General features: G+C 36.6%; 2 protein-coding genes and 2 long non-coding RNA genes across 4 annotated transcripts; 2 read left to right on the top strand and 2 right to left on the bottom strand.

The window, feature by feature from the left end:
• The first annotated feature begins 13,481 nt into the window (after positions 1 to 13,481).
• Positions 13,482 to 20,494, top strand: LOC147071916 (uncharacterized). Its single transcript, XR_015070682.1, has 2 exons — positions 13,482 to 16,386; positions 20,017 to 20,494. It is a non-coding gene; the product is annotated as an uncharacterized LOC147071916 (long non-coding RNA).
• LOC147071915 (box C/D snoRNA protein 1) lies at positions 20,181 to 42,252 on the bottom strand. Its single transcript, XM_085947492.1, has 6 exons — positions 42,016 to 42,252; positions 41,655 to 41,931; positions 36,793 to 36,924; positions 35,895 to 36,078; positions 22,248 to 22,400; positions 20,181 to 20,518 (listed from the first exon to the last, which is right to left on the bottom strand). The coding sequence occupies exons 1-6, from the start codon at positions 42,063 to 42,065 to the stop codon at positions 20,181 to 20,183; spliced, it is 1,134 nt and encodes a 377-aa protein (XP_085803618.1). The 5' UTR covers positions 42,066 to 42,252.
• A 3,636-nt stretch (positions 42,253 to 45,888) lies between these two features.
• On the top strand, positions 45,889 to 47,204 carry LOC147071914 (uncharacterized). Its single transcript, XM_085947491.1, has 2 exons — positions 45,889 to 45,968; positions 46,841 to 47,204. The coding sequence occupies exons 1-2, from the start codon at positions 45,894 to 45,896 to the stop codon at positions 47,186 to 47,188; spliced, it is 423 nt and encodes a 140-aa protein (XP_085803617.1). The 5' UTR covers positions 45,889 to 45,893; the 3' UTR covers positions 47,189 to 47,204.
• A 9,857-nt stretch (positions 47,205 to 57,061) lies between these two features.
• LOC147071913 (uncharacterized) lies at positions 57,062 to 59,436 on the bottom strand. Its single transcript, XR_015070572.1, has 3 exons — positions 59,361 to 59,436; positions 58,807 to 59,012; positions 57,062 to 58,382 (listed from the first exon to the last, which is right to left on the bottom strand). It is a non-coding gene; the product is annotated as an uncharacterized LOC147071913 (long non-coding RNA).
• Between the last annotated feature and the right edge of the window lie 1,900 nt (positions 59,437 to 61,336).

The following is a 61,336-nucleotide window of genomic DNA, read 5'->3' as shown; positions in this document are numbered from 1 at the left end:
TGATTTTGGCGACTGTGATTACGTTAACGCCAGTGCTGTTTTCGCACAGTGCTGCGGGCATAGAAGGGCATACAGCTAAATATATTCACTTTCTGTCTATTATCACATCCTTCTCAAAGCTCATTTTTGTCTTGTCTGTCTATTTAATTTAATTCTATACTATAGATTTCTGCCCTCCTCTCACATAAAAGTTGACGCAAGGGATTTCTGCCCACTGCGCATTAAAAAAAATTTTTGTTCTAAAAATTTTAAATTTTCCTTTCTTTTTTTTCATTCAAATCAGTAGTACAATTCTCAATCAAAACATGTCCATCGCCTGGGTTCAACGAAATTCCCGAGGAAGCAACTACAGATATCCAAGACTTGGTGGAGACCCCCGCAGCCCCAACCCCCAGACAGCTGCTAGAACAGGACCCGGCTACCACCTTGCAAAATATAGCATACATGATTACCAGAAACAAAAAACAAGACCCTCAAACTCTGATCCGCTGTTTTCAGCCTCCTAATATCGTGTATGGACTCGAGAATGAGAGCACAATGCCGCCACCCCCAACTTCAAAATCAAGAGACCGAAGAGATCACAGACCGCCCAGAAGAAGCAGGAGACCACACAAGAGGACGCCGACTACGAGGACCTCAACGACGACGTCACATATGCCTCGGCAGTGAGGAAAAGACAAAGAGAATCGACCTCACCCAACACCTCGCAGATCTCTCTGCAACAACAAAAGAAGGCAGCTCCGGTAGTTAACACACCATCGAAACTACCGACGACGACTACGCCAGTGAAAACCGCCAAGGATGCCTCCAAAGCAAAAATCCCACCAGTCATTCTCCACTCAAAGCGAGATTACGCAACAATTGTGAGAGATATGAAACTGGCAGGCATCACGCCTGGACTCACGACAGTCCAGAAAGACAACATTCGAGTAGATTTTGAAGATATTAACACATGCAGGAAAACCGTGTCCTTTGATCAAAGGAACATTGCGTTCCACTCATACACGATCGAAGAACATAAAACATACAAGGCAGTACTCAGAGGTATCCAACAGACATGGATGAAAACGACATAAAAGAAGAACTTACGGCGCTTCAGTACCCAGTAATTTCCGCCCCAAGAATGCGCCGCGGACAGAATCGTGAGCCCCTCCCACTTCTCCTACTTGATCTTGAGAAAAGTGACGCGGGGAAGAGCATATTCGACCTAGAAACTCTGCTTTACTGTCAAGTGAAGGTAGTCACTCAGGAGGAAAACGGCCGCCGGACAATGCCACCGATGAAAAGGCTTCGCACACTCTGGAATCAACTGCCACGCCCCTCCAAAGTGCGTGAAATGCGGCGAAAATCACTTACTCAAGAGTGCGATCATACACGGGACATGGGACCCACCACATGCGCGAATTGCGCAGGTCCTCACTCAGCGAACTATCATGGCTGCCCGAAATTCCCGCGCCAACAATCCGGAAATGTGAACCACAGACGAACATGGCTGTCTCCCCCATGGCAGAGACAAAGCCAGACAACACAGCAGAACGAAACACGCGCAGCCTCAGCCCACACGCAGCCTCAACAAGATGATCACCGAAGCGGCAAAACTACGCACACAAATACCAGGTTACTCGCTCATCCTCACCGTTATCCCAAAACCTACAATACGCCCTCCTCCAATTCCAACTCAGACATTAAAAATCTGGAAATAGCAATCACACAATTGCAACAAACTATGGAGCAGGCGACTGCCATGGTAGCCCAAGCCAAGAAACTTGTCCAGCAAAATGGCTACTAAGACCAATCCGACCTCTCGACAGACGTCGTTCTGGAACGCTCGCAGTACATTAATTATAGAAAAGGGGGAAATCATCCAATAATACAGACCAGCAACCAAAAATACCAACGATCGTCCACCATATCAAAAAAGAATTCAGGGGACATCCGACAGAATCTCCGATGCCAAAAATATAAAGGCAGGAATAATCTTAACCTTACCAGATATAGCCTCCTACAGATTAGCAGTAAAACTACTGGACGAGAATAAGATTGAATTTCACTCCTACAACCTCCATGAGGAGAAACCGCTCAAGATTGTGATTAGAGGTATTGACACATACCTGTTATCAACAGGCTTTAGATAGATTTTAAAGTATAAATGATGATGGATGAAAGAGATAATTTTAAGACTAAATATAATGTATAAAATATAAGTATTTAAATCTAATAAATTTTGCCGCGCATTGCGCAACGTTAAAATCTCCGCGCGCCTGCGCCGAGGTGGTCCTCGTGATTCATCAAATCAAAAAGGATCATGCGATCAGATTTGGCCAATCACGAGAGTCCTTTTTACTGATCGGCGTGGGTACGAGGAATTGGAAAAGAAGAAAAAAGTAAGTAAGTGTCCCTTTTCCAACATGTACGGACCTGCGAAACTTATTGTAAAAACAAAATATATAAACCTGTAAAGAAAATTTAAAATATAAGATAATACCAAGTTACGCACGAGACAGACGTGGTTTCATTTAATTTCTCCTCAATTTAAAATATCTTTTTTTGTGAATCCGGGGTTCGATGGACACCTGAGCTAGCCACTGGAACCCCGGACATCTCAAATGGCGCCCTGGCAACGTGAAGCTCGAAGAATCGCATTGATTCTTCCGAATCCACGAGATAAAAATATAAATAATATATAATAACAATAATTAAAAAAAAAAAACTAGTGAATACGAAGTATGTGGCGAAATCGCGACGCAAGTGCCAAGTCTTGTCAATGCTGACACGATCCAAGGCTCGGATTATCGCTACCACCAAAGAAGAGCAGAAGATAGTGACAATGCCGAACCCTATCGAAGAGTTCGTGGCTATGCCGCCAGAAACTAGTTTCGTGCCAGAAAATGTCAGACCTCTAGTGTTCGAAGATAGCCCACGTATGGAGGTTACTACGCCCAGCGTCGCGTCGGAAATCATGAGCTCAACACGTCGCCCGTTCAAGGAATGAGCATATACACCCGAAATGCTAGTGGTTTACGCTGGAACCCCGAGAGAGAGTCGAGAGATTTCTTAACGGCTGTGAGGAGTATTACGTAACGGGGAAGATCCCCGTCGAAAATTGGAGCAGGGTAGCTTTGAACCAACTACACGGAGAGGCCAACGCTTGGGCTCGAACTGTTAATGCGGATGATGACTGGGAGAGTTTCCGACAACGGATCACAAGGCACTTTGAGTCACCAGCTCGCAGAAGGGGCCAAGAAAATGACCTGAAGAATGTGGAACAAAAGGCAGATGAAGACGCTTTCGCCTTCTTGCTAAATAAGCGGGCACTGGCTGCCGTGTTAATGCCGAACGCCAGCAGTACTGATTTGGCGGAAATCTTCTTTGAATTGTTAAGCCCACTCGACAAGCTGAGGGTTGGCCAGAGCGGCTGGGAGACCCTCGAAGGACTGCTAGAGGCGACGAAGCGCCTCCGGCCAATACAAATAAGTCAGCAAGTCATATTGCCAACGGCCGCTCTAGTCCAGAGACCAGCCCGAAAGGACTGCGGCTGTATATGCCGATGCAACCAACCACCGCGGCAGGAACAGACTAATGTACGCACTAAACCACGCCCTGCAGAAGAGCGAAGAGAGTACCCTGAATAATCAAGTACGCGCTCAAATCGCGTTATCAAATGACCAAAGCCGAGACACGTCCAGAACCGCATCTGCGAACGCCAGAACCGGCTGACGACAAACAAGCAAGGTCCCCTAATGGAGCATTTCTAGCTCGAGGAGGACAACAGCGGAGAGGTAATTTCCATGGCGCAAATCGCACACCACTCTACGACGCGAATGGCGTGCGTAAATGCCAATACTGCGAGTTTGGAGGGGCACCGCAGAACCGAGAAGCCGCCTTGGGCTCTCGAGGAGGCCTCGTGATCCTGCGGATGCCACCTACAATGGTGTCCAAGAAAATAGTGATAAGTGTTGTGTTCGGGACCCTCTTAAAGTGCCCGTTAAATCTAGTGATAAGTTTATAGATAGTGACTTTCTTATAAAGCCTATTGTTGCTAGTGTTAAGTTAGATAACAATTGTAAAAATGTGTCGTCAAGCAACACCGATTTTCATTCAGAACAATTTTCCGAAGTAAACTTACTTTCCGAAGTAAACTAAAGAATACCCCAAAGCAAGGCCAGGGGCTAGTGCGGGACTTAAACCTAGATGGACAGGACCTCATAAAATTATCTGGAAAGTTGGGAGAGTGACGTATTACGTAGCTCGGCGTGGCCGACCTTATAAATTTCATGTGGATCAAATCCGTAAACATTACCCTCCCGCTGAGACGGAATCGGAAGACGATATAGGAGATGACGAAGAAGATAATTTGGAAGCACTAAGGGGGTCTCCTCTCGAAGTGAGCGAATCTAAAGGCAGCATAACCGGGCAACTAATGATACCAGAGCTTGATGGTGTGGAGAGTGCGCACTCTCCTTTCTCGTCGCAGGTTCACGAGGAGGCTAGGGACGTGACGCCTGAAAGATGTCGTGGAACAACGGGAGGTACTCTCGAAGTGTCGCCATCCGCGAAGAGAAGAAAGAAGAGGAAGTGGATGAGAATACTTGCGGCTAAGAACCATCCTACTACCGGTGGGAAAGCCATGCCGTCAACGAGCCTGGCCGTTGTACCGCTAAATGACGCTTTGCCCACAGCGGTAGGAACGGATGCAAGCACAGTATCTACCCATGAGGTGATGCTACAGAGACCAGCAGACGAGTGGGAAACTTTCCATAGAAAGATATCTGCGGCTAGGGACGAGCCTGGCCCAGTAGTCACACCACTATCTCGCCCTCGTCGCGAAGGCAGACGACGCCCGGCTAGGTACGCTCCTATTGCACCAGAAGAAGAAAAACGTAACGAAACAATAATTCCGAACGAGGACCAAACGTCTATGAATATAGCCCCTCGGAATACAAAAAAGACTGGAAAGCGAGAGAGTCAAAGACTGCAGCTCCGCGACCCCTCCGCTGACTAGTATAAAAGAACGAATAAAATAAAAATATAACGAAAACAAAATAACGCATAACAAATACATGTCACAAATTAATCTGATGGGAATCTCGCTTAGTAATAAATATAGAAAATTATACGAAAATAATAAAGATAGTTGTATAGAGTTTTATGTTAGAATAGTTAGATTGTAGTTATATTTAGTGTAGGGCAGTGTCACCGCTGCCAAGGTTTCAGCCACTCCGCCTCCTGCTACCACGCAACCCCGATGTGCATCCGATGTGCTGGCAACCACCTCTCACAACGGATTGCAAAAAACCAAACACAACAGATCCCGCGAGAAAATGCGCCAACTGTGGAGGCCCACATCCGGCAAACTACAGAGACTGCCCAAGGCACCCAAAGCACGCCAGATATGCGTTCACAGACGCAGACAGATACCAGGCAGAAAAGTCCAGATACAACGAAGCACCGCAACGCGATAACAAATATACATTCAGACCAGCTTGGATGAATACGACGAAAAAACCACAGCCAGATCAAATAAACGAAACACTGATGGCGCAGAAGAACGCCATCGAATACGCCAATAAACTAATAGCAAGACTAACAAGCAGGAAATAATCCAGTCCGAAACACAAAGAACAGCACTAAAACAAACGAACGAGCGCAATTTATTTACCCATAACACGCCAATTACCAGACATCCAGCAAGGGAGATTCCATCACGCGACAATAACAGAGATGAAAGGGATAGGGGGCAATGCCCCGGTGCCCTATAAGACACAAATACCACAAACAAACAAATGGCAATGCCTCTTTCTCGTCAGTCCGTCGCACCGAAAGGTCCTCGCCGTGTCCGCTATCTTGTTGATAGTTATGTGAGGTAGTTCGTTGCATTCCGCCGCGAGTTGCCCGATACTGCCGTGTCCCGCCATCTTGTTGATAATAATTATATATAATAGTTCGTCGATTCCGTCGCGAGTTACACGATACCGCCCCATCTTGTTGATAGTTATGTCAATTGGTCCATAGCATTCCGCCGTGAGTTGTGCGATACCACCGTGTCCGCCATTTTGTTGATATTTCAGTTGAACAGTTCTCCGCCTCGTGGCCACGGAGTCTAGGCCCGTGCTTGCCGCCTCGTGTCCACGGAGTCTACGCCCCGTGCTGGCGCCTCGTGTCCACGGAGTTTGCGCCCCAGCCGGCGCCACGTGCTTACCGCCTCGTGTCCAAAGAGTCTGCGCCCCGTGCTGCGGCCTCGTGTCCTCTGGAGTCTGCGCCCCAGCCGACCCCATGTGCTTGCCGCCTCTAGCGGGAGTAATATAAAACTAGAATTGCTACTTACCGCTTTCGTATGCAGAATCGGTAGTCCTATCGCTACTGTCAACAGCATAATAAATACCATTGTACGGAATGTGATGCAATTGGGCCATCTGACACGAAACGTCACCAGCGATACCATATGCTTCCGTCGCAGAACATTCATAATATCAAATAAAATGTACATGGAAGAGCGACGGCGTGCTCGTAAAAGGCAGAGGGAGGTGGAGTAGTCGTATGTGTAAATCATTTTTGATTTGATAAATGAATTGTCTCCATTTTGAACTATGAACAAATTTAAATGCTAACCATGAAAGTGTCAAGAAGTGAACTACCTATGAATTGTAGAATCCTTCCTGCTCAATAAAGTCATATTTTGTTCATTTCATGACCGAAATTTACAGCATTTCGGAGGCGAGCCCCTATAAGGCGCATGACAGAAAGGTATGTTTCAAGTCAATGGATAAGGGGACGAAAAAGTGCACCGAGAGAGTGTGGTCGGTGTAATAGGGAATAATATATAACTAGAATTGCTACTTACTGCTTTCGTAAGCAGAATCGGTAGTCTTATCGCTACTGTCAACAGCATAATAAATACCACTGTACGAAATGTGATGCAATTGGGCCATCAGACGCAGAACGTCACCAGCGATGCTAGACGCTTACGTTGCAGAACATTCATAATATCAAATAAAATGTACATGGAAGAGCGACGGCGTGCTCGTAAAAGGCAGAGGGAGGTGGAGTAGTCGTATGTGTAAATCATTTTTGATTTGATAAATGAATTGTCTCCATTTTGAACTATGAACAAATTTAAATGCTAACCATGAAAGTGTCAAGAAGTGAACTACCTATGAATTGTAGAATCCTTCCTGCTCAATAAAGTCATATTTTGTTCATTTCATGACCGAAATTTACAGCATTTCGGAGGCGAGCCCCTATAAGGCACATGACAGAAAGGTATGTTTCAAGTCAATGGATAAGGGGACGAAAAAGTGCACCGAGAGTGTGGTCGGTGTAATAGGGAATAATATATAACTAGAATTGCTACATACCGCTTTCGTAAGCAGAATCGGTAATCCAATCGCTACCGTCAACAGCATAATAAATACCACTGTACGGAATGTGATGCAATTGGGCCATCAGACGTGAAACGTCAGCAACGATACTAGACGCTTCCGTCGCAGAACATTCATAATATCAAATAAAATGTCCAAGGAAGAGCGACGACGCGCTCGTAAAAGGCAGAGGGAGGTGGAACAGTCGTATGTGTAAACCATTTTTGTTTTGATAAACTAATAATTGTCTCCATTGACGAACAAATTTTAATGCTTACCATGAAAGTGTCAAGAAGTGAACTACCTATGAATTGTTGAATCCTTCCTGCTCAATAAAGTCATATTTTGTTCATTTCATGACCGAAATTTTCAGCATTTTGGAGGCGAGCCCCTATAAGGCACATGACAGAAAGGTACGTTTCAAGTCAATGGATAAGGGGACGAAAAAGTGCACCGAGAGAGTGTGGTCGGTGTAATAGGGAATAATATATAACTAGAATTGCTACATACCGCTTTCGTAAGCAGAATCGGTAGTCCAATCGCTACCGTCAACAGCATAATAAATACCACTGTACGGAATGTGATGCAATTGGGCCATCAGACGCGAAACGTCAGCAGCGATACTAGACGCTTCCGTCGCAGAACATTCATAATATCAAATAAAATGTCCAAGGAAGAGCGATGACGTGCTCGTAAAAGGCAGAGGGAGGTGGAACAGTCGTATGTGTAAACCATTTTTGTTTTGATAAACTAATTGTCTCCATTGACGAACAAATTTTAATGCTTACCATGAAAGTGTCAAGAAGTGAACTACCTATGAATTGTAGAATCCTTCCTGCTCAATAAAGTCATATTTTGTTCATTTCATGACCGAAATTTTCAGCATTTCGGAGGCGAGCCCCTATAAGGCACATGACAGAAAGGTATGTTTCAAGTCAATGGATAAGGGGACGAAAAAGTGCACCGAGAGAGTGTGGTCGGTGTAATAGGGAATAATATATAACTAGAATTGCTACTTACTGCTTTCGTAAGCAGAATCGGTAGTCTTATCGCTACTGTCAACAGCATAATAAATACCACTGTACGAAATGTGATGCAATTGGGCCATCAGACGCAGAACGTCACCAGCGATGCTAGACGCTTACGTTGCAGAACATTCATAATATCAAATAAAATGTCCAAGGAAGAGCGATGACGCGCTCGTAAAAGGCAGAGGGAGGTGGAACAGTCGTATGTGTAAACCATTTTTGTTTTGATAAACTAATTGTCTCCATTGACGAACAAATTTTAATGCTTACCATGAAAGTGTGAAGAAGTGAACTATCTATGAATTGTAGAATCCTTCCTGCTCAATAAAGTCATATTTTGTTCATTTCATGACCGAAATTTTCAGCATTTCGGAGGCGAGCCCCTATAAGGCACATGACAGAAAGGTATGTTTCAAGTCAATGGATAAGGGGACGAAAAAGTGCACCGAGAGTGTGGTCGGTGTAATAGGGAATAATATATAACTAGAATTGCTACATACCGCTTTCGTAAGCAGAATCGGTAGTCCAATCGCTACCGTCAACAGCATAATAAATACCACTGTACGGAATGTGATGCAATTGGGCCATCAGACGCGAAACGTCAGCAGCGATACTAGACGCTTCCGTCGCAGAACATTCATAATATCAAATAAAATGTCCAAGGAAGAGCGATGACGTGCTCGTAAAAGGCAGAGGGAGGTGGAACAGTCGTATGTGTAAACCATTTTTGTTTTGATAAACTAATTGTCTCCATTGACGAACAAATTTTAATGCTTACCATGAAAGTGTCAAGAAGTGAACTACCTATGAATTGTAGAATCCTTCCTGCTCAATAAAGTCATATTTTGTTCATTTCATGACCGAAATTTTCAGCATTTCGGAGGCGAGCCCCTATAAGGCACATGACAGAAAGGTATGTTTCAAGTCAATGGATAAGGGGACGAAAAAGTGCACCGAGAGAGTGTGGTCGGTGTAATAGGGAATAATATATAACTAGAATTGCTACATACCGCTTTCGTAAGCAGAATCGGTAGTCCTATCGCTACCGTCAACGGCATAATAAATACCACTGTACGGAATGTGATGCAATTGGGCCATCAGACGCGAAACATCAGCAGCGATACTAGACGCTTCCGTCGCAGAACATTCATAATATCAAATAAAATGTCCAAGGAAGAGCGACGGCGCGCTCGTAAAAGGCAGAGGGAGGTGGAGCAGTCGTATGTGTAAATCATTTTTGTTTTGATAAACTAATTGTCTCCATTTTGAACTATCAACAAATTTAAATGCTAACCATGAAAGTGTCAAGAAGTGAACTACCTATGAATTGTAGAATCCTTCCTGCTCAATAAAGTCATATTTTGTTCATTTCATGACCGAAATTTACAGCATTTCGGAGGCGAGCCCCTATAAGGCACATGACAGAAAGGTATGTTTCAAGTCAATGGATAAGGGGACGAAAAAGTGCACCGAGAGAGTGTGGTCAGTGTAATAGGGAATAATATATAACTAGAATTGCTACATACCGCTTTCGTAAGCAGAATCGGTAGTCCTATCGCTACCGTCAACGGCATAATAAATACCACTGTACGGAATGTGATGCAATTGGGCCATCAGACGCGAAACATCAGCAGCGATACTAGACGCTTCCGTCGCAGAACATTCATAATATCAAATAAAATGTCCAAGGAAGAGCGACGGCGCGCTCGTAAAAGGCAGAGGGAGGTGGAGCAGTCGTATGTGTAAATCATTTTTGTTTTGATAAACTAATTGTCTCCATTTTGAACTATGAACAAATTTAAATGCTAACCATGAAAGTGTCAAGAAGTGAACTACCTATTAACACCAACATAAACTACAGCTTAAATATCTATGATAATATATATATATATCTGATATCCCAAACATTGTCACCTAATCTTTACCCCGCCGGCTTTATAAAACTCGTAACTAAAATCCTTTGGACAATCGTCAAACTTTCTTTCTATTTCAGTTTAAGTCCTCGTCCTGTGTATGCACTGGTGTACACTATTCGGGAAGAAATTGGTAAAAGAAACAAGTATGCGAGGTGACGAATGGAGTTAATAGATTAAGTAAATATTTAAATTGTTTAATTATGTTTCAGAATAATATGGTATGTACCTAGCACGTAAGTTTTAAATAAAGAAATATCTAAATAATAATTATGTATACTGGTATGTGAGGAAGATGTAAAATTGATATACTATAAAGGAGATGAATGCCGGAGAAAATGAGAATTGCGATAAATAAATGTAGGTATTCATTAAAATATAATAACATGTATAGCAAAATTACCGAAGAGGGTTACTATTAAACTCAGTAGTTTCGTTTGGTATAATTTAATTCAGTGGCTGCATTTTATAATTTAAAATAATAACGTGTTTAAATAGAATCTGTAAATTAAAAATAATATAATAGAACGCCACGTACTGCACTGCGCGTATCCTATTAATCACTGTATAATAATATGCGTGAGTCGGGTGACTATTTTGATAGTATGTGTGCACTGCTCCTCACACCGATACGAAACTTCAACGATAAGAAATCTTCGGCGGGGAAGTTTCTATCCATTTTTTCTCGCGATGTTTTTATAATTTGTAAATTGAAATAACTTCTTAAATACTTAACTTCCTGCGTAGTTTTCTTCCGTAATAATGCTTTAAATAATTTTACCTAGTTGTTTATAGATTAAAATAAGATTTTATAATAAATTAAATGTTGAGGAATAATGCGCGCGAAAACGCTGCCAATCAGGTGGTACCTCTGAGGAGGGGGAGGGAGGCTTTAAAAAGGAGGCCCTCTCCCGAAATAGGAGTTCACTTGCGGTCTAGCACCCGTCGTGAGCAGACGTCTTTACCTGCACTCCGACTCCAGCCTAGAACTACACTTCAGCCGAGACCAATTCAACAACAAGAGACCTCGCAGAAATCAGCCGACCAACAGAATACCTACTTCACCGCCGCAAGTGACCAGTCGACCAACTCGCAAATCTCACCGCCGACCAAGCATATACCTATTGCTACCTACAGCGCAAGTGAGCAGACGACCAGCAATATACCTACCTCGCTACCTACAGCGAAGTAACCAGATGACAGACTTCACTATGGAAAAAATACACAACGAAATCAACAGTTTGTACATACGCAAACCAACCAGACTCCGGGACCTATTGACGCCCCACTTCCTACTCTTGACGGCGTATCAACAGGAGGCCGAGTCAACCACCTACAACGATCCACCCGCCCGACCACGCTCTTGGAGGTCAAACACTGACTATATCAAATCCCACACATGGACCAACAGGAGCAAGCAGCAACACCATCACCACCACAGATCACCATCGCGATACATCAGACCACCATCTCATTCGCCGATCAAGGAGGCAGACCCCGTCACCTACACAACACAGGAGAATGACCGGATTTCCGTTGTCATCAGGGGCTTCCCGATCGGCGTTCACACAGAGGACATCACAAACGATGTCCTTCGCAGTGGCTTCCCGATCATCAACGTCAGGAGGATGACCCGGGGCAGGAGTCAACATCCGATGCCTTTTGTCCTGGTCAGCCTCCTCGACAATGACAGAGGGCGACAAATTCATACACTACAATACGATCTGCACATCCTAGACGACACAAAACATCACACGGAGGCAGCCACAGAAATGGATTTCTCCATCTCCTCGACGGATCTCCCGCACTCACCGACCAGTCCTCACATTGCACTCGAGCCTCAGGAAGCGGCCCAAGCTGAGACCCCGGAAATCCCGAAAACAGAGACCCCAGAAATCGAAACGACTGAGACCCCGGAAACGGAAACCCCGTTAACCGAAGAAGCCAAGACCCCGGAAATTGAAATTCCGGAAACCGCAACCCCGAGCATACCGGATGCTGACCACAGCAGCGACAGTGACGAGAGCCTGTTCACTCCAACAGGGTCTCCTTACATGTCCCCGACCGGAAGCACAAATAAATCACCTGAAATAGTTGACAACCCGAACAACGACTACGCAGACGCGATATTGACACAGCTCAATATCCCAGAGACGAACACCATCGCCAAACAAGTAATGGATGGCCTTTGCAAAGCAGCGATCAACATGGCCGAGACCGACACGAGCGACCTGCCAACCGCCACAGACCTCATTAAACTCATGGGCATCGAGGAGGATCTTTTCTCGACGCCAAAGACTAAACGAACAATAAGGGACATCCAAAAAAGATTGAACAGATATAATGACGAACTATGCCAAACAAACCCAGACCACGACAGCCCAGCAGAACCGGAACCGGAACAAACGGTTCCGGAACCTAACCAAGAAAACACCTCTCAACAGGGATGGAAGAAACACAGAAAACCTCGAAAGAAGACGCACCATCGCCGACGATAAGCAGCCAGCGAAGAATGATGAACGCCCATACAACGGAATAGAACGTCGCGAAGCAAAGAAAAGGATGCGGTGGCCGAACGAAGAGAGCGCCAGGCTCTTATTACTTATTATTTTTGAAAAAATTTCGCAAATTTTTCAAAATCGTATTTTCACCACAACACTTGAACTTGAAGACAGCAGCCTCTCCCGGTCCTCATCAAGAACCGGGAAACTCACATCGCCACAGAATGGATTGTACGAATAACAACACTTGACTCTGGAGGCTGCAGCATCTCCCGGCCCTCATCAAGGACCGGACTACTCACATCACCACGTAGAAGCAAGCGAAATCTTACCAACGACCAAAAAACAGAGACGAAGGGGATGATGCCCAGCGTAGATGAGACCCAACAACATTAAGGAATACACTAAGTCAAGTCAAGAAATAGGAGTTCGTTCAGTTCATTCCGCTCCTCAAATAAAGATAGTATAAAACCCACGCTCCTTCATGGCGTGCAAAATAGAATTTAAATAAGTAAAATTATCAATTGTGTATCAAAAATCAATTCCTAAATAAATAATCCGTTTTATATAGAGTTAAAAAAAAAAATGTATGAACAATGTGTTCTTTTTGTAATGATAAAAACCGTGATTATAATAAAAAGAAAAAAATAAATAAATAAATAAACAAATTTTAATACTTTATCCAAGAGTTTAATTTACATTGTATCAATTTTCAAAAAAATATAAACAATTATAACCACCCTATGGTACGTGCACTAAGAAGTGAGCTAGCCAGACTTGTGTCGTATTAATAAGGGTGTGTTACTATGAATTGTAGAATCCTTCCTGCTCAATAAAGTCATAGTGTTCATTTAGTGGCCCCCACAAGGCACATGAAAGAAAGGTACGTTTCATGTTAATGGATAAGGGGACGAAAAAGTGCACCGGGACAGTATGGTCGGTGTAATAGGAAGTAATATAAAACTGGGCTACATACCGCTTTCGTAAGCAGAATCGGTAGTCCAATCGCTACCGTCAACAGCATAATAAATACCACTGTACGGGATGTGATGCAATAGAGCCATCATTGACCCAATCATTGTGCCATCAGACGTGAAACGTCACCAGCGATTCCCGACACTTCCGTCGCAGAACTCATAATATCCATACAAAATTGCAACAGCTGGGTACCTTTACGTTCATATCAAAATCATAACTTTAATTTCATAACTCCGTAAGAATCTGAACCGAGATAACAAAGTGCCCGTAAACGAAACTCGACTACCGTGCAGTGACGACTACCGCAGATTAAATGCTCAAAAAATCCCCAATAGATACCCCATCCCACAGTTATCGGATTTCACCACCACAATACCCCTGACGAGGGCATATCACCAGGTTCCAGTAGAACCTGAAGACGTACCAAAAACCGCCATAATTACACCATTCGGACTTTTTGAATTCACATCTATGCAATTCGCATTGTGCAACGCGGCACAAACATTCCAAAGGTTCATGCATACGGTGACAAGAGACCTCGAATTTTTTTCACATACAGCATTTAAATTAACGTTGTGATGTCATTAAAAGTTAAAATTTTGAAGTTTTGTCAAAATATGAGGTGAATTAGTATATCTTTCGAAAAAAAATCCTGTTTTAAATTAATTAAATAGAATGTCCAGTGACGAGAATTGAAGCCACGGAATGCGCACCTGCCTACAAAGACAAAGAAAGGGAGATTGCGGAATCATTAATAACGATTCCGCTATCTCATACATGGGGGTCCAGACAAAAGCACCCGCACTAAAAGCGCCCAAACAAAATACAATGAAGTGAAACAATTTTTATTTTTACATAATACATTTCAAATGAAAAACATAAAAAAATCATACAAAATTATTTTTAAATTAAATTTCAATATTTTGTGCTAACCTTCTTAAATATTCTAAATAAGTAATACTACCATACAAAGGCATTAACTCTTGCAGTCTTTCATTCAATTTAATATATTAAGATTTTGACGCAAATGGTCTCCTGAAACCTAGCCTGCTTCTTTCGATTTTTATTTCAATGTGATCCTGTTCCTGTTCCTGTCGAATTTGTTCCAACAACTTATATACAGAAGGATGGACATTATTAATAGTTTGTTTACTTCCAGAGACGCCGACGCCAACCCGGCGTAGGCCCTCCAGCATACGAAACCATCGGGAAGGTTTACATCAAGACACACATCCTTATGCCCGGCTATGGTCAGGCCCGCACGACGTGCTGGCGAGGGCCGGCAAGAGCTCCTACTGGATTGATCGACATAGACGCCCATTCAAAGTCCAGGTCGATTACATTCGGAAGTGCCATCCACGCGCTTTCCCACAGGCCTCAGACAACCGACGCCCGGCGGCCCCGACAACAGGTGAAACAGCGAAGCACTTGTCTCCGGCACAAATGCTTCACAGCCAACCGACGCCCCGGACATCGGCTCCGCCGTCGACTAGCGGGATATGACGCCAGACAGCGGCTCCGACGTCATCTCTACAGTGGACACCCCGGCCACCGGCACCGACGTCTCAACTACCAGCGAAGCACTCGTCCCCGGCACAAATGCTTCACAGCCAAACGACGCCCCGAACATCGGCTCTGCCATCGACCAGCGAGATTTGACGCTGGAGAGCCTCGTATCCCACACTTTGATGCGCGCGGAATGGTCTCTCTTGCCTCGGACGTCGAACAGCCAGTATCTCCTGCCAACAACACTGCGTCTACAACCCGCCTAAACGACAATACCCTGCATAACTACAATATAATAAACTCCTGCCAAGCGACAACGTGCGTTTCTCTCAATTCCACCCCGCTTCTGGCTTGCTAGCGATATGGTCTTCACCATTCTCCTCGACAGAGAAAGGCCGGTATCAACGTCATCCACATAATCTCAAAATTTGATAGGCAAAGTCGACGCCGTAATTAAGCATGTATCTATATTAAGTTTTTTTAAATTATTATTGCAGGTTTCTGACATCAAACAAAGGTCACCGTTAAATATTGAAAACAAAGTATATGGGATCAAATATGAATTATTGAAATTAAAATAAGGCTGCGCGGTGTGCGGCCATGCTCATCAAAAGTTAAGGACATGCATACAGATAATTTATCAAAAATGGAAGAACCCCAGTTCATATGAATTGTACAGAAAAACTCTGCAAGAAATGAACACCCATTTTACTAAATCGAGGCACGAGGAATGTGAAATGTTCAGAAACATGATGAGTGTGTTCACAAAAAGATAAACACGACTTAAAGGCAAAAATATCCAGGGATGCATATAGAAAAGACGCTGAGAGTACTTGCAATGAAACTAAAATATGTATCAGCAGACCTCTAAAAAGTTATTATGTTGCCTTATATTAATACGTTTAAAAGTGTGTTGTTCACACGTCTTATTGCACATCATGAAAGTTTTGTTACCTATAGGAAAACATATGCAGTTATTTGGATTCAGATGATGTAAAAATCATTACTTCGCAAACAAGTCTGTGTGCGCGAAATAAAATAAGATAAATAAAATAAAAGAGAGAGATCTTAAACATTTAAAAAGTGTTTGAATATCGTCGTGGTAAATGCAATAGGTCGTATGTCAAAAAAATCTCAAAACTGTTTTATTGCGCCATAGTGATCAGCTCAGTCATCTACACGACCTCGAATAGCTCTTATGTCGTTGAACCAATAAGAAGTCGACTATTTCAACACTTGCAAAAAGACGAATCGACACGTCATTGATATTGGTCAAGCCAAACAGTTGTATGTCAAACCTCATCATGACAGTAATGTTTTTGTTTGTTTCTATTCCTCGTTCTTGACGTTATATTCAAGAATTCATCAAATAATTTGATGTAAGTAATTTTCTAACCACTGTTTTATTTAAATCTACTTTATAATTACATTACTGTTGTTAATTTTAGTAAATTTTTCAAGATTCTTTCTAGAGATACTAACCTTACTTTTTGTCTCATTTATTTATTATTGCCAAAGTAATTATTTGTTCAAGATCGACAGTTTTAATAAGACACTGTTTATTTAGAGTAAAAATTAGTTATATAATAATGCAATTATTATTAATTAAATAGAAATTTGGTACACGAATCTTTGACATAGAACCTTTTGCATCAGGGAATTCCGAGCATCGGTTTTGACATACGATCAATTGCATCTGTTCCAGATTACCAAAAAGCTATCAAAATGATTAATGGAAGTCGTGGGCGGTACTTGGTATCTTTAGCAGTCAGCAAAATTACTTCATCTAAGAATAACGGTAAGAATAAATAAGTTTATCTCGTCATAAAACAATACGGTGTGGAGTGGAGATGACATTTTGCTGAGGAGCATGAACGATTATCAAATTTAAAAATCATTATTTTCTTCAGGACCTCAAGTAACCTGTGGAGTCGTAGGAACCACTGACGATGTGGCGTTACAAGTTGAACCTGGGAATGCGGCGGAAATTGAACTCTTAAAGCATCCATTAGAAGAAATTTTTCAAAATATTGGCTCAGAAATAGAACTCGATTTTGCTGAAGTTAATAATACTTTGACTGTTGAAACTCCAATTTTAGAACAAGCAGAATCATTGTTGAAGCAACCTTCGGACATAGAGATAGCAGAGAACACTGTATCAACACAATCAGCCCTGAGACAAAATATAAATTATGATATGACGATGGCTGAACATCTAAGTGGCCCTGAACATTCACTATCTGACAGCAGTAGTGACTCTGAAGATCTGTATCAACCTGAAGCTAATCAATCAAGCTCATCAGAAGATTTAGAGGAGTTTGCTATGCAGTCTGACACCCATGGTGATGAACCTAATGAGCAAGTCAATCAAAGAAAACGAAAAGGGCAAAGCATTAATTGTAAACTGTGGAAGAGGCAAAAAAACTCTCAACTGCGATTGCTAGGCAAGTCTTATGTGGGTTTTGAGAAGAGTGAAGAGTCCGGCAAGTATAGACAAACGTCTAAAAAAAAATCTAAGACCATAGGTCCACGTTGTGGTGGGCATAATGTGCGTCCTCAAAAGGGTGGGCCAAAAACAGCCTTTAAGTGCGATACAATTAGTGATAAACAACGCACCGTGATATTCACAAATTTTTGGAAAAAAACAAGTTGGGATTCCAAAAAAACATTTGTCACCGAAAACGTTTTGCAAACCACCCCAAAATACAGAAGAATCGCCAGTGAAAACTCAAGAAGAAAACAAAGCTTTCGCTTTTATTTTACAGCAAAAAATGAAGAAACTGAAGAAATAACTGAAAATATAATTAAAAAACAAGTTTGCAAAAAATTTTTTTTAAACACTTTAAGTATAGGGGAAAAATGCTTAAAATTATGGACCTCGAAGGTTGAAGAGCCGCAGTCATCTGAAACGAATTTAAATAAACAGAAAGATGCAACACTAACTATTTCAGAAGAGTTAGAGACCTGGTTTAACTCTCTGCCAAAAGTTGAATCGCACTATTGTCGATCCTCTTCAAGTAAGTTATACCTGGAGCCAATTTTTTACAGTTTTCGAGACATGCATCGCTTATATCTAGAAAAATGTGCTTCTGAAAATAAAAGAAAAGTATCATGGGGTACATTTCAAAATACTTATAAAAAATTGAATCTAGACATTTACACGCCAAAAAAAGATCAGTGCAATTAGTGCACTTTGCACAAAAACGGGACACTCGACGAAGAAAGTTTTCAGAAACACATTAAAAAAAAGAACGATGCTAATGCGGAAAAAGAGTCTGATAAATCCTTAGCTCTGAAAAATGAAAACATCAGATGTTACACAGTCGATTTGCAAGCTGTTCTTCTTTCGCCTCGTTTAAATGCTTCAGCAAATTATTATAAAACAAAATTAAAAGTACACAACCAAGTCTATTATAACCAAGCCACGAAGGACGTCTCGTGTTATGTATGGCATGAGGGAGCTGGGGGGCTTGAAAGTGACGTCTTTTGCACTATAGCTACTAAATTTATCTTGAAGGAAATCGGCCATCTGGTACCGCAAAAAGTTATAATATGGAGCGATGGTTGTGCGTATCAAAATAGGAATGTAAAATTATCAAACGCACTACTCGACATCAGTATGAAGAATAATCTTATCATAGAACACAAATATCTGGAAGTAGGGCATACACACATGGAGGTTGACAGCGTCCATTCAACAATCGAAACGAAGCTGAGAAATCGAAAACAAATTTTCGTCCCTGCCGACTACATGGCTATCATTGAAAGTGCAAGAGTAAAGAAACCATACAAAACACTTTATCTCAGCCATGACGATTTTCAACAATTCAGCACAGACTACTACAGCAGTATTCGGCCTGGAAAGAAAACTGGCGACCCATGTGTAAACGATGTCGTTGCATACCAGTATACTCCAGAAGGTTTAATAAACTTTAAATTGGACTTCGGCCATACATGGAAACCACTTCCAACACGAGCGCGAGTTTCAATCGCAAGCAGTGAACGATTAAAATTATACAATGGGCCTTGCCCTATTGAGGAGAGTAAATACCAACACTTGCAGGTACTAAAACTATTAATTCCAGAGGACTACAGAGATTTTTACACCAGACTACCGTTTAAATAAAAAAAATACTTTTTTATAAAAAAAATTAAGTATTCTTTTAAAACTGCTATTTTTACTTTTAAGTAGGTATTTACCTGCTCTGTTTTAATGCTTTTTTAAAAAATATTTTATGTATTGTATTTTAACTTTAATCTTTTCTTTTAAAAATTGTAATTGTTTTTAAAAGTACCTAATTAAACAGATCTCCAATTTATAATAAATCTACTTTTTCATTAGTCTAAGCTTACTTTTTAAGCGTTTATGTACAAGTGTATAACAATATGTATATTAATATAATATAATCTGTATAATATTATATTCGTTTCATTATAAATACCAAATTTTAGTGAATTAAATATAGGTATGTATACATAAAAATTGGACTTATGTCAACAAAAGTGGCCAACATTGATGAGCAAATAGTCGTATGTCAACCTAACTTTCTAAATATTCATCTTACGTAAAAATGTTGATAACCATCTTAACAGGGAACAAATTTAACCATGAAAATAAATTTGTGAAAAAAATCGGTGAAATGGGGTTAAGATGGGATAGTTTTTTGTCTCTCCTGAAAAGTTTGGTATTTTTGACATACAACCTATTGCATTTACCACGACGATATGCCAGATTAACCATAATATGTACATTCATGTATCTCTAAACTAGTAAATTTTATACGGAAATATAATTTCACTACAAAGTAGTTAAAAAATGAATCTGTTGACAGAAAAGTAGTAATTTTAGACTTTAATCATCCTTTTCCTTTCACGCAATGAAATAAAATAGACTGATTATAAAAACTCATCCTCGTCTGAAGAGTAGCCAGTGACAAAAAGTAAGTTTTTCGGCTTCTTCTTCATTTCTTCGGCGATTTCCTTCTCCAGCTTCTCTTTCTCCTCCCGGGCAAATTTAGCGGTGGCCAGTTCTCTCGGCGGTCTATGCGTATTGGCATGTTTAAATTCCGAAGTACCATCAATCTCCTCTACAGGGTTTGTTGGATCAATTGTGGAATTACTATTTCTATCAAACTGTGTTGTCATGTTTTGTGAAGAATTTTTCAAGGGCATAGAATCATTTTTTAGAAAGTTATACCGTTTATCCAACTGTTTCGAATCAACCTCTTCATCATCTGTAAACAAAATAACGAAATTGTAATTAGTGCCTATGTAGTTGAATATAACAATGATAACCTGGTGCACATGCCTATATTTAGTTTCAGAATAGCTACAGCTAATAATGTTAGCGTTAAATATATACATCAGTCTTGTGTGTGCCGATAGACGGTGGCCGTTTTCTTCAAAACGACGACAAAATTTTAACATTCGGACGAAGCCAAAATCTAATATTGACACTGCCACCTTGTAACGTGCATCATGGGCTATGTCAATGAAACTGCTGTCTCATTCTGTTTCATTTTTACCTTTCTGCGATTTCAATTAGTTTTAACTGACCATTTTCCAAAAGGGCATCTTCGATTTTAATACATTTCATGTGTAGTGACGTCATTTGACAACAGAGAGTGCCATAAACCATTTTCATTTCATTTTGGTTTCCACACTTTTTCCGTTTTGTGGGGAATTTAATTACTGCACGTAGCTCAATAATTGACATTTTTTAAATCATCATCGACTTTCGTTTGCTCTTTTGAATATTGGAAGCGATTTAATACAACAATCAATTTGAAATTGCACAAGTATACCTAAAAAGGATTACCTAATAAAAAAATAATTTAAACGCCAATACTTACTATTTTCATCACCATTCCGCGAACTTATGGAACTCCTCTCGTATGTACTAGCTCCATCAAGTTACTGTTTCTTATTTGGTAGTCATTTTTGTGGGTAGCAATGATTTTTTTGTTACTGTAATACTTAGCTTGGGGCTATACGCACAAATTGATACCTGAATTATTTCAATCAGATAAGGTATTCTCTCGCTACAGTGGTCACAAGCACTGTAAATCAATTAAAATCAGAGGTATTCAGTGCGAATTCCTCCACCGCCTGTGCGATAATATTATGTGTGATGCATAAAGCCTAAGAACCGACCTATGCAAATATATATTTACATCAAACGTAACGCTTATTCTTAATGAGTATTTGCCTGCTATTTTTTATACAATGCGATCTGGCATTCATGCATGAGTTTCGTTGTTTCCGTTTTGTTTGGGAAATATTACTGGTTATATATATTTTTAAATATAAAATATAGGTACTTATATATTTATTAAATTTGTAAAACTTTTTTGTAAAAAAAATATTTTTGAAATTATTATACTATTATTATTATTATTACTAATTTTATTAATACTAATTACTTTTATTAATACTATTATTATTATTACTAACATTACTAACATTCGCGTGCCACTGGTGGCACGCATACCATAGGTTCGCCATCCCTGACCTACAGTATTCATGTCAAAATATAACATTTAAAAGTACCTACCTAATAAAACCATCGTAATACAAGAGACAGAAGAAAGTAGGTAGGTAAGTAGATTATAAATACAATCATATCGTATAGCTTTATGTAGTTTCAATATTAAATTATTTAAAACCAATAAAGATATCTCATAAAATTCGTATTGAATCTAATTGGAACATTACTGTTTGCAAACTAGCGCCGCAATTTGTAACATACGTACAAATATACAAAATGTTCAATGAACAACTCGTCTTTTGATTAAATGCTATACGAACACAAATGTTTAAAGAACAACGGTCACGAAGAAGTGTCCTACGATCAATTGTATACGTACAAATTTCCAGGCACGAAGCCGCTCAGCCATTGTGTTGTGTCGTTCTGTCTTTTATAGTATCAATGGATTAAGAATAAATCATATAATATGGAATTACCTGATTGAATGATGTCGACATCGTAAGAATGGTCTTTCAGTATGACAAATATGACAGGGAACTCAATGATGCATTTACCGGCGAGATTTTCTTTGAGACTCGCACCTGCGTCCAATTCGTGGAATTTCTTAGCACAGCCCTTCATACGTTCGGCTGCAACAATGCATTCAAGTTGATAACATTTAAACAGAAAAAAAAACATTTAGGCACTGAATAGTGCTGTTACAAAAAAAATATATAATTGAACTGGTCATTTCGAAAAGCCCACAACTGACATGAAATGGAAAAATGCGTTTATTGCGGATTATTGTCTATTGAGGGTACACCTATCATTCTCTTCGAAAACAACTCAATTGTGAATATGCAAAACTATTTCATTAAAGCAAAAACTTTCAAGTCAGTTCGAAAACAACATAAATGCAGTACAATAAAACCTCGTTAATACGAATTCCATGAGACCGAAAATCGAAAAAAATTCAAATTACGAAATACGAAATGTAAATTTTTTTTTTTTTCGATACCAAATTTCCGATACAATTCTTTCAAATTAAAATCTGTGCAAATACCATGTGTCATTAATCCATAAATTGAAGTTACCAAGTAGCTAGAATTATAGAAAAATACGAAATATTTTTTATTTTTTCAATTTGTCAACACAATTGTTTGGCATTGGTTCTCTGTGAAAATCCAATAAACAATCAACAATTAAATCTCTACAGCCCTAAAACATGTGTTATTGTTTTTCCATTGAGTGGAGTGGAGTTGTGCCTCTGACTCATACCGCTGTGTGTGTCAATGGGTCATAAAATATCAGGATTATTTTTATTACCTTCATAAAATAAGTAATTTCCATAGACTATAGATACATCTAGACGCCACCCGTTGCATTGCTAAATGAAGCTACGTGCCGTGCGTTTGGTTTGTGGGCGAGCAAACGCATTCGCCTACAAATGTTCGAGACCATAGACCATTTCGCTAGTGCTCGCCCAAAGTGCTCGCACTAGACGCTCAGAATTAAAATACAATTTTCTATTTTTTTATGTTATATAGTATTTTTAAGCGGTCAAAATGCAACCATTAGGTAAAGATATCCATAATTTAAGTTATTTTAAAGAAACACTAGGTCACTGATATTAAAATAAATAATAATATACAAATAAATTGTCACGAACATGTATCAACTTACCTATGAAACGTAATACCATCTTCTTGCTTATCAGTACGGCTACCATATTTTAATACAACACGCAGAACCACCTTTCCTACTTAATTAACTAAAAATATATAACACTGACTTTATGTTTAACACAAAAAATAGCAAATTTAGCAACACGAACTCGCAGATTATCGACGCTACGTGAAGCGATTCACCACGATTTGCCAGCGATACTTTTGGAAACTAACTTAAAAATATGTAGACCTTTTATCTTACTCTAGCGCGTGTCGCAGAGATTATAAGGGTGCCGAATACTTTGGTAATTTCTGATGTTTTAAGAAAAGTCTGTCACAATTTTCAATGACTGGCTCATGAAATAGTGTACTTTATTACGATTTATTGAATATTTTTATATGCCAGGACTCTGAAATCATTTAGATTTATATATTGTTAACTAGCTGACCCGGCAAACGTTGTTCTGCCATATAAATTATTTCTAGTGAATATTTTGGTTGTTAAATAAAAAATAACGAATGTATCGTAAGTGTGTGGGGATGAGATATATGACAGAAAGAGTAATAGAGCGCTGTAGACGATGACCGCTGATAAAAACAAAAAAACATCAACCATTCATTTTCTCAATTCAAAATGAGTAATGATGTTCATAATAAATGAATTACCTGTGACAGGATCTCGTTGTTTAATGTTTATGCAATATCCGTCTTGTCCCTTCCAGAAAATTAGCGGATATTGGAGAGCGTCGTATGAACGGTGTGTGTCAGCGATGAACTCCAGATTATTGTTTCTTCTTCGAATCACGATTTCTCTCGTCGATGTGTGGTCGCCAACCATGATTACAGCAATGTCGTCAACAACAGGCGCATTGAATCGAAGCACGTGCTCTCCAGCTGGTGTTTTCTCATGATTGATGACAATAGCGTGATTGTCACTTTGCAATTCGTGCATGTGTGCTTTGAAGAATTTCAATAATTCATTGTGCTCATTCAACAGGGCATCCAGTTCGCCGACGATGCGCCTGGCATTAGGCGAATTGAGGCTATTGTAGCCGCAACGTGCATCCACATGATTGATGTCCTCACCGCCCATGAAGTAGATTTGTAAAAATTTATGTGGTTCGTTTGGCATTGGCAGCAATGAGCCTACTTTGTGGTTTACTTGGCCTTTGATTTTGAACGTAGAATGGAATTGTTGACCATATACCGCAGTATTGTGAACTATTTCTGTTGCTCCGAACGAAGTCTTTTGGAAACATGAATTGAATGTGCGAATGGACTTCAGGAACAGGTTTGAATCTGGAACCGTGCCGATGAGCAAGCTGTTCAATGGTTCTGGTGGTATCTCAATTTCTGGTAGTTGCACTTTTCCTGATGCGTAACACATCCCGGCTGACTCATGTTTGAATTTGAGCGCATGACAATGGGGACATTCTTTGTCCATAGCACCGATCAGTACTTTCGGATGAGCGGAATATTCAATATCTGGCTCGTACTCGAATGCGAGACGAAGGAACGAAGCGGATGTAAATGTTCGATGTACTTGTTGGCGTTGTCGGTCATTTGCTCTGCGTGTGTTAACTACGAACCGGCGCGCTTGGCTCCGTTCCAATTGTCGTTGTTGATTGCGTCCAGATCGTGCCTCTTGTGATTTGGATGCACGCAATTGCGACATGCTTACACGCACGTTTTTGTTATCTTGTTGGATTTGTTCGTCTGTTCTTTCTGCTCTACTATTTCGCATGTTTGTTGCTTTATTCGTTCGACGGCCCAAATGGCCCCCCTTGCGTCTTGATGGCATTGTGCACTGTAATACACGCACATAAAAATAGATAAATTAAAATAAATCGTACAAAATTTTGCACGCACTGCGTTGTGATATGCCGAATGAAATGTCAAAATGACGCGACGCTTCTCTTGAATTCTTCTCGGACGTAGCGCCATCTGTCATTCAACAACATAAATAATTTCGTTCTGTTTGAAATACGAACGACGGTTAAATTTGTTCATACAAAAATAATAAAATCGCGATTAAAAAATGGGAGAGTGGGGGTAGGAGGGTGAAAATTTGGGATTATAGGTATTTTTTGATGCAAAATAATAAAAAAAATACAAAAAGAAATTTTCAAAAAAATAAAAGAAAAAATTTTCTGGATAGAGATACCCTAATCACTTAGCGGTATGAAATATACTTGTTGACCTATTCTCATACCTAACAAATATATATAAAAAAAAATCATAAAAATCGGTCAAGCCATTTCGGAGGAGTTCGACCACAAACATCGTGACACGAGATTTTTATATATATAGAGATATTAAAATGTACTGTTTAAATTAAAATGTACATGTACCGTTTTTAAAAAAAAAAAAAAAATTCGGTTAGGTACATGTTCAAACACACGCGTTAACATGATCTTACTTCCTACTTCATTTATTTTTTGTCAATTTATGTGCTATGGCCGTATGTTGTAGCTTAACCACTGGGGAATGCCAATAGAAATGGCGTATTTAAAAAAAATACTACCTTATTCTTAGGTCAATAATTATTATAAAGCAAACATTATTCGTAGAATGTTTATCACATTTGAAAGTTCGAAGATATAGCTAATAATCAGTATCTTTAGAATTATTTTCAAATGTGTAAATCTTGCCCATTTTTTGAATAACAAAATGCCTAATTCTTGTCAAATTTGGGATCACAGAGATTATCAATATAATTTTGTAACGTAAATATTTCACTATAATAATGTCGACATAAATTTTACTAATGGTTTTATAAATGCTTTTAAAAATTAATAAATACAAAAAATCTTAACACCACTTCACATGGACGTACTGAAATATGACTATATTCTAAAACATTAGAGCGAGAGGTTTAAAAGAATACTATTTTAAGTAATAAAAATACTTTATGCAGTCATCAAATATTTAAAATTTATATAAAGGATAATAAGGCTTCAAAATTATATAAATAGATTATCTACAACGTTTAAGGAATGTCCAGTGTTGTGCTCTGAAAATAGCATAAAATCTTCATTTTGACGTACGCTGAGCATGTCCCCCCTTAAAGTCCAACCAAGTAGGTATTTCTCAAAACAATTAAAGTCCACCTATATTTTATCTAAACTGCATCATTAACTATATCCAAAATAAAAACATTTTTTTTTAAATCTTGCACCAAACGAATATTTTCAGGACTTCCTTGTAGCCATCGTGGTTATTATGCCGGGTCCACACTGGCAACATGTCGCCGGCAACCTCGTTAAATTTTACGATAATTATCATAATTGCTTAAGAAATTTTACGATAATTATCATACTTATCGTAAAATTTAACGAGGTTGCCGGCGACATGTTGCCAGTGTGGACCCGGCATTAGATTCAATTATCTCATGGTAAGTTTACAACTGACACTTATACCGTTATACTTATTTTATGTGTCTGACATAAAATTTCACTTACTGTTTACACCTGCATGGATCTGACATAAAATTCTCGTATACTTCTCGTTGAAATAAAGTCTCTACACTTTATTCAATGCAACATTTGGAATAAATATATGCGGTGTTTACATATGGCATTATAACTTATTCGGACACTTATTTCGTATACTTCTCAAAAACATTATATCAGTTGTCAGTTGTCAATATGGGAATGTCAAAAAAAAAGAAAATAGCAGCGAGTCTTTTGGCAACAAAAATGAGGAAAAAACGGCTAAATGGATTCAGCGACGAGAAGAACTAGGTGCTTTCCGTTTAATGTCAGAGTTTAAAATCGAAGATCCACCTCAATTTGTGAACTTTAGTTTGCAAGATTGGACCTTTTGCCAAAAACAAGACACACAATTTAGAAATGCCATAAGTGTAGAAGAACGATTAACCCGATCGGCGCGTTAAGTTTCCATACAAAAGATGTGCTGTCCGCGGTAGGTTTTTCGAAATGTTATTCTTCACTGTATTATAATAAATACGGCAGTTAAAAATTGTGGCTACAACTGTTATCATGCCTAGATACATAAGGATCCAAGTGCCACACTAAAACACATAATGGAGTGTTGAATTTCGCTGTGTTTACTTTAACAAAACTACCGTAGAAGACAATTAATCACTGACTAATTTTATTTTACTCTGTTAAAAACACTTAAAAATGCCATAAAAATTATTGAAAATAATAGCTTTTGTTGGTGACTTATGAATTATTGTTAATTAGTGTAAGTTTTATTGATGACAAATCCATTAAAATTGGATGGTAGTCACCAGTTTTATTTCGTGGCATAGATTGTGTCAGCATTTTACATGTTTTATGGGCCATTCTAATTTAAGCGTAAAGGTGAGTCCACACTGGTTGAAAATATTATAATAATTTTTTTGTTTTTTTTTTTTAGTGAAACTTGGATTTTGTAGATTACTTTTCAGTTTTATTGAGCATTGTATTATGTTAGTGATTGTCATTTTATGTTTTGTAAAAAAAACAATATTTATTTTTTAAATTGCGTAAATTTTTCCAAGTGCTATAAAAACTTTTTTTTGGGTAAGGTTTAAAAAATTTATAAGCATTAAATTGTACGCGAAGATAATTCGACTACCTCATGGAATAACACACTAACTCTAAATTATCAACTTTTCAGGAGAGCAAAAAAACCATTCAAAAAAATGTGTAGCATAAGCCGTTTATTGTGTGCAAATATTATTTAAATAATAATTTATATCTTTAAATAGCGAATCGTTTAAGCAGACAATCAACTTTTGCATGACATTAATTTAGGAAATAACACCCTAAATGTGTTTTTCCACGGTAAGTTTGACAACTAAAATATTACATCTAGATTTGGTGTGATTTTTTCCGTTTATATTTTTTAGAGGGTGTATATATCTATTCTTGGTGTGTTTTTCCACGTAATTATTATTTTTTTCATAAAAAAAAGTACCACGTAACTTGAGATGGTGTTTTTTTCCATGCTAATTCTGAACGATAATCTTAAATATCTCGACTTAGAGTGATTTTTGTTTTGAATTTTACGAGGAATGACATACTATGTGCTCTTAGTGTTTTTTTCTCGATGATATTTGATTAAACCAAAAATATTTATAGATATTCTGATGGAATATGAGGAGATTTTTTATTTTAACAATATTTTATCGCAATAAACTGTATTTTAACCATTCAGTCAGTTTCAGGTAATTGTTTTACAGAACATACTATTATAGTAAGATAATTGCGAAAGGTACAAAATGAATATTTCACTCAACATAATAATGATTGATAGTATATATTTAAAAAAATGATAGGATAGTTAGTTACCTATATATTTTACGTAAATTACGTTTGCATTGCAGCATTGTCAAGTAAATAGGTACCTACATGGAACGTTATGTAAATAAATCTTCTTTTATAGGTATTAAGTGTGAGAAAACTATCAACTAACATACAACTGTATTCTTAAAATTAGATTTAAAATATGTAAAAATATTACTTATAAGACTTATACTTCTATGCAGCTACTTATTTCTATCGCACCTCGCTTAGCTGTTTGTAGATGCTAAAGATAACAATAGTCATCCTTGCTAACAATATCATAAACAGTTAGATTGTAGATGGCATATTTTCTATTATAATGAAAGACTCATACTTCACTTAACGGAAATATATTATTAATATGTTCAATTACACTATTTGTTATTGCTTCATTGAGTGCATGAGGACGGTTGTTGTGCCTGCCTCGACTATCCAATAGCTATTCTGACTCTTCATTTTTTTAAAAAGCACTCACACCCACATATTTAAAATTGAAAGCGTTTGTAAAAACATAGTTTTTCACACTTTTATTATTTCGTCGTTGCATAGAAAATTATAAATAAGTGCCTTAGGACGTCTTGAAGCAGGTAGTTTTTGGGTTTTCTTTTGCACTGACTTGACATATTGTAAGGTGTCTCATGTCTCTCCATTGTCTCTCATGATTGTCAATCATCCAAAATGAATCAATACTAACTTGACGTTCGGATTCACTCATTTTTGAAGCGCATTTGAATAGACAAGAATTTTTACATGGTGCTTCCATGGTATTCAAATATTCTAATATTCATTCAAATATTCTTCACCTGAATATAATACTTTTTTGGCTTTCTTCCTTTTCCACAAGTCTTAAAAATTACAGCTCTCTTCTTTTTCTCAATTCAGGTGTGTCAATGGTGGAAATACTCTGTGCATATGCACTAGGTAAGGACAACGTCATGTCTGGTGATGTGATGTCTACAAGTGCATTTGTGTCTAAAGGTGGCAAAGTACTCAGACAGAAGTTTAATGTTATTATGCTCTGAAGTAGAGCCATATATTTCATTCTGTGTAAGATCTGCTGGAGATTTCGTAATTTATTCGATCAAATCATCAATCATTCCCAAATCCCCTCCAAATGTTTGTGTCATATTTGGCACACTGGAAGAACAGCTAAAACCCGATAATTTAGGATCACTAGAAGTATTATTGGAATTTGATTCGGAGTCTTCAGATGGGGTAGAATCAACCTGGTTATCATCGTAGACTATGCAATTTTCAAACAGACTTGCAATGATTCTTCTTGACTTTTTTCACTACCGTATTTAACAAAAAAGTATAGTAAAAAGTATTGTCAATACATATGCAAAAATAGGCAAGTATTACCTTACCTACTTATCACAAGTCATCATGGTATCAATACAAGAAGAAGAATTAATGTAGGTTGTAAATTAGAAACTAACGGTGCAAATATGTATTTATACAATGCTTACTAATGATAGGAAGACGTTATAGTTTATATTACGAAACACAGAATATTATAAACATTGAAAATTCTGTAGGAGCCAATAGTACCGACAGAATATTTACGGTTGAATCATTTATAATTATAACCTAAAAATGTGGTGTCTGAAGTAGGAGATTATTAAAGCTACATATTATTTACCTGTATTGTTTCCATCCTTTATTTTATTAGTCTCTTGAGCTAATTGTAATATTAGCCAAGATCTAGTTGGAGACATATTAACTAAATGGAATAGTGCATAACTTAAATCCATTTGAATTTAAATTCAAATTCCATCAAGTACCTACCATCGGTCGACAGTATCAATAATAATATTAAAATTAGTCACTTGTTCACAATAACAAAAATAATACAATTTTACTGTCACAAAAGCAATTTGCGATAATGAAAGTAGGTGCGATTCATTACAAAGGATAATGATTTTTCAATACAGTGTTGTTCTATGTTGATAAAGGCGAGATTTGAAGGTGAAAGTTGAATTAGTGTCATATTCCACGGTGAAATCATAGTTAAATAATACACTAAAATGATTTGTGTAGGGAGCGTGTATATTTTTTCCGAGTAATATCATACCAACTCGGCATAGTGTCATATTCAGTGTCACATAAAAATTAATAACAATAACTTGTGATACCAACTACAGGTGGATTATTATTCCATGTTATTTAAGATTTTATAAAAAATGTTATATAATCATAACTCTACTTACGAGTATTATTTTAAACAGTATTTTGGGTGTTTTTCGAGAAAAAAATCCAAAAAAAAATTGACTGGTGTGGTATTTTTTTCTATGCAACAATAGCTCAAAAAACATAAAACACACTATTTTGAATTGGTGTGTTATTCCATGAGGTAATCGATATGTAATATAGTTGAAAAGTCAATATTCCATGATTTATATTTTATATTATATTTTACACCTACCCGTGTGTTTTTTTAGCAAAAATTTATACGTTTTATCGTAATCATAATAATTCATAGTAATTCGTAATTTATTGGTAAAACTTGCAATCCTCTAAAATATAATAATATATATTTTTTCATTCCGTGTGGACGCATCTTTACTAAATATTTAGACTTTCAATAATGAGCTCGATTTATGACTTTGAAACAATTAGGGAGACACATGAGTAATAAATGACATAATCCAGAACACAAGTTCAAGTACATTTTTAGAAATATTACAACAAATTTCTTTTCGTTTTTTGGTTGTCTTTTTCGTATTCCCGCACATGATGTAAAAATCGCGGTGAATTCAACTTTACACGGTAAATACTCGGCGCACACTCAACTCGAATGAAATATATTTTGTATACCTACTGCGCAGCCGCGAAAAATACCGCGTAGATTTAAACTGATGCAATCGTACCGGCGAATCTCGATAGATCGAGGGGGTTCGAAAGATCGATGTTTATGAAATTAAAACAACATATTTTTGACAAAGTTATCGATATGGTGGTACGAACACGAATCAGAGCATTTTTCAATACAAAAATTAATACTATGCGTGAAGTATTTCCTACTTTACCGACATTTCAATTTTCGATATCAACAGTTGCGACATCCGCCCAGTATCAGAGCTTATGTAAAAAACAACATATGTCCCATCCGCGGCGATCGGGTTAACAGTAACATTGCGATATCTAGCAACTGGTAAGAAGTGAATCGTCATTGCATATTCAATATATTATTGTAATACGAGTGCAGTTGTGGGCCAAAATGAATTAATACCATTTGAAGCACATTTTTTTCTTCACAGACTGCATCAGAATTAATCGTATGTGCCGAGAACAAGCGATATTTTATTTTCGCACAAAATCCATAGTACACGGCACATCCGATTTATTTCTCACTGTCTATGATTTTTGACAGATCGCTACAGTACATTTATTTACGTAAGCGTTGGGCATACATTCACGATGTATGATAATAATTATTAATCCGTTGTTTTAGAAATACATATAACTATGCACTTCACTACCTGTCAAATTACGAATAATGTGTCAGGTACTTGACATAAAAGTAGACGGTGGCTGAACTTCGGTGATATGTCGCTGCAAGTGTCGACACACGCGAAATAAGTGGCTGGCACAAATATAATTACTGTTTACACTTAGTGAATATGGTGTCGTACATAAATATGACGATATAAGTGTCAAATGTAAACGTACCATTACAATATCTCACATGTTGCAACCATTTGTATTACAAGATATTATATGATAAAACTAAATTTTTCTCAGTTTGATATTCAGTGGACTTTACGATGTTTGATATTAGTCAACAAAAATTATAACACCTAGCCTGCGTCGTGTGGTCCGAATAGAACGATAATGGTATATATGCAAATTAATGCGACTTGCCAATTTGACTGTTAGGCCTACCGCGCATGGACAATTACATAACCGGCTGGTAGCATTCGGACAATCGTTGGTTTGCTCGCGCATGATCCAATTTATTACCGGCCAGTATGTTTGAGCGCTCATGGGGTGATATACATCGGAGGCAATGCGCACGCACTGAAGATATGCGTCCGCACCGAAAAATGGCGCGATATGATAAGAAACGTCAAAATGGATTTTGTAGAGCTTATATTATATTATAGAGGTTTTGTATAGATTATCAAACTGTTTTAAAACGTGAGTGTATATATTAATAATTTATAAAGAAAGAAACTGAAAAAATGGGACTGGTACGCGCATGCAAAGCCAATAGGTACGCTTCGATGAACTGTCAAATGTGGATCTCGTAACGGTTCAATGTATGCGTGTTCTCCATACGACCGCGTCACTTCTGCATACTTGTGTGAGTGCACTCTCGGCCAGCTATGACGTGTAATGCGCGGGCTCTCATTTAAAAGCATTGCCAATGGGGCCCCGGCCGGTTCGAATCGGTGTAAAATTTTGTGTCTGAACACAGATTTTTCAACTCGGCCGTTCGCTCGATCGTCCATGCGCGGGGGTTGCATTGCAATACGATGGTTACAACTCCTCGATTGTTGACCGTACGATAGTAAATCGTTCATGCGCGGTAGGCCTTACTGCAGTCCGAGTAGAGGTCATTTTTCCATGAGTTTCGTAAGTCAAAATAATGTTCGGCGACAGACTAAATTTTGGAAAAAAATAGACGTCCTTACTCGTTGAAACTCGGGCCTCTACTAATGTTAGAAATAAGAAATTAGAAAAATTGTATGGATTAATCGATCAAATGGTCTCTTTTTGTTAATTTTGCAAAATAATTATATTTCTAAATCGTCTGAAAAAAGGATACATACATGAACGTACGACGTGTTTTAGTAATATAGCGTCACTAATTATACCGAATTTAGAGGGTTTTATTTATTTTTTCATTGTTGATTATTATTTATAGTAATAAATGAATGTTATATTATAATAAAAATACATTTTTATTGTGCAGTATATATTATTTTGTGAGAAAAAATCATTCAAAATTGGCTAATTTATGCTCAAACTAAAATGGCTTTAAAATCTTTATTTTTCTGATATTAAAAAAAGTATGTGGATTAATCAATTAAATGTATTATTTTACACACTTCTTTTGTACAATCTATGGGCCGTATGTATAAGATTCCCAAATTCTTTATAAGCTATTTAACCGATTTTCCATCGAATAGCTTATAAGAATGTTGGTGACGTAAGCGATCTGACGTCACGCGCCATTCAAAATGGCTACCTCAGCTGTCACTTTCAAATGTCATTTTAATTTTGCAATCATTGCAACAAACGTTTGGTTGAGGCCCTTGTTCGTTTTGTAGATTCTGTAAAACATTTGCGAACTCTAAAAACAGTTCCTAGTCGTGCTGTTTACAAAATACGTATAATTTTGATCCCTAGTCTATAATCTAGATAGTAGGTAACTGATAAAATGCCTCGTTCCTATTTCGCTTGCAATATTTCTCATGGAGACATAAGATGGACTTACGTAAGATTACGATAAAATATATCCGCTAAACCACCGCAAAAATATGTACCTACTGCTGTATCTGGCATTAAAATATACAAGTGGAAGCATTCTGCGTTCTTCAAAATAGGTACCTACCTACCTAGTTAATTATTGTAAGATAGCTGTAATAAACAAGGCACAACTCTAAAATACACTGGAAACATCAATAGTGTCATACCGCGATTGGTATAAATGATAATATTATACAGAGATCTAAATCATTTGCATTTTCTGTCATTTGTCCCATTGAAGTGAAGTTAGTCATAATAATATTCAGTATTGCCACCAAATGTATTCAGTGTTGCCACCAAATGGAAAAGTTTACTGGCAATACAACCTTTCGTACAGTAGAATAATTTTAAAATACATGTGATAAAATAGCTGATAAATTATTTAAAGTTCATAATAATTATTCATGTATAATTATTAAATTTATATGGTACCGTTCGCACACTTTCAGACACATTTACAATTTCAAAATTTTGAATTATTTATCGGGGAATGAAATTTTATAATACGAACACCAGGACAAATGAGATCTGACATTCGTGACGTCACTTAACAGCTAATTACGTTTGTATTCATGCATACAAACGTGCAGTATATAGCCTATAAGGTTTTTGGGAATCTCATGCATACGACAGTAAACCTCCAAAACTATTATTAAGTTTTACAGGCATTGGGGAGTGAGAGTTGTTTTGGCCAATTTCGAAAACAGGACTATTTGTCATTTATTTAAAAAAGTAAAGCGATCCGTAAAATTTTGATGAAATAAATAGTTGCATTGGAATACTATTTATCAGATTTTAAATAAATAAAGAGTTTATTGTCTATCAATTCGTTTTATTTGTGCATGGAATATACATGTTTCCGAGAAGACAGGAAAAAACGGGTCCAATGGCCTTAAATATAAAATATATTATATAAAAAAGGGGCTTTTTATCACGAAACTTTCGAATTATGGCAAATTTCGAATTATCAGTGTTATTACTAACGAGGTTTTAGTGTAGTTGTGTTTCTTTCACACAGATTATCCTTAGTTACCGTACATCGACTATATGCAAAATCTTCAACATCCAAATATTGCTGTGCAGGAATTTTTTGATCATCGCCAGCTATGGGTAAACAACTCTTTTTGTATACACAACCTTAAGTCAAATAAGGCAGAATTTTATTGTTACCATGAAGGACTGACTACATATTATATCAATTTATACACTCGCAAATCACTGAACTGTATAGTTTTTCAGATTGTGGTTTGATTTTTTCTTACTTTGACTGACAAAAAGATTTCACGTTGTACCAATGTGGGTGGGGGGGGGGGTTACTCATTTCATCCCTATGATAGGGATTTCGGTACTGCAAAACGCTTAATCCGGCGTCAAGATAGGATCTATACTCCATTAGAAAGATCCAGTAAAACAAAAATTAAATGATTTAAAAAAACTTCAGCAGTATACTCCTGAGGAATATATCCTATATTTCACATGTTCATTTCGAAAAAAAACACAATTACAATAGATTTAGCCATTTAAAGTAGATACAATTTTATATCTATTTTGGAACTGAAATGCTCCATATATTATTATTCCACAGCCGTAAGAGTTTTTTCTAATGTTATGTAATTAAACAAAAAAAAATACAGTTCTTTACCACTAAAAAATTGACTTTCTGTCAATTATGGGGTTTTCGAAATGACCAGTTCAATTAATTATTTACCTTTCAAGAAAACGCGTACCCCACTAAGCCCAGCAGCCTGGTAATATACCAGAGATTCCTTTCCTTCCGACGCCTCATTAAGCTTGGGGTCGAAGTATTTCTGGAGTAGACTGGAGAGACGCCTGGTTTCGTCACAACGTGCATCGCAGAGTTTGACTGCCCCTCCCGATGCGTTCGGGAAAACCTTCAGTATAACAATAAAATTACAGCATATGAGAAGAAATAATTAATTTAATAAAACTGTTCACATGTTTTTTAATGTTTGTTTAACATGGATAAATTGAAAGTAGTAACAGAATTGTACGCCATTTTAATGGTTCTTATTATCTAGAAATGTAACTGACAAAATTACTTAAATGGATCGAATTAATAACCGGTAGTGGTAGTACACATATTGTTTTTCAATTTGTGTATGAGTCAGAGTATGGACCTAATAGGTTGAGCAAGTGGCTGACATCCATTTCTCGTAAAAATAAAATCTGTTAATACAAACCTCCACTCTGTGGAGACCCATATGATCCTATTAGGATCGGACATGGAATAATAAAATAATAATAAATAAAGTGGTTCGGAATCACGGAAATACAATATTATGTGAAGAGATCTTTACATCTCTAAATGCAACAAATTTGGCCTTTGTGGCGACCAGATCAGACGGCCCCGATGGCCATAACAGTTGGTTCACCATCTCAACAGCATCTCTTCCCTTTTGAAGCACATTTCAGACATTACCAGAGTATGTGGTTTGCATCCACAATTAACATAACCTAGGCCATAGGGTCAGGAGGTCATAAGGTCAGGGCGCTCAGGAGCGAACAAAATAATTTTCTTCTTTTCTTTATGAAGTAATTGTTTTTAGGTTAGAATCATTAGATGAGATTTAAAATGTGATACATACCCATTCCACTCTCCAGGAGAGGGTATTTCTGACTAAGCGGGTGGTGTTTGTTCGGCGTCTGGTAAAGTGCTCCAGCACTAGAAGTAACACGGTACCCCGTGAATATGCTGCACGCTTTAACCGAGACAGATGCTGCGAAAAGAATTATTTATGTTATAATCAAAAATGTTTACGGTCAAAACCTTATTTTATGGAAATAGAGGCATAAGCATGAAGGCTGACGATTAAATTAGCTGCGAGTCATTTCATATTGCATGTCGATTTGCAGCAGGCTTCAGAATTGTGATGAAATTTATTCACAGCTGAGATAAAAATGTCTTGCATTAATATTATGCGTATCTTTTATACACAACGTAACCATAGCAAGTGTCAACAACAGGCCACCATTTGCCTTTAATTTACTTGTTTCATTGCTGCCAACACGGAGAAATTTGCATTGATCCATTCGACTTATTCTGCTTCAACATAAATAATAAAATTTTATATGTAAAGCTGTGTCCAAATATGAGCCAATAGCCGCGTACTGACTAAGCGAGCAGCCACGCAATAAAAATTATACGTAAAATCCTCGCGGCGCAAATGCCCAGTCAGTCAGTACGCGACTCGCCCGAGGCAAACGCACGCGCCGCCTCGGCCGAGCGTTATCGATGCTGCATGCGGCAACCTCGCTTAACGTTGGTGCCCAACCATGAGAAATTCTCGTGTTTGAACGTGTACTTGGTGATGTTTTTGAAGTTATACTTCGTTTGGGGCGTTTGGTAGAGAGTGAAATTGAGAGCTGCGCGCTCACACTGGCTGCGGCCGTTACGGAAGTGCACGGCAGTATGAAGTTAGCTGCGAATCAGCCAGCTGTATACAAACGCAAGAGGGAACATGACAATAATCATATTAGCTCAGTTTAATTTACGCACATTTGAAGAAAACAGATGTGCACATGTTCATGGTTAAATTGTTCAACTATATCAACTATAATAACAATGGTGTGGGCCCATGATTTGTAACAAATAGATGTTTGTGCATGTATATTTATGTAGTTTAAAATTGAGTAATTTGTTTGCAGGAGGGAAGGTATATTGTAATATCAACAACATACTCTTCTCCTCTACACTTAATCCATATACGGTAAAGGTGCAGTAGGTACTGAATATCAATTTTGTGGTTAAGGTCTTTAAGGTGTTTGCCATATTTTTCATACTTACTACTTTTCTAATTTTGATTGAAATATTATAATAATTTATTTAAATATAGGTACTGCATTACACAAACCAATAATATGCTTAGAAAGTAATTATAAAAAGAATATCCATTTTTGGTGGATAAAAACACGTAAATATACATAGCCGTTTCCTAACTGAACTGTCAACTGAGACTAAACAGACAACTAAACTGATAGTCTAAATACACTGCCATTTCAAAACTGAACGAACAAAAACAGAAAACCTAGACCAAACAGACAACAGAACTGACGTCTAAAAGCACCTAAACGTTTGCTCTTAAAAGGCCTAGACGATAAAAACGATGTGGAGTGCTGTATCTCAACCACCTAATTTTATTTGGTGGCTGTACAATTTATCAGAGTGAAAAGAAAAGGCAGGTACAGACCTACAAACTTACCTTAACCCTTTTGGTGCTACGATGTTGTGCAAAATCCGGTCGAGGATTGCTACCAATAATTGCCAATAAATTAAAGTATTGTATTATTTTTAGACACCTTACCACTCTAATTGTTTCTGCGAAATCGGAATATTATGAAAACACTTTTCGTAATTAATTTATCATTTTGAATAGATCCAATAAATTAAAGTATTGTATTATTTTTATACACCTTACCACTCTAATTGATTCTGCGAAATCGGAATATTATGAAAACACGTTTCGTAATTAATTTATCATTTTGAATAGATAACGAGGCAAGTAATTGACATATCTCTTTCTCGTTCTATCATACAGGCAATCGCGAGAGCGAGCGAAATGCACGATCCGCGCACAGAGTTTTGATTTTTATCAGTTATTGGAAACAATCGGTTATCCCACACGAGTGATAATACAAAGTAGTGGAATTAGGAAACTAGCCGGCTGAAAAGAAAAATTTTGCATGGTGGCCTCGTTAAAAGATCGCGTACAATATCTTCATGGTGTTTGTTTATTGGAACATTTAAAATATGTATTGCAAATGATTTTATTTCATTATTTTTTTTTAAATGAAACTGTTTTTATATAGCACAAATCCCTACTTTAAACACCGAGTTGAGTAAAAGTCTTTCCCATTATTTCAAATGCATAAAAAACATTGTCCTTCCACCAAGAATTTCACTGTAAACAAATTTTTATATGGTAAACTGAAATTTGTATTTGGAATTGTTTTTATTGTAAAAAGGGTGATGCCATGAAAAAAAATACAATAGTTATAAGTTCTAAACCTACCCAGTCACAAAACATATATGAATCGGGTTATATTACACAACAATAAAACTAAATAGATAAAACAATGTTTCATACCACTGGTGCAGTAGTATGTTCCCAAATTAACTTAAGATTTCTGGCATCAAAAGCAAAATGACGATCGTTGTTAGCATTTCTGGCCATTATCAAAAACAACGATATATCGTTGCGTAGCATGCTAAGGGTTAAGAAAGGATGGGGGAGCCACAGTCGAATACCCTATCAAGACTCGCAACTGGACAGAACCTGACATTCGAATGACGTTTTCAAAATGGCGTCTATATGGTAGTTCGTACTTCCATTTTTGACCGTTCTTTAGATAAGTTGGCTCTATGTTACGACCGTACTCCCTGGATAAACGTCAGATTTTTATAGTCAATACTTGAAAGCATCTAAGCGAGATTTTTTGAGCATAGACAATCATCGAAAAAATCGCTATTATATGGCGAAAACGCTATTATAAGCGTAGACAATAAGTAAAAATATAAAAATAATTTACAATGTAAGTATAAAATTCAAACATTTTAAATTAACAAAATTCGCCGTTTTCAAAAATCAGTATAGCATAATAGAGTTCGCCAATGCATTTCATACAATTTAAATAATTATAAAGTAACCTAAAACATTCGCGCACACACCAAAGCGAATTATTCGCCAATCAAGCTCGTATTGGCTTACGGGAAAGAGAACGCGACGTTCAGATTTCGGAAGGGAATTAAGTTATTATCTTACAAAGTTCAATATGGAGCGCTGCGATTGTTTGACGTTTCGGTATCGAGCATTCAAAGAATATATCAATAATTTTATATTATCATTGATACAATTATTTGCTCTGACACTGCCATCTATTCGCATTTACCACGTCAAAATAACCCGAAAAAAGCACCCGCATCGATATGGAAGGTCCGGTCAAAAGAGTCTCAAAAAATAGCCAAATATATGACAAATTGATGGCTTTCATTGTATCTTTTGATCCCCTGCGTGAATAAATGTCACGTTTGTTCATTAACAACAGGTAAGTAGAGAGCATTACAGCGGCATAGGCTTTTTTTGAGACTCTTTTGACCGGACCTTCCGTACCGATGGCGGGTGCTTTTTTTGGGATATTTTGACGGGGTACTTGGTGAATATTCGCGTTGGTTTGTGCGAGCCTTAACCTTCACATAAAAACGCTCTAAATAGATAAGTAGGTATGCGAAAATAAGGAACATTTTTCAAAATAACGTTATAGAAAACAATATTTGATATATAAAATTGAGCCGTGTTAACTAAACGACATTGTTATAATTTCTTCAATGGCTTTTATTTACTCTTTGATTAGTGATTGTTCTTATAAGATTGTAATATTAATATCCATAATCAGTATTCCGTATTAACGCATTACCGAGAAAATTAAGATTAAAAAAATACGAGGTTAGTTTGGTATAATATTTAATATGAAAGATAACACGCTTCATGCATATTTATGATATGTATATTATGCCGAAAGGTAAGTTTTAAGTAGGAAAAGTGGCATTTTAATGAAAACCAGTGACGTTTAATTTCAATCAGTGTGAGCCGTTTTATCGAGGCTATTTGTCCGGGCCATTTGTTTGTGGAAGCGAAATAATAAATATCATAAACTGGAGCCTGTTTTATTTATTATACATTTAATTAAATGAATATAAATTAAATACGGAATACTGACTATGGATAAATATTATTATCTTGTAAAAACAATCACTAATCAAAGTGTAAATAAGAACAATTCAAGCCATTTTCACTCGTATTTCTTATTTTATTGATTAAATTTGAGTCGAAATTATCTGAAATAATAACAATATCGTTTAGTTATAAAACACGGAAAATTTTTATACAAAAAATATTGTTATCTATAACGTTATTTTGAAAAATGTTCCTTATTTTCGCATACTTAAGCCTCAATTACATTGAGCTTCTTTACGAGTTGTTTGTTGGCGAATTATTTATAATCTGCCTGTAAAATCGCCAATAAACAGCTCGTAAAGAAGCTCAATGTAATTGAGGCTTTACCTACCTTTTCAGAGCGTTTTTAGACGAAGGTTTAAGCACGAGTGTCTTTGTGTCAAAGATTACTTTATAATTATTAAAATTTTATGAAATGCATTGGCGAACTCTAATATACTATACTTACTGATTTTTGAAAACGGCGAATTTTATTAGGTAATTGAAAATGTTTGAATTATATTCGTTGTAAAAGATTTTTATATTTGTTCTTATTGTCTACGCTTATAATAGCGCCTAAGCCATATAATAGCAATTTTTCCGATGATTGTCTATGCTCAAAAAGTGACGCTTAGATGCTTTCAAGTATTGAATATAGAAATCTGACGTTTATCCAAGGAGTACGGTCGTAACATAGAGCCGATAAGTTTATAGGACTGTACAATCCCTTTACTCACCGGAGGCAAATGTTTATCTATGTGGGTATATTTCTTTTCGATGTTTCGGCGTTTACCATACAGAAATCTGGAACATTCTTCGAGAAGTTTGTAATCACTCCGCAGCTCGAAAGAAGAAAAGTTTTTTGAATAGATAAACTTGGTCCGATCCCTGACGCCATCGCAATCAATTTCTTTTTTGTGAATATTTACGCATGCTATGCTACATGTTTTAACCTCACATTTAGGGCACGTGTATTTGGCGTCGTTTGCGCCACAAACCTCGCAACAAGATAACCTGCAAAGGAAATGTAATATGAAGGTAATTTAAGACAGATAAGATCTAAAACATGTAGAGATTATAAATGATATTGGTATGTACCTCGAGACAATAATTCGCGGTGTCGAGATTTGAAGATCTGCATCCTTCATCGTTCAAGCTTTAACAGATTTGACGATGGTCACGTACTTGGAAAATGTTTTGAATTTTAATAACTATTATTTACTTTTGTGGTGGAAGCTGTCGGCATATCACCAATTCACAATGTAAACATTAACAGCATTAACACACAAAGCCAAGCCGCAGAAAAAGTTTACAAACTTCAAAGTCCATCAGTGTTGCCATATTTTTCTATGCTGATTATAGTACAATGGCGTAAAAATTATATTATTTCTAAAAAATATATAGTACGGAAACATTTTTCGTCTTAAATCCTTAAAAATTATAGTATTTTGGTATATTTGGCGTAAAATTATAGTATTTTACATTTTTCGCGAAATCAAAATTATAGTATTGTACTATAATTATATTACGGTTGGCATCACTGAAGTCCATAGACTAATTATTAACCTTTGATAAAATGTTGTCATATTATATTCAAAGTGGAATGAGTACAGAGACTTTGTCTTCAAAATCGACCAGTTTTCCCAACTCTAGCACACATAGAAACTGTAACATTAATTGATATTAGCATGAATAATAAAATTAATAATAATTCAAATTAAATACATTATAGGTAGTAGGCACTCTTCATCAGTGTCATTCTTCAGTGAATTAACAAGATGGTGCACGTCAGCGTCATCTTTAAGGTTCAAATAGACTATGTGACGATTGGGCACATATGTGACAAGAGCGTTTTAGTGTCTATGATCATATCTATGCCATTCCGTTTACACATAAGCAGATATATGTCAAAAAAATCTATGACAGAGGCATGGGCATAGATTCTATGACACCCGTATGTGCCAATCCGTTTACACACGATGCCGTAAAATCTATTGTGTCACATATTTGCCACTGATAAATACTACCAACATGAAGTTTGACAAACTTTATGGTTTGTACGCCTTCGTAAACGTCAAACAGATAATAGAATAAAATTAAATAAATCAGTAGGCTTGGCTTGTTAATGAGATTTTAAATTTGTTTATCTATTTATTAAACTATTTGGTTCCTGTCCATATCATATTATAATGCCGGTGGATGGAGCTACTGCCGTGGCTACCGTGGCATATTTATTGTTGGTAGACAATATTTCGTACCTATGCTTGTCGCTGAAAGATTTCGATGCATTGTAGGTTGAGCCGATTATAAAAAAAAGACACCCATATGCGAAAAATCGTCTATTCCGGGTGTGTGCCTCCGAATCCCTCGGCTAGCTCTGAGGGTGGGAGTGGAGGTTCATCGATGTAGGAGAGCAGGCAGTGGTCTCTTGGATTGGAGTATTCATGAAGGGGCTTCAAATGAAACTCGTCGAAAATTAATTAAGTCCTTATATTGTCCACATTCACACTTGATTAAAAATTTTTAGTTTAATTATAGTCAAAGGGTTGTTTATTGACACAGAATCAATTATTATTTAGTTCACAATTTATCAAAGTTCACATAATTCAAACAAAGCTGTCACCGATATTATACAATTATTATTACAAAGCGCACGGAGCCGTCACGAAGAAGCTTTGGAAACCGATAGCCAATAAAATAAAAGTTCGAATAAAAAAATTTAGGGCCTCCGTTGAAGAGCCGCTGTTCAAAACTAAAACTTTCGCGTCTCCAAATGATTAAGTACTGAAGAGGTATTCCCATTTCGGTATTTATAATTATTCGAATGAAATTTTTACAAGTCCCAGTTAGGTATTTAACCTCATGGGGTGACTTTGGGGTGGTAAATCTACTACGCACGGAGCCACTAGACTTGAAGATTATGATTTTGTATGGAAAATTTTTGAAATCAAAGACAGAAAAAACACTTCCCGCGCGATCTATGACACATAGACAATAATATATGACAACATGTTTGGCATAGATGTCACAGACATGGAACTAGTGTCACACAAAATTCCGAGGTGTTTACACTGAGCCGAAAATCTATGACATAGAAGGCCGTCATAGATCGTTTGACATATATGTGACAGTCTATGACATCGTATTTACACTCTGTGACACAGGACGCCAACATAAGAAATGGGTTTTTCGACATATATGTGACCGATCGTCATATAGTGTATTATTTGAAAGATTGATAATAGGCTGAGCATATATTTTTGCACAAGCAACGAGTGGTCCACTCCACTGTTCAGCTGTCAAATCAGATCCCAGATTGCTTGACACATTGATTCGCCCATTCTCGTTTCAAATTGGGTACTTATAAATAATTCTACCAACCGTACCTATCAGTGTTATTTGTAAATAATAGGTATACATTCCTGTTATTCATCAGCTCTCATGCCGGCGCTCCATTGGCACGCAATTCAGACGATTTACAGTCTTCGGACTTTTTTTTCGCGTGGAGCACCCCAGGTCTGCGGACTTTTTAATCCGCAGACCAGGCTCGTTGGATTTCAAACATGTTTGATATTTTACTCGCCGAGCCGCTGAAATTCGTACGTTCACCACGCTTTACCGTCACATTATTTATATCTATGCCGACGGACGACAGCGCCATATATTAGTCTATGAGCGCCATCATTATTTTACTGTCATTCAAAGTGTTCGGACAACGAAAACAACAATGGTAGATCTACGAGTGCATTCGAAAAGTTTCTTGGAAGATTTTATTAGTTGTTTTAAAGACAACCCGTCGTTGTGGAAGACGACAAGAATCGTGATGCCAAGTCCTTGGCGTATGCGGAACTTTTGGAAATATTAATCAAGGTGGAGCCGCAGGCAACGGTCAACGATGTCAAAAAGAAAATACAGACATTGAGGTCGGGTTACAGAAAGGAGAGAAATAAAGTAAGGACATCATATCGAAGCGGAGCCGGCACAGACGCAGTATATCTACCCAAACTGTGGTACTATAAAAATTTTGAGTTCTTGAACGACCAAATGGAAGGTACGTGGGAATGCTTTAAAGCTATTTATTATTCACGTGCAGATTATGAAATTGTCGTAGCTCTGAAAGTGACATCGCATTAGATTAGCTACTATTAAACAATTAAAACATACAGCTATGAATCATTTCTAGTCACAATAAAATTACTTATTCTTTGCTGAGGTAGGTAATAAATAATAATAATATATAGGTACGAGGGAATGCTTTAAAGCTATTTATTATACACGTGCAGACTATGACATTGTCGTAGCTCTGAAAGTGACATCGCATTAGATTAGCAACTATTAAGCAATTAAAACATACAGCTATGAATCATTTCTAGTCACAATAAAATTACTTATTCTTTGCTGAGGTAGGTAAGAAATAATAATATATAGGTACGATCATGGCGGTGGAAGCGCGGCTTAAGCGTTGGCTTATTGAGTCGTGGTCGGGTCCCAGGTTCAAATCCTGGGTCTGACAAGTACACATTGAATTTCAATTTGTGTATGAGTCAGAGTATGGACCTAATATGTTGAGCAAGTGGCTGACATCCATTTCTCGTAAAAACAAAATCTGTCAATACAAACCTCCACTCCGTGGAGGTCCATATTATGATCGGACATGGTCGAAAGAAGAAGAAAAGAAATGATCATGAAATAAAAAATCGCTCGAGTTAGGTTCCTTCAGAGACAATCAATAAATCGTCAATCATCAATCAAAATTAATGGTACAGTTTGGTTATGAGGAATACAGCGGAAAACACATTTTGAAAATACCTGATATACTGGATTACACCAATTATACCAATATAAATAATCATATCAATATTAACCGTATGAAGGAATGGGTACTTAGGGGAGAGATAATAAAAAACAAGTTTGAGTAGTATGTTGTATTTTAACAATTTACATTTTGTTTTACAGAATCGAGCTCAATATCCAGCATGGCGGACGATTTGGAAAACATGTCTCCTGATGAGAGTTACTCCAACTCGTTAAACAACGAAGATTGTATTGAGGTAAAACATTTTAACTTAACTGTTACATTGGTTTAATTTATCTATTGCTTATCATACTTTCTTGCCATGTGACAGCCCCGGTAGTATTAAAATATTTTTCAAAATCTCCTCGCGCTTTCTTAGCATTGGCAGTCGAGTTCCGATTAGTCGTTGCTTCCAAAGGCGCTAAGGTGTCCTGTAACCTCAGTCCGAGCTCTATTAAACCTGTCTCAGGATTTTCCCTATCAAGGTCATGAGAAGGAGTATAAGAATGTGTTGATTTGCGACGAAGAAAGTTGTGCAACACACAGCAAGCTAATACAACTGTATTGATATTTTCAATTTCATGTTTATTGGAGCTTGAAAAATGCGGAATCTAGCAGCTAAAATACCAAAAACATTTTCTATAATTCGCCTAGCTCTGCATGTCCGATAATTATATATTATTTTACTGTGATTTAATTGCCTTTGTGAATACGGCTTTAAGAAATCGTTACGTAATGCAAAGGCTTCATCGCCAATGGCAGTGCATCAGAATTAGCAGTAGGTTTTTTTTGTGCAGGTATTTTTAATCTGCCTTCGTCTAAACGTTTGAAAAAAATAGATTTTCTCAGTACGCCTCCATCAGAAATACGTCCATTTGTTCCAACATCAACATAAATAAATTCATAATTAGCATTTGCAATCGCCATCAAAACAATGCTGTGGAAATGTTTGTAATTATAAAAGTGGGAGCCGGCGCCTGCAGGTGGCACATTGCAATGTGTTTCCCATCAACTGCGCCCAGGCAATTTGGAAATTGCCATTTACTATTAAATTCTTTTGCAATCGTCTCCATTTCTTCGTGCGTATCAGGGAACTGCAACAAAAAATAATCAATATTTTATTTACAGATAGAATATTCGCCTTCAACATCAACGTTGTCGACTACTCCAAGGTCGAATCTTAATAGAGCACCAGAACCCCCATCGTTCAAACGAAAAAAATCGAATGATAGCGCCAACAAAGTGTTAGAATTAATCACCGACAAACTAAGCAAGACTGAAGATGAATTTGATGTTTTTGGCAAAATGATGGCCATGAAACTACGATCGATGTCACAGGGACAAAGATTGCTGGCCGAGAAGCTGATGCATGAAGTTGCCTTTATGGGACAAAGTGACAAAATAATGCCAGCAACTACTGTTCATACTCAACCAGTTTATCGTATATTAAGCAAAAATGTACAAAAGCCGGTATAATAAATTAATGTTTTTTGTGTGAATAAATATCTTGTAAAATATTTGTTTTTTTGTTTGTTTTTTTGTTTGTTTTTTATGCCTATAAACCTTAAAGCTTAAGCGATACAACAAATGGTAAGTATTTGAGTTATGTTAGCATACCTATATTATTATGTGGCCTCATTTAGAAATCAAATTCCATGCTTGCTTTTCGAAGAATATGACTAGTATTACAATACATTCAACAGGAATAATTAAGTAGCTTGCTTACAGCCTATATGGAGAGTCCTGGCTAGGTACAGAATTCTAACGGTCTATTGAATATTTAGCATGTCAACGATGGCCTTATTTGTGACTATATATATACCTATCTCAAATGCATCTTGTCTTTCATTCTTATGCTGTTGCCGTCTATGAGTTATATAGGTAAAACAATCCACTAAACGTTCACTTTATAAGACCAACCGACGTCTACTTGTTAATTATATATTTGTAAATTTGCCCAACTTTATTAGATGACGTATAATATAATACACACCTTGAAATATTCTCCTTTCAAAACGTCAATGATGACTTGGCAAGTTTCGGGAATTATCTTGCCCAGAGTTTGTCTTCCAATCGCAGTTCTATAATGCAAGTCAGTGAACGTTCCGCCGGCAGTCAAAAATCGCAGGGTTGCACATAATCTATCATGAGGAGAAATAGCTTCCCTCATAATAGTATTTTTTTTTAATAAATGGGGAGACCAAATTATACAGTTCTGTGTATACATCCTCCGACATTCGCAAATAATTGCGGAAATCGCTCGGTTGCAAACGCAATTCTCATATTAAATTTGTGTGGGATAATGTCGTTCGTTTCCTTAACCATTGTTTCACCCAGTATTTGTGTACCCTTTGCTTCGTTATTAGATTATCTGCCACCCAATAACCCAAAAAACACAAAACGTCGGTATCATTTAACGCCATCACGATTTAACTGTCAAATTTACGTATATTATCTATGCTGTCAAAGTCGACGGTTTTACTCGTCAAATTAATAATATACCTCGCTTCGTTGAACGTCTGTTAGCCAGTAGCAGAATGTAGAAAAATCTGAAGACTTATTGTCCTCGGACTTTTGGCTCGCCAATGGAGCGCTGGCATAAGGCCTACCGCGCATGGAGGCTTACCGCGCATGAACGATTTACTATCGTACGGTCAACAATCGAGGAGTTGTAACTATCGTATTGCAATGCAACCGCGCGCATGGACGATCGAGCGACCGGCCGAGTTGAAAATTTGTGTTCAGACACAAAATTTTACACCGATTCGAACCGGCCGGGGCCCCATTGGCAATGCTTTTAAATGAGAGCCCGCACATGACACGTCATAGCCGGCCGAGAGTGCACTCACACAAGCATGCACAAGTATGGAGTCGTATGGAGTGCACGCATACATCGAACCGTTACGAGATCCACATTTGACCGTTCATCGAAGCGTACCTATTGGCTTTGCATGCGCGTACCAGTCCTATTTTTTCAGTTTCTTTCTTTATAAATTATTAATATATACACCCACGTTTTAAAACAGTTTGATAATCTATAAAAAACCTCTATATATAATATAAGCTCTACAAAATCCATTTTGACGTTTCTTATCATATTGCGCCATTTTTCGGTGCGGACGCATATCTTCAGTGCGCGCGCATTGCCTCCGAAGTATATCACGCCATGCGCGCTCAAACATACTGGCCGGTAATAAATTGGATCATGCGCGAGCAAACCAACGATTGTCCGAATGCTACCGGCCGGTTATGTAATCGTCCATGCGCGGTAGGCCTAAGTATACTTACTACCAGTATAAAAAATACTTAGTATCAAAACTTGTTCCAAAATACTTACTAGTATTTGGAATACCTACTATATAGAGCGGTTGGCGTGCGTATGAGACATAAGTCTCATACTAAACTGGAACGAAAACTTAACTCCATATTAGTATTTGAAATATCGGCTTCAATAGAATCGCTAAAAATACACTGAGCTGGGGTTTTCGAAATGTCCCATTTATTATAAAATTTTAAACACATTTTAAATTTATGATTTGTTTTTATGTTATGTTATAATATTCTTGTTAACATAAAATGAATAACAATGATTTTGTAGAGTCAATACCCTACCATCCGCATGACTTGGCAGGAAACCATTAATTTATAATTACAATGTATCTTGTAACATAATATCCCAAAACAAGCGATTTATGTGAGTCAATCAAATTTCAACAGAAAGCTAATTTAGCAAAATTATATTATAATAATTCAATCAATCAATAATAAATAATGCAATGTAAGTTTACCATGATATGCACAAAAGTTGTTTGTATGAAAATCAATCTTGCTCAATTATATAAAACTGTATAATTGTTCAAATTAAAATCAATTATTTATAATTTACAAAACGAATCATGTATTACACAATAAACCTAATAAGCATGATTATCAAAATATTCAAGTAGTGATAGCAGCATTTTTCTATTGTATCGAATCTGTATAAAACACTCAGTAGAAGAAAGCAGCATCGTCATCAGTTATCAAAGATTTAACCGTAATGTTATCGTTTCACTTCGCCCGATCGATTTCGTAAATTTATCAGAACGCATACTCGTGATTTCACACTTATAATTTGTAATTTTATCTCTAATAATTAAATTGATATTTATTTGGAAGGAGATAATAAAACCAGGGTTCATTTCATTCATGCACCAAATTCTGAGTTATTCATTTTGGAGTCAACCTACCCTGCCTGTTCCCTATTCCATCAATAACCTGCGTCACCTTAGTCACCTCACCACATTTCCGAGGGAATAATATTATGCTGCTACAGAAAATTTATGACCTATTTATTCATACATAAGATGATGTCATTCGCATTGCATAGACTAATAAATTAAAATATAATTGTATTCAAGTGCTACCTCGCTCGTGTGCATGTCTACTATTCTAACTAGCCAGCGACTCGGGATGATATCATCACATCACACATGGGCCACACATACTGAGTCTTCTTTCTTTCTTTTCTTTGCCCATATCCGCCCCTTAACTGGAGCATATGGACACCACGCGGCGCCTCCAAGAATCCCTGTCGCTCGCCAGTCTTCTTGCTTCGTTCCAGGTCAAACCAGCATCCCGTAGCTCCGCCGTATACACTCTGTAGATTGTATTTAGCGGCCTTCCAGGACGCCGGAATCCGGTCGGCTTGAAGAACAGGCAAGCCAGGTTAAAGTTCTCTTCTGGCATCCGCAGCACGTGGCCGAGCCAGGTCCAACGTCGCCTCTTCACTTTCAGCGTGATGAGAGGCTGCTTGGTACGTTCTCTTATCTCCTCGTTGCTCCTAAAGTCATACCACCGCACACCCAGTATTCGTCGCAAACATCTGTTTTCGAAGCTCAGTATACGGTTGCTCTGAGCCTTCGTAAGGTGCCATTGGTTGATTTTCAAACCAACGCGAGAGGAGTTGTTATGCAACCTGTCGATTGTCTCTTGAATGCCCTCGATTGAGTTGTCGAATAGGACAGCATCATCGGCGTATTCCAGGTCGCATAGCTTCACCGTGGGGGTAACAGGTATGCCTCGGTCGGGTGGTATTGACTTCCGTAGTATGAAGTCAAAGAGAATGATAAAGAGAAACGGTGCAAGGACACAACCCTGTCTGACTCCGGTCGTGACCCCGAACCATTCCGTAACAGTGTCTCCAATTCTGACACATCATTCGCTATTCTCGTGCAGGCTTTTGATTATGGCAATGATCTTGGGAGGGATCCCGTATGCTCCCAGTATCATCCAGAGGGAGGGGCGGTGCGGACTGTCGAAAGCCTTCTCATAATCCACAAAACAGCAGGCCATCGGACTGTTCAACTCATGGCTCTGCTGGAGAAGACGTCGAAGGTTGTGGATTTGGTCTGCACACGCTCGACCAGGTAGAAACCCGGCTTGGTTTTTCCTGAGAACGTGCATTATTGGGTCCCTTATTCTCATCAAAATGATGTTTGCCAAAATCTTTCCCGGAACACTGAGTAGCGTAATGCCTCGGTAATTGTCGCAGCTTAGAGGGTCACCTTTTTTAAGAAGTGTGATGATTTCACCGTTCACCCAGTCCCTTGGGCAGCGCTCTTCTTCCCACACCTTTGTCATCAGATGAAACATAGGGTGCAGGATTGCGCTCAAGCTGTACTTGAGGAATTCAGGATGAATCCCGTCTCCCCCCGGTGCCTTTCCGTTCTTGAGCCTTTTCACAGCCGATTTTATCTCGGTGTGCGTGGGCGGGCAATCGGAAATGTCGGTCGCTCGGGGAATGTCCAAAAGTAAAGCTTCCGCAGATATGTCAAAGGGATCCAAGGGGGGTGGGCGGTTCAGCACTCCGCAGAAATGATTCTTCCAAATCTTCTTGACGCATTCTGCGTCAGACTCTATTGCTCCACTGGGACCACGAATGGCTCCGGGAGTCGGTGGTCGCCTGCCGCAGACTTCACGGGTGATTCGGAAGAGTTTCCTGGTGTCATTTCTGCTTGCTGCCTCCTCTGCCGCTTCAATTTGCCGGTTCATAAAATTGCGCTTGTCTAACCGCACGGATCGTTTGACTACCCTGTCTTGGGTCTGGTAGTCAGTCCGGCGGTCCTCGGTTCGGTCGGGGTCTCTCTCCTCGTCTCTCAGGGCTTTCAGCCTGGCTCGTTCACCAGTTTCAACCCACGTTTCGTCAGACATCCACTTTGGCTGCTCACTCCTTCTGGTACCAAGGACGGTACGAGCCGACGACACAATCGCACTCTTTATGAGGCTCCAGTCCGCCTCAATGAGGTCGGATTCAGATTTGTGCCGCTCGTAGATACGATCTACACTATCTCGTACAGCAGTTTCGAAGTCGGTCCGAATTACTGAGTATTTAATTATATTTAACACGGGGGAAGGTGTTCCATGTCAGCTATTTTCTGGTATTTTCAGAGGTTAAGCCTGAATAGTACGTAAGATTTGTAGAAAAACTATTTATATCATTATGAAGCTTATTCATCGTCAAATATTTATGTAAAACATTTGATAACTACATAAAGTATTTTTATGACGTAAAATAATATTCTTTGAAACCGTGAAACGTGATAATTGAGAACGAAGCCATATTTTTGTGACATTAATAGGCTGTGATGATGACAAATTTTTCCCTTAATTATTATCTCAAACGATTTATTATAGATAGTTGTAATGTTATAAAACATAATGTAGTAAAATATATTCAGTATAATTATAATATTTGCAGTTTCTATTGGTTCTAAATCTAATGGAAGCGAGTGGACATTTTGTTATTTAAATATGCTACAATTATAGACATACGAAATAATATAAAGCTACGTATCAGAAGGTTTATCATTAATCATTGAATAAATGATGAAATATCTTGTTAGTTATAAATTTGTAATACTAAATAGAGACCTTTTTAAAACAACTGTTTCCACGAAATATTCGACCATCTTGATATCCGCCAGACCCACCTGCGAATTGGTGTATGATGTATGGAATCTTTAGCTGGTATTATTTTAACTTTATATGACCAAAAAAATACGCCAACACACAAGTATTGTACAAAAATATGTTTATAAAAGTGAATGCTACAAATTGAACACAAAAATAGGCGAAACAAACACAAATTCGAACATATTATTCAAAAGGAAAACATATTTTGACATTTGAGGACAAAACAAAAAAAAATCTGAAGAAATTTGTATTTGCGTCAATTCTACGTTATGTCATACTAAATCATACATTATAATTTTTAACACTGTTGCAATCTATTTTGCCTAATATTGCAACATAGCAATCAGTTTTCTGTCCCTTTCTATAACTATCTCCCTCTACATTCAAAATAATTATGATTGTAGTAGGTATGTATTTTATAAATTGTGATAGATTTTATTTTATTTCAGTGACATATATCGGGTCGTCCAGTATTGCCATATCTACTAAAATATTATTGAATTGATATTTTAGTAAATAAGAGAATGAAGTTTTTCACCATTTGTATCTACTATTAGTTTTACTATTTTTATTTAATAAATAATACACATGAGGTTTTACGAATTTCACATTTGTTATTAAACATACTTACATAATTTAGAACACCCCAAACACATCGCGAAGTAAAAATATCTATATTTTTTACTTAGCCAAAATTATGAATCAACATAGGTTAGGTACCTACTGATGTTTATATTACAGAAAATTTAACTTTTACTAAATTATGAATTTGCGAGATTATAATAATACAGATGATTTTAAAGAATACTTTCATCAAATAACATAATAATGGATGCCTGTACTTACATAATATTTTCCAATGTAATTTTTTTTTTAAAAACTAACTTTAATTTCGAAAGTTTAGCCTGGCAATACTATGAACGTCATTTATTTCAGCGGGAATGCGAAATTTTCATCCTCGGTTTTTGACATAGGTACCTAACAATATTATCACAATTATTTATATCGATTGTACTTACAAAAAATGCCACGAACTCACTATCCGATGGCTGGAAGTTCCAAAAAAAGACGTAGGAGAAAAGATGGAAATATTAATACATTAAAAACACAAAGGTTTGAAATTATTATTTTATAATTTGACATAATTATACATAGTTGAAAAAACCACATTTCACAGAAAATTTTGGTTCACAATATTTATTTATCTTGCAAAAGGAAGTTTTGCGTATTACTTATTAATACACACAATTAAGTATAATGATCATTTGTACTTATATTATTTTTATATTATGTTTGTGCCATGTCTTATTCGAAATTAGTGTGTCTGTGACAAAAATTATAATCTGGTACAATAATTAATAGCAGCTATACATTTTGTTTTCTGTTAACTATCTACTAAACTAATATTTTTGAATGTATTATAGTATTGATATATTGCCGAAGACTATGCCTGAGCATGGAAATCCTCAAAGCATACTACCTGAACCAGAATTTCATCCCACATTTGAACACGAACACGAAGAATTTATTATAGAAAATGAAATTGAAGATTCAAGCCCTAAATTCCGTGTAGAAGGCCGTAGAATTATAGACTTTTCATATTTTTTCCAACAACTTCAATTAATTAGCCACCATGATTCTCCATTTAATTGTAATTTATCACATTTAGAAATTTTTGGGGAAAATCGGGATAACTTTAGTAGTACATTTTTTATTCAATGTAAACTTTGTGGTAAAAAATTAAAATTATATACCACTGAAATGAACAAAAACAAAATGAATCTGTGTGACGCATTTGTATCCAGTATAATCAGTATCGGCAGTGGATTTTCAAATCTGGAAGAAATGTGTTCAGCAATTGACGTACCATCGATTACAGCAAGAACATACAGAAAGAGTCAACAGAAGGTGTACGAGTGGTTTGAAGAAACCAAAAATAAGAGTATGGAAAACGCTGCGAAAGAAGAGCGACAACTTGCAATCGAAAATGGTGACGTCGATTCTTCTGGTATTCCCATGATATCAGTTGTTGCAGACGGCTGTTGGTCGAAACGTTCATACAGATGCAATTATTCCGCAGCATCTGGCGCTGCCACGATCATTGGTCAAAGAACCGGAAAGATTTTGTACATGTCAGTGAAAAATAAATATTGCGATTTGTGCGCCAAAGCTAAAAATAAAAATATCCCTGCTCAACAACATAAATGCTTTTTAAATTATACCGGTCCGTCAGGTGGAATGGAATCTACAGCAATATTAGAAGGCTTTAAAGAATCTATTAATACACATGGATTGATTTATTCAAAATTGATTGCTGATGGAGATTCCAGCACATACAAAAAAATTCTTGATTGTCACCCTTATCCGAATGTAACTGTCGAGAAAGTTGAATGTAAAAACCATTTAATTAGAAATTATTGTGGCAAAATAGAGGCATTAACCAAAGACACAAGATATCCCTTGAATGTAAGAAAAATCATTGCGTCAAGAAAAAGACGTCTGCGGAAAGCCGTCATAGGTGCAATCAAGTATAGAAAACTACAAGATAGTACTTTCGAAGAAAAGGTTATCGCTCTGAAAAAAGATTTATTTAATGGACCGCACCATGTTTTTGGAGACCATACTTCTTGTCTACCATATTTTTGTACAAATGAACCAAATACAGAGGACATGCTTGATGTAAATTATGTACCAGCATTAAAAGAATGCAGTCTATTTTCTCAATTAATGATATATAATTCTCGTTTGGTGCTAAATTCAAAAAGTTTAATTTATAATTTTTCTACTAATATTTCAGAATCTTTTAATAACATGATTGCAAAATTTGTAGGCGGCAAGAGAATTAACTACTCTCAAAGACAATCGTACATGGGACGATGTGCAGCGGCGGTAATCGCATTTAATACAAATAAGTTACATTGCACAATTCAAAAACAAGTTTATAAAAATAGCCCAAAAGCCTTCATAAATCGCTTAGAATCAAGAAGGTTGAAAATAAATAAAAAAAAAATAGGAAAATCTTGGCGAAAACCAATACATACTGTTCCTTTATCTAATCCAGATTATGGAGAGAGTTGCCAAAAACCTGATATGGACAAAAATCAATATCAATTGTTAAAAGAAACTTTTTTGAAAAAACTCAAACTGACAAACTATGAGAGGAGGGATATAGAAAGACGCACCGTATTACAATCTGAATGTGCAGAATGGCTAGAAAGGCGACGAAACCTTCTTACTGCCTCTGTTTTTGGTAAGGTGTGTAAGCGGCGAGAAAATACAAAATTTGGGCCTTTGGTAAAACGTTTATTATATAGCCAATCATTAGCCAACGTGAAAGCGGTAAAATATGGTAAAGAAAATGAATCAATAGCTTTACAACAGCTTAGTGTACAAGAACGGATTAAGATTGAGAGATGTGGATTGTTTATCGATGATGTGTATGATTTTATCGGTGCAACGCCAGATGGCATCAGCGATGATGATACAATTATTGAAATAAAATGTCCTTTCTCAGCTGCTGGAATAAGTGCAGATGAAGCTATTGTACAGAAAAAAATTAAATTTTGGAAAGTAGATAAAGACAGGAATATGGTAATAGATAAAAATCACGATTGGTACTTCCAGATTCAGGGGCAGCTTCATATTACTAAGAAAGATGTCTGTTTATTTGGAGTTTGGACGGGACATAATTTTCCTGTTAAAATAGAATTAATCAAAAAAGACGAGACATTTTGGATTGAAAAGATTGAAAAAAAGATATATCACTTTTATATGAATTGTCTACTGCCAGAAATAGTAGATCCCAGAACCAGTAGATCTATGAATATTAGAGAACCAGAAAGGCTGAATTTCTAAATTTTTATTTTAAATTTTATTATGCTTAATATATTTTCAACAAGTCTATATTACATCACTATTTTATAGTTCATCAAGATATATCTAATTTACTAATATAGTTTACTGTTACGAGACACCCAGAACGAGTGTAATTTTATGAAATTCAAAATAATATGTATACTTACATCTAAATAATGATACCTGATCTTGCTGGCGATTCCACTGCGCCATATTTTGTATAAGCATTCGTCTCTGCAGCCGTGAGTTTTGGTTCCGTGTAAAAAGTACATTTTGTTCTCAAGGTCAAAAACCAAATTGGTTGTGCCAATGGCTTATAACCATTCCTCATAAATGATTATAACTGATATCACCTCATGATCAGTGCCACGCACGAGTTAACTCGCGGGATCTTTTAAGCGTCATAACTTCTGAATGAACTGTTTGTGTATATTTTCTTAACAATATTTATCATTTTAGTGTGAAAATATTCACGTTAAACATGTTGATTTGGTAAATTTTCACAAATATTTATCATTCTATTCTTATTTCATATTTTTTAAGGGATTCATTTTATTCCAAAAATAACTGACCTACAAGTACCCACCTGGTAAAAATTGAATTTGGATTGGATGGAATTTCCTAGTAGATGTTCCAACTAAACAACATGACGCTTTCTATATATTATTTACTGTTAGTTTTGAAATTATTGTATTTGAAATAAATAATGTATCAATAATACACATAGAAATCAATAGATATATAAAATAGATATCACAGTTTAAAAATCAGAAAGATCAATGCATATTACCATTGTTTATGTTACAATATAAAACAACATTTATCATTGAACGTAGGTACCAAGAAAAATAGACTTCATTAAAATGTGTCAATATAGTATATACCCGATATAATTATATAAATTATTATATTGTTAATTACTCTGTGGGGTCCATATATACTGCTTCAATTGTAATTTAATTTTACAGTATAATTATTTATGTTAAGTACTTGATTTACTTATTATATGTACAAATGTAATATACTTACCTACTTATTAGGATATATCTTGGTGAATTTTAAAATAAGAGGAAATTAAATGGAGGTCATCGTGTCTAACTAGATGTCTAACTAGACGTTGTTAAGTCTTATATAAATATTTATACATTATTAAATTGTTTTTCTGTTTTTTATTGATGTAAAGACATGGCATGTATTCAAAGTAATAACAAATTAGCTGTGTACTATTTATTTAACTTATATTAAAACCCCAAGATTGATTTCGTCTTACGACATATTTTATTCTTCTAAGTTTTACTATGACATTGTAATATGAACCATGGATATAGTATAGTACTTAAAAAAATCAAAACTGGTAATATATTATTTCAATATTTAATAGTCAATTTTCATTTGAAGTCAGCATTTAATTACTGGTATAACACATAATTATTAACTGATATCTACAACTTCAGATGGACAAATTAATTGATATATCATATTATCAGTTTTCATTTCCTTTCAACAATGTATTCATTCTAGCAGCTATTTTAAATATCTTACTAGTTTTTATGTCATGGCACCTTACAAAGGCTCCGAGCAACCGTATACTGAGCTTCGAGAACAGATGTTTACGACGGATACTGGGTGTGCGGTAATTTTAGAAGTAACGGGAGATAAAAGAACGCACCAAATAGCCTCGCATCACGTTGAGAGTGAATACGCAACTTTGTACCTGGCCCGGCCACGTGCTGCGAGTGCCTGAAGAGAATCCCAATCTGGTTTGCCTGTTCTTCAAGCCAACCGGATTCCGGCGTCCTGGATGGCCGCTAAATACTATCTATATAGCATATCTGGCGGAGTTACGGGCTGCTAGTATGACCTGGAACGATGCAAAAAAACTAGAGTGACAGAGATTCTTGGAGGCGCCGCATTGTATCCATATGCTGCAACTAAGATGCAGATATAGCCGAAGAGAAGAATTAATATACAGCATCTAGAAAACTTAAAGTCTTTGAAATGGTGTTAGAAAGACAATGTTTCTAATATCAAAGTGATATTGAGGATGAAAAAGAAAAGACTTGGAGAGTAAGCTCTACCAAATGACATACCTGATATGATACAAGTAACTGATATGCAAAATTATATTATATTTTAGAATATTATGAATCAATTTAGCAACTTTTATATCATTATCGATAATAAATTTAGTGCAAAAATGTAATTATAAAATTGTTTTATTTTTTAAATATGTATGCGAGATAGACATAGCTATAGGTTACAAACATTAGTCACTTTATATTTACCTTTTGTAATTGTACTATTAAATCTATAAAATGGGTATATATGCTTGATGGTCTACGTCATAAATAATATTATATGAATCACGCCATGTTCGGATCGTACGCCGAAAGTCGGATTTATTTCATTATTAATTAAAAGATTTATTTCATTCCATCTTATTCATATGAAACCGTCGACAAGCAAAGATCTCGGTAGACATTTTCTCCATCTGCAAAAAACATAACATATGAACTGTTAATAGTGTGATTTTTAATCTTTTATAGTGTGCGACTGTTTGAAGAATGGTAATTAAAACGGATTAGTGATAATACAAAGCATCAAAAAAGATTGATTAACTAAAATAAAGTAATCAGGTAGGTAACATGTTTAATAACAACTAGAACGCCTTAGATTATATCAAACAAATAAATATGAAATCACAGGCATTCTCGCAATAACCTCTAAACTAACCACGCAACTAATGTAGACTAAGAAAACAATAAATTAACACTTGAATAATATATGCAAAACACACAGAATACTACTACAGTAATAAATAACATAATATTGTACTTACAGATAGTGTTTCTTATTCCTGATATAAAACACAATTCCTTCGTTAGGTATCTTGCAATTTGCTATCAACATAATCTGACAGCAGAGAGTTTTTTCTATTAGTCTATGGCCAAAAATACGGATTTACTTGGCCGGCTAAAAAAAAGATTTTAATATAGCAAGAACATTTTGAATATGCGACAAATAAATAAAAGTATATATAATATAGTTGTTAAAAAAATCTGTGTACATTATAAAATATATTTAATATTATAAATACATATATTTTTTAAATTCATGTTATAATTTGTAAACGACGAAGCACGTCAGCTAATACGCATAGTAAATGTTTAAACTTTGGTAATCAAATTCGAATGTGACAGAAAGAGAAAGAAAAACTTTTTAATCATATTAGCATGCGTAAAAGAGATGTAACATAATATCACTTTCACTTTAAAAATCATACCTAGTATTCAATGTCATAGTTCAACTTTAAATGAAAAAACAGAAACTCTAGGTAAGCATGTGTGCCCTTAAGTACACAAACTGGTGACAGTATTTCCAACTCACCTCTTAAGACTCAGCTGAACAGGACAAGGTCATTCATAGTTTAGTCAGAAATAAGCCTCAGCGTTGAAAGGACGTCATTTTAATTCAGTCTAACCTCAAAAACCTCTAACCATCGGGGATTTATTTTAAGAAACGCAATTATTATTAATTACAATTCTCGGTCGAATGAATAATCATTATTATTATTAGTATTATTATCTTCAAACATAAAATGTATGCGAAGTAACTTGATGCCGGCCGAAGGAATATACAGGGCTGTCAAAATAATATCAATCTAATGGAACGTTTTAAATAGTTACAAATTTTAAGTGAAAAATTGCTAGTAAGCTATTTTCTTACTACTACTGTACAGATGGAATAATTACATATTTCCAAGCGTCAAACGGCATACAACATTCATTTAAAATAAGTATGAAAAGACTAGCTGATTATGTTATATTATTTTTGTATTGTTCTTATTTTTTTGCTTATCAAAATATTTCACATATTATCTGATGATGTGTATTTTGGGTATATCGTAATATGTATCTTGTACCATTAAAATTGCTATAAAGTTGGTATAACATAGGAAAATCTGTAAATCATTAAAATGTTAATTTCGTTATAGTTTTTAACTAAACCTGTGCAATTATATATTAGATTTAAACACTGTTGTACTGTGTGACTTCTATAATATCAGATAGCCTTACGCGAGATGGGCAAGATAAAAAATAAAACGAAATGAAATGAAGAGTAAACAAAACCCAGCTCATTGGATAACCGAATGGTAAGCAACTGTATATAATATATTTTCCGCCAAATTGCACACAATTAAAAACAATTTATCATAAAAACAAGTAAGACGTCTTCGACAGCACTGGGTGATTCGATTCTGTCGGCACCTGCGTCTTGCTCGCTGCGATCCGCTAGCTTTGAATAAAAAATAATCTGTGGGTGACCACGTTAATAATCATTTTTTATAAGTATTCTTGCATTGGCTTTACTTACCAACAAAATACAATAATTATTGTACCTACCAACTAAAAGTAAAGTTGCGTTACTTGTTTGTAAAAGTGTCAGACTAAATTAATTAAACTAATCGGGTAAGTAATAAAAAGTCATTAATTGAGCTAGCATTTACTTGGTAGAATTCCATTTTAAAAGAAATGAAAATATAATTAATTATATTTTCATTTCTTTTAATAAAAAGTCACTTTCTTTTTATAATAAACAGACATCACTATATATTTTTTTAAAATATGCATTAGAATTAAACAATACGTACCTATTTTTAAAAAAATAATTATGTAATAGGTCTTACACATTCAAAATAAATACTATTCATTAATAATGTTTTTTGGATAGCACATGAAATAAAAATGTAGGTAGATATGTATTTCAACATCCTTCGTATGTTTAGCTCTCGGACAATTTCAGGTTAAAATGTTA

This window comes from Rhyacophila brunnea, unplaced genomic scaffold (genome assembly GCF_057557595.1).
Source record: "Rhyacophila brunnea isolate RB1 unplaced genomic scaffold, BYU_Rbru_1.0 scaffold_2, whole genome shotgun sequence".
Lineage (NCBI taxonomy): Eukaryota > Metazoa > Arthropoda > Insecta > Trichoptera > Rhyacophilidae > Rhyacophila > Rhyacophila brunnea.
Note: the sequence above shows the minus strand (reverse complement) of the source record. Positions and strands in the feature narration are given on the sequence as shown.

Bases quoted from the DNA above. Each gene is read 5' to 3' on its own strand.
- LOC147071915 (XM_085947492.1), bottom strand. From the start codon at position 42,065: ATGAAGGATGCAGATCTTCAAATCTCGACACCGCGAATTATTGTCTCG. The intron at 36,925-41,654 runs GTGAGTAAAGGG...TTCTTTTCGCAG, and splicing joins TAGATAAACATTTGCCTCCG to CATCTGTCTCGGTTAAAGCG. The intron at 20,519-22,247 runs GTAATTCCATAT...TTTTGTTTACAG, and splicing joins TGTCGACATCATTCAATCAG to ATGATGAAGAGGTTGATTCG.
- LOC147071914 (XM_085947491.1), top strand. From the start codon at position 45,894: ATGGCGGACGATTTGGAAAACATGTCTCCTGATGAGAGTTACTCCAAC. The intron at 45,969-46,840 runs GTAAAACATTTT...TTTTATTTACAG, and splicing joins ACAACGAAGATTGTATTGAG to ATAGAATATTCGCCTTCAAC.